Source organism: Anser cygnoides, chromosome 2, assembly GCF_040182565.1.
Source record: "Anser cygnoides isolate HZ-2024a breed goose chromosome 2, Taihu_goose_T2T_genome, whole genome shotgun sequence".
In the NCBI taxonomy this organism is placed as follows: domain Eukaryota; kingdom Metazoa; phylum Chordata; class Aves; order Anseriformes; family Anatidae; genus Anser; species Anser cygnoides.
Window position 1 is genome coordinate 21,617,624 of NC_089874.1, and position 65,018 is coordinate 21,682,641.

The 65,018-nt window shown below is 36.3% G+C and overlaps 1 protein-coding gene across 5 annotated transcripts; it reads right to left on the reverse strand.

The window, feature by feature from the left end:
- Positions 1 to 13,842: 13,842 nt before the first annotated feature.
- Positions 13,843 to 48,751, reverse strand: SLC39A12 (solute carrier family 39 member 12). Of its 5 annotated transcripts, XM_066991650.1 has the most exons (13): positions 48,615 to 48,735; positions 47,134 to 47,486; positions 42,901 to 43,182; positions 39,296 to 39,503; positions 36,988 to 37,190; positions 32,335 to 32,506; positions 29,485 to 29,657; positions 28,034 to 28,186; positions 26,743 to 26,853; positions 24,034 to 24,097; positions 21,023 to 21,181; positions 19,372 to 19,559; positions 13,843 to 14,074 (listed from the first exon to the last, which is right to left on the reverse strand). In XM_066991650.1, the coding sequence occupies exons 2-13, from the start codon at positions 47,401 to 47,403 to the stop codon at positions 13,946 to 13,948; spliced, it is 2,112 nt and encodes a 703-aa protein (XP_066847751.1). In that variant the 5' UTR covers positions 47,404 to 47,486; positions 48,615 to 48,735; the 3' UTR covers positions 13,843 to 13,945. The 5 variants fall into 5 exon arrangements, with proteins under 5 accessions (XP_066847751.1, XP_066847748.1, XP_013027544.3 ...); XM_066991647.1 differs by lacking the exon at positions 26,743 to 26,853 and having other exon boundaries at positions 47,134 to 47,243; positions 48,615 to 48,745; XM_013172090.3 differs by lacking the exon at positions 26,743 to 26,853.
- Positions 48,752 to 65,018: the final 16,267 nt, after the last annotated feature.

The following is a 65,018-nucleotide window of genomic DNA, read 5'->3' on the forward strand; positions in this document are numbered from 1 at the left end:
AGATACTGGTTTCTCTATAGAAGCCATAGCATCAGCTTCTGGTTTATATTCTCTATATTTAATAGATGTCAGGAAACAATATCTGAAAAATTCCATGGTGAAATCAGAGGGGATTACAAACCAGTGAGATTATAATGGATTTTATGCTAAACCCTCTATACTGTCATGAAAAGGGTAGGGGTTATTCTTCTTATGGAAAGTGTTTTAAATATTTCACATTAAATAAATGTTTTGATATATTTATTAGGGATTTAAGTATTACTGAAACTTAACATTCCTTGGAGTACTTAGAATTGTTTGCAGTTCTGTAGTTGTTTACATCATATGAAAGAAATTATATTTCATTTTACCACAGCAAAATACGATTGAGTCTGAAGGTGACCAAAAGCTTTTCAAGAGTAGCTGAAGGTTGAACATTTTGGAAAAAGAATAACAGGAGCAAACATTGATGCAGTAAACCAACTAAATGTCCTCCACTTTAACTTTTAACACCTTTGTGAAATGCTAACTAGTTGCAGTCACCTGGAAGATCTTTGAGAAATTATGTGATTGAAGTATTAGAAGTACTTGAAACAACACAAAAATGCTCGTGTAGGTAACAAGTCACAGTCAGTGAATTCTGCAGGTAAAGAAGATTTTGCTTGTTAGAGAGCCATTTTCTCATGTGTAGTCTGCCTTATTAAACACCTTTTAGAATCATAGAGTCATAGAATCATAGAAACACAAGGTTGAAAAGGACCTATGAGATCATCCAGTCCAAGCGTCCACCTATCACCAATGATACCCACTAAGCTACTAAATCATATCTCATAGCACCTCATCCAGGCACTTCTTGAACGCTGTGAGGGACGATGACTCCACCACCTCCCTGGACAGGCCGTTCCAGTGCCTGACCATTCTTTATGAGAAAAAGTTTTTCTTGATATCTAATCTAAATCTCCCCAGGCGCAACTTGTGGCCATTTCCTCGAGTCCTATCATTAGTTGTCTGAGAGAAGAGGCCGACCCCCTCCTCATCACAACCTCCTTTCAGGAAGTTGTAGAGTGCAATGAGGTCTCCCCTGAGCCTTCTCTTCTCCAGACTAAACAATCCCAACTCCCTCAGCCACTCCTTGTAAGACTTGTGCTCTAGACCCCTCACCAGTTTTGTTGCCCTTCTCTGGACATGCTCCAGGGCCTCAATGTCCTTCTTGTAGTGAGGGGCCCAAAACTGAACACAGTACTCAAGGTGCGGCCTCACCAGAGCCAAGTACAGGGGACAATCACTTCCCTAGTCCTGCTGACCACATTGTTTCTGATACAAGTCAGGATGTCATTGGCCTTCTTGGCCAATGTCTTAGTCTTTAGTCTTCTCATGTCCCATATTTTTACTGAGTACTGGTTATTTTCTGCACTGATGACATACTAAATAAGGCAAAAATGCTGCTTTAATTCCACTTACAGACATGTACAGGTCTTCTGAAGGGATCACAGTTGTACACATTATCTCATTGTACTATAATGATTCTCTTAAGTGGGTACAGATTTCTCATCTTATATTGGGACCCTGGAGGACACTGGGGGAGCCCTGTTGTCTGCCAGCTGTTTTTTTCTGTTGAAATGATCCCCTTGAGTCCATCCAGCGTTCTAGAATTGCTTTATACAGATGAAATTCAAAGACTTCACATAGAAGTCAGGCCTGAAACTGTTACAGGACTGATCCAGGCACTCTGAAAACTGTTCTAATCTAAAGGTCTGGGGTTTATAAAATTTGTATTAAATTAAAGTAAACAATTAAAATGCATTGAGATCACCTTTGAGATACATTAGTTTCACTATTATATTTCATTATTCATGTTTATCTTCAATTTCTTCCTGTTTTCTCTCAAGGCAATCTTTGAAATACTGGGGACTATTGCTTTAACTGAAGATGCATTCACTCAGATAAAGAGACATCTTAGCAACTTGGCATTTTTAAGCGTAGGTTCCAGAGTTCTGAACAACTTTGGAAAGACAAGAAGTGCTATCCAAATAGAAAACTTTATCTGATGGGCACATTTGAGGATTAACAAAAGCATGGAAAGCTCACAGCACAGTTATAACTGTGCAGTGCAGGAAACTGAAGAAGTTTATTGATAGCAATTAAATTGTTAACTTTTGAAAATGTTATTTTTTGAATTTCAGATTTCCAAACAAGTGTATTAATGAACTGATTTTTGGTTCATTCTCTTATTTGCATAGCTTTGGTAGAAATGGATATCGCTGGAGTTGATAGTACGTACAATTTGCAATTTTTGTTTTTCAAAAAGGCTTACTTGTTTAAACTTTTAAACATAAAAATCTGTAGTTCTAATACTCTTTGTACAGCATAAACTGTACTAATTTTCAGGGTTGTGGACTGGTTGGGAGTGTTAGAAAAGACGAAATAACTATGCAGTCCATTTCATCTCTCATTCTCCTTTCTCTATAATCTATAGCAGTATACAGCGAATATTGTACACTGTGGGAGCTGTACAATGCTGGATGAAAAGGACAAAGGTGGGGGGAAAGTTCCTGTATGTCATGACCTTGGACCAAAAGCTTGCAACATTTGCTTTTGTTCTGGAATTCCAGAGCTCCTAAACTATTAAGATGTTTGGAGCAGGAGGAGTTAAGCAGAGTTCAGGCACCTAATTTAAAAGTTGCAGTCCTGGAGCATCCACTCAATTAATGAATAATCTCTGGAGGTACATAAGTGTAATGAATAACTAATTTGACTTGTAAGCTTCATAAAGTGGGTGAGTGGGTGTTGTTTTTTGTTTGTTGGTTTCTTTTTCTTTTCTTTTTTTTTCTTTTTCTGTCACTGTCTGAGCAAATCAGAAAGTATCTCTTAAGGATTCCAGATCTAGAAACTAAGCATTCTCTGTAAGGCCCAGTGAAGACATGCATCAAACTTGCCAAGTTTGAAGAGGCCTATGCATGAGCTGGCCTCTATAAATAAGTAAGTGTGGTCACTATCTTTTCTAGAGATAGTTAAGAGATCCCCTTCCTTATGCAAGGTGTCTAATGCCTTTGGGGAGAAGATGCCTGGAGAACTTTGCTGGGGATAATGGACTGTTGTTTTCATCAGGAGGAGGTTGAAATCCCCATCTCTTACTCCTCAAAGGACTATGCTGCGCTACATCAAGCTCATTGGCCATTCTAAGGAATGGTGCTCCTATATTCCCATTAACACTCCATAAAGATTGATTTAAGGTAGTAGGCCAGAGAGAAGGCAATGAAGGAATATGACTAACATGGTACAAATTGGGAAGAGTGGTACTCCTAGGGGTTGTGCTGCCATTTAGAGACCTTGACAGGCTGGAGAAACGCGCAAAAAGGAATCTCATGAAGCTCAACAAAAGTAAATGCTAAATCCTGCCCCTGGGGAGAAATTACCTCATGCACAGGCTGGGGACTAGATGGAAAGCATCTTTGCAGCTTTACAGCAAAGTCTTTGGGGATGCTTTTGTACAACAAATTGGACATGAGCCAGAAACATGTCCTTGCAGCAAAGAAAGCCGAAAGCCTCCTGGGCTGCATTAGAAAGAGCATTCATTGCTAGCAGGTTGAGGGAGGTCACCCTTCCCTTCTGCTAATCAGTGCTGAGGCACACCTGGACTACTGTGTCCAGTACTGGGCTCCCCAAGAAAATAGACACATAGACACTCTGGAGCAAGGTCATAGAAGAGCCACATAGGTGGTTAAGGGCTTGGAGCATCTGCTGTACAAGGAGAAACTGAGAGGCTTGGGACTGTTCAGCCCAGAGAAGAGAAGGCTTCAGGGGATCTTATCCATGAATATGAGATTGGTGATTATTCCACTATATCTGGCAATGGTGTGGCCTCACCTTGAATTTTGCTTGGAGTTCTGGGCTTCACAATATAAAAAGGATGTTAAAGTACTTGAATGAATCCATAGTAGGACACCAAAGCTGGTAAAAGGACTAGAAGATCTGTCCTGTGAGGAGAAGCTGAGGTCACCTGGGTTGTCTGGTGTGGGGAAGAGGAGGCCGAGAGGCGGCCTCGTGGCTCTGGGCAGCCTCCCAAGGAGGGGAGGCACAAAGGGAGGTGCCGGCCTCTGCTCCCTGGTGAGCGATGGCAGGATGCGGAAAGGGCACAGAGCTTTGTGAGGGGAGGGCCAGGATGGGCATGAGGAGAAATGTCAGTGTCATGAGGGTGGTCACACACTGGGACAGGCATCCTGGAGAGGCAGGTGGTGCCCCATGCCCATCCATTTTCAAGGGACGTTTGGACAATGTCCTCAGTAACATGTTTCAGCTTGTGGTCAGCCCTGAAGGGGTCAAGCAGTAGGACTTGATTTTTGTATCTCTCTTTCAACTGTCCTGTCCTGTCCTGTCCTGTCCTGTCCTATCCTATCCTATCCTATCCCATCCTATCCTAAACATGAAAGAGAAAAGGTGACGGAGCCAGACTCTTCTCAGTGGTATCTAGTGACAAGACATGTCATCCTGGAAATACACGAAATTTTATTTAAGCATAAGTAAAAAAATCATTTTTACTATGAAGGTAACTGAATACACGTTGCCCAGAGAGGGTATACAGTCATCATTCTCAAAAATTCTCAAAATTGAACTGGACAAAGCCTTGGGTAACTTGCTGTAGCTGAGAATGCTCTGAGCAAGCGGATTGGACTAGTCAACCTCCAGACCTGACTCCACTTTGGTTCTCAGGTGTCCAGACTTGTGTCTAGATTCGTCTCTAGACTCTAGTCTGCTCCAAGAACAGTTTCTGTTTGTTATGTTGCATACTCCTCAGAGAAAATGCATAAGAAGTCTCTGGTATTGGGACTAGAATCCCCCTAACTGGTGAGCATTCTAATTTGTCATGCTGATTTATAAAATTTGGCAGAAAGACCTCCTTGAGACAGCCTCTAGAAAAGAAGAGTAACTTTGTTCAGATCTTTGAAAGATAAGATGTATATCCTCAGGAGAGATTTATATCCAGTTTACTAGATCCAGAGCTCAGCTGATAGGATAATATGACTGAAAAGTCATGGAAAAATCTGTTCTGGGGAGGAGTTTCCCTCTTCATTAGATTTTCCCTGAAAGAGCTTGATCAATTCCCTTATCATTTGGGTAGGTAATAAGAAAAACTGTATAATTAGAGTGATAACAGTATATGAGCATGTCGCCAACAGGTAAAGAAAAGCAATGTAGTGCCAAAATCATTACGCTGTCACTCATGATAATTATTTAGTAGACACGTAGTCACAGAGATATCAAGCACTGCTTTTCTCTTTCATTGCAAGAGGTTCTTCCTAGAGCTAAAAGTCACAAGGACCCTTTTACAATATAAGGTGTAATACCATGCATTTAGAACTTTACTTTCAACTTTCTTTCTCTCTCTCTCTCTCTCTCTCTCTCTCTCTTTTTCCTTTCTCTTTCTCTTTCCTTCCTTCTCTTCTTTCTTTCTTTCTTTCTTTCTTTCTTTCTTTCTTTCTTTCTTTCTTTCTTTCTTTCTTTCTTTCTTTCTTTCTTTCTTTCTTCCATTTGGAGAAGATTAATTAAGGAAGAACTATTTGCACCAGCCTATCTGTCACCAGAAAGCAATAACATAAGGCAGGCAAAATTACACTGGTAGACTTACTGGAAGGGTATTACATGATCAGGTTAAACTTAACAAATTGAGTTTGCTTCTATTTTGCTAAAAATCAGTTCCACAATGGATTAGCTAACAAAATGTCATTGTAGTGACTGAAGGATGCAAACCAGATATAGGTTTGTTGAGCGTGTTCATAGAAGAGATGTTTATATCTTACATTTTAAATAGACATAGGGGATAAATGAACATGCAATGTGTTTTCCATCAAACATACTGCCTAGGAACTTTCAGTGCTCAAGAAACCGTGCTGGCTGTCGGCTGTATTTCAGATGATCTCCTTATCATGTAGATCACAGCAATAGAGGCTCTCTGCAGACTTATGGTTTTTATTTATTTATTTTGTTGTTGTTGTTGTTACAAAGACATGAAAAAGTGCATGTTTGCTTTTGTTTCAAATAGTATAAAGCAGAAATTATCACTTTTAGTAATGTTTCACCAGTAAAAAAAAAAATGACCTGAGAACTCAGAAGTGGTTTATGCATTTACACACTATAATTCTCAGTAATTCTGACTGGTTATTAAAATCATTAGAGAGTGAACTCTGAATCTGAGGCTATTTTATAAACATATGTACAGCAAACGTGAATGTCTCTTCTGCCAAGGCTTTCTGTTTCTTACCATGCAAACCACTACCTTTGCTGAGGAACAAACTTGACAATTTGTTGTCAAATGCAGCCACTTCTGACATAAGTAGGGCATAAATAAGTGCAGAAGAAAGGAAGGGGACTTTTTACTATTAAAAACTATTATCCATTTTGAACATACAGACAAGTAGTTCTTGAGTAAGCTACAGACCTACAGGTTTGTTCTTACTGTCTTGAATCTGGGATACCTTTTGTGTTGTGAATCCTGGAGAAAGATATGAAATATATCATATATGAGAGATACATGAGAATCAAACAGTCTAACTCTTGTTAAGGCTATGGTTTACATTCATGCCAGAACTGTAAGCTGCAAGACTGTATTGTAGGTTCATTAGTAGCTACTTCAGGTCATCAGCAATTTTCAGTTCACATTGCTCAAATCAGACGGCTATCCATTATTACAAACTGTTTTTCTATGTCTTCATATGTAATGCTAGCATGCAGTAAAAGTGAAAGTGGTTAGTTATTGTTTTGCAGAAAAATAAAAAAAAGATTAGGCACATGTCCAGTGTCAGCTTATGTCTCAGTTGGGAAGCAATGACTTCAAAAAACTGTGATTGAAGAAGTGCAGGAGATCCGATCATTTGAATTCTGGTGTAAACTTACTGCTGAATACCAGTGCTGGTATTTGTACCATTAATTAACTCTTTTTATTTTTCTTTTGTTAGGTATGCTCAGAAAGCTGGAATGTGTTTTCTGATATCAACAGAAAGCAGGTAGGCACTGCCCTAGCTCTAGTTATGCTTCCTTAGAATTCAGAGCATCCTTTCGGAGGTCCCTCCAGCCCATAATCCTACACATGCTATAATTATGAAATGTCTGGAAAAAGATCTAACAAATTAGGTTTTGTCCACCAATACTGAAACTTAACACATAGCAGAGCTTATTCTGGGGGGAAGGGAGTCAAGGAGAAGAAGGGAAAGAAAGAAAGAAAGAAAGAAAAAAATAGACACCATAGCCCTTGAGTGAAGTGCATGTAATTATTTCTAAAAAAACACATCTCCATAAAGGAGACTCAAGGTCGAGGGTGGAGGGTTATTTAAGTACAATACAACCTAAGAATTTTGATGGCATATTAAAATATTACGTGCTAGAAAAGAATTTTCAACAGTCATGTGCTTTCTTAGTACACTCTAATAATGCCACATAACACTATGCCAGACAGTCAGCTACTCTGTTGTCTAGACAAACGGCATATTCATGTTAATTACAAGCACAACAAGCCAAATTAAAAAGTAGGGGGTTTGGTAGTAGGAAATGTTAGAAGATGGACTATGCTTTCATAAGTTTTTTCATTTCTCATTACTTCAGATGGAATTGAAATCTTGCTCATGAAATTGTACTGATTTAATCAACTATGAATATGTATTTTCCAAAATATATGGCTATGAACATATGGATCATATTTTCAATGCATGTCTCAAGTTTGAGAGTTATTAAAAGTCATCTGTTTTGTAATATTTAAACTATTTCCAGTGTTGAAACTCTACTTCTTAGACACGATATTTTCAAGCAACATTTGTAGAGAATTGTGTGGGTTTAATGTTTGCCAAAGAGAATGAACTACAGTGCGGAGGAGCTGATTTGCTTTATATATTTGTTGTTTCTTTCGGCATTTACCCTATCAACTACAAGAACTTTCTCCCTAGACGTTTCCTTGTTCTGGCTTTTCTGGTATGTATCTGTTTTGCCCTGTTTGTCTCCAAGTGGAAAAGGAGATGCTTTGCATTTGTACACGATGATGAATCACGATGCAATTTAGAGTGCATCACCACTTGTATTCATTTCTTCACCAAATTAAAGAAGCAGACTTATTTTCCATTGCATCTTTCTTCTGAAGCCTTATTCAAGGTGCACTAGAAATTATCATTAGTGAGGTCTAGGAGACTGACAGAATGATTCTAATATTCATTGGACTCCTTATGTGTATAGTACTTCCAGAATTAATTGCATTCTTCCTTTAGCTCAGCTGTGGATGTCATTTTCTATCTATGCTGCTATGCTGTCCTGGACATATTAAACAGATGTATACTGTCCAGTTATGCCCTTCTGAACTTGCTGATGATTACAGTTACTTGCTTTTGAACTGTTGTATCATGCATATAGATGACTTCTGTGCGTGAACTTCACAAATGCAATGCCCATACCCTTTTGGATTAGGACAGCATCCAGAAAGTAGGTCTGCTCTTGCTCCAGAGCTAAAACTAAACATTTGCACAGAAATATGAAGATGACTTTGAAGTCCTGAAATTAGGACACAGTACAGTTGCTATCGATAAAACCACCCAAGACCACCAAGACTAAACCAACACACTTCAGCATGGATACAAAAGAAGGACTTGTCCTTATGTCTAGTGCTCATAGCAGTGTCTCTCGAATAAGAAGAATAAAATTGCTGGCACCATGGTGTAGATAATAATCTCTACTTCTGCATAGGTCTCAGTGAAATTTCCAGTGTTGTGTTGCTCTTTCTGAACTTCAGAAGTCACAAGTATTTGCAACACATAACTCCAAAACCATCAGTATGGATGTTGAAAGAGAATGACAGGTAAGAGCACATATATAGGACTAGTTTATGGATTGTGATATTTGCATACCAGAGACAAGCAGGTGATATGGCAAATTCTAGAAAGTCCTTGCCAGAGAAGCCAAAAAGAGTTTTTGTGAGAGGTGGTGTGCTGGTGGATATCGTGTCTGGTAGGCAATGACAGAGACACCTGGGATACTCTGAAACAGTAGTCTGGCCGGGACATGGGTGCTGCTTGCCCACCACCTACCTTGGTGAGGGCAACCTGGGCACCTACCCAACAGACCAGTTGTCCTGATGATTCCACTTCAGTGTAGAGGCCATGAAAAGAGAGCAGAAATTACTGTGGTTTTAAATTAAGACTCAGATGTGTCACAATAATCGCCTACTCTAGTCACTTATACCCACCTCCTCTCTGTCATGGGATAGGCCAGGATAGTCTCTGTTGGCCCCTGGGAGAAGGATGAGGAAGGGTTCCCAAGCCAGCTTCAGTGGGATGAAAATGATGTCACATACAGACATGTCTACAGCACTGGATCACTGGGGTGCTGTGGAGTGCACAGCCCGAGCCTGCACTCACAGGGTTATCAGCCAGATCGCTTTCACGATATCCTTGGCATCCAAAGCCAAGACTACTAGTACCGTCTGAGAATTTGCCCTGAAGTGAGCCCCTTCAGGACGCCGCAGAGACAGCTATAAAACCTTTGATCCTTTCTCTGCAGCCGTCAAAATGCCCGCTGCGGTATGGGGGAGCTGCAGGAAGGCCTCTCGGAGAGAGCTGTGGAGCTACCCTGCCTGCTCTGTCTCCTGTCATCTCTGCAGAGGAAGCAGCGCCAGCCCTCTGCGATTCCCGCACCCCCACCAGCTCCAGGATGTTGTTCTGCGCTGCCGGCGATGGGAGCTTGGCAGTGACTTCAATACAATGGGGCTGCTATACAGCGTCTCCTGTTGTGCTCCGGACCGTTATCAGAGACATAAAAGGAAGAAGGCACTTCTTACATTCCCCTGCATGACCCGCGGCAGCAGTGCTGCATGTGGATCTTTTGCTTCTCTGGGGAGAACGGAATGAAGGTGGCCCTAATAAAATAAATTACAGGAGTTTTTGTTTTGATTAAAGCCATTGTGTAACTACTGCTTGTATTTTCTGCAGTCACATTCCTAAGGCTGCAATCACAATAGAAGGCAGCTTATTTTTAAGATAAGACTTGACAACAGGTTACGGTAAAGCAAGAGAAGCTAATAACATTGACAAAGTAATCCCTAATTATAAAATTATCAGCCCTAATCCTCACTTTGGTGTAAACCTGTTCTTGGTTTCCAGATGCAGGCCAAACATTGTTACAATGATAATACACATTCTCCAATGCAATGGCAAAATGAAAGAAAAACAATCCAAATATATTTGCTAAGGGTGGGTTGCTGTATCAAAACCAACCATGTTCTCCTACATTAAAAAGGCATTTTTTTTGTCTCTGGATAAATGCCACCTTCCTGTTTAAAGCATAAAATACAACAGCAGAATAGATGGCAGTATTTAAAACATGCAGATGAGCTCCAGAAACTTTCTAAGGGCATTGGGATAGCTGGCTGCAAAGAAGGTACTATTTATCTTAAGAGTCACTGGGTAATGTGTAACATATACAAAAAAAAAAAGAGATGTACAAAGTCAAATCTCTTATGCTTAGGATCCCTTATAGTTTGGAGCTGGAAGCGTTTTTTATGAGGCCTTCTACCACTTAACTTCCAGGAAAAGATACTGTAGCAAACAAATTCTTTCAACCTTCCTTTTTCTCTCATTTTCTGTGTATGTAGGAAAGCAATTTTTTTTTTCATCATGAAAGTGTCTGAAAACTAAGAATAGATGAAAGAGAGAAATACTAACCCTCTTCTTGCAGAAAAAATCCTGTATCTATAGATTCATATATTTTAGGGTTTCAAAGGAACATTATGATTATCTAGTCAGAACTGCCTGACAGGCTGTAAAACCTCACCAAGTAATCTCTCCATCAAGCACATAACATCTGTTTGAGTAATTGCATACCTCTTAGAGAGATACCCAGCCATGATTTAGAGGCTGCAAGTGATGAAGTTCTGCAGCCCTTACTCAGGATTTGACTCAATGAAAACATTGGCATATTATGCTCTCTGTCTGTTAGGTTTGGAGGAACAGAAAGAAATATCTGGCTTTAAATAGAGCCTTGTTTGAAATCTGTATGAATAAACTCTACAGCATTTAAAACAAACAAAAAGAGAATGCATCGTAGGAATACTTTTGTACCACCTTCCCTCTTGCAAGGACACAAAACCATATTCTTCTCTCTTTTTTCTTGGGCTTTCCAGAGAACTTTAACAAAAAGATGAATCCTTCAGATTTAAACTGATCTAGTTTTCAAATTCAGTGACCTATAAAATAGTTTCCAATACCCTGTAAAATGCATCGTTCCTGAAATACAGTCTAGTTTTGCTTTATGTCTGGTAATGCTCCATCTTCAGTATCCAATTTTAAACATACTAATGCCAGGAGAATTAAAGCAGAGTAACCAACTTTAAGCAGAAGCAAAAGTTCTCTCATAGGTACTGTAAGAATTCAAACGTCTATGGGCTAATGAGACTGGGTATTCAGACTTGGTACCAAGTCAAAATGGTGACTGAATTGCTCACGTACTGATAAACACCACGGAAACACGACAACTCTGCAGCAGAAATAGAGTAACTGGCATTCTGATTGATGCATTTGTGCATGAGGTGAAAGCTGTATGAATACACTTGCTTGTTTAGTGTGATGAAAAAAATCTGATAAATATATATGTAGCCAAAAGATAGTATTTTCTGAATGGATTGATGCAAATACAGTGTGCTCACAGATCATGTCAGGATGTGAACCCATGCTTGTATGCAACTTTAAAGAACACACTGCCAGAAATTACTTGCCCTCTCTCTGACACATTGATGATAAAAAAATATTTCAGAATATAATAATATTGCCAAAACATGATCATGTCGGTAATCTTGTTTCCTGTTGTAGTGAGCATTAAGCATATATAAACAAAGTACAGTAGCTCTGCTCTTTGAAATAACAAGTTTCCAATATTCATTTGCACCATCTGATACAAGAATAGATTTTGCTTACGTCCAGTGGTGTCCTTCTATTGCTTGAATTGACTGCCACAGCTGAAGGTCATTGAATTTGTGCCAATACAAACAGATGAAATACTGGAAAAACATTAAAAAAAAAATCTTACCTTCCTAAAAACAAGCACAAACTCCTGAAAAACGAAACCTTTGAAAAGAGAAGCATCAGCTAGGACTTCTCAGCTGACTAGGCAGCTTTCAAAGTTAAACCCACAGAAAAAAGCAGTCATAATATTTGCACATCTACATAAAACAGGTTTGTATTTTACTTTGGGACTTTAAACAGCTTGGTTCATTTCCCTAGCCAGATAGAAACTTCCTGTGTGACCTTGGATAAATTGTTTGTGACAAGGTTTTTGAAGGTATGTATATGTACACTTAGATGTGCATTGGGGTATTTGCTAGAGATTCCCAAAATTTACAGGCACTGAAAATGAGTACATAGCTACCTTTAAAATGATCTAAGGGTGGCCTGTGGAGGACCAGGAGTCCACAAGCCCATGAACCTAGGCTGTTCTAAACAATAAAAATCACACTTATTTTCATTTTAAATTTTGATGTTAAGGTAGTGTGGTGCCCATGAAGCCTTTGAGAACTGACACTGCTCTAATATAGAGTCTGATCTCTGTAATATGGGAATAATTGTACCTTCAGTAGAAGTTGTGAAATATATGCACAAAACATTCTGAGAGTTGAAAAGTATCATAATGTAGCTGTTTTTCAAAGTTAATTAAGACAAGGAAGAAAAGTATGCACCTGTTTGCATAACGAATATAAGTTCGTTCTGTAACTTGCTCTCCTTATTAACACACATGAGAGAAGGGAGAAAAAATGCGCCTCAACTGTCCTATAAAAGCATAAATTAGGTAGGGGAGTATTCCTTTTGCCAAAAAATGACAGCATCTTGGTAATAGAAATCACAGAGCTGAGTGCTGCTCAGTACCTCCTGGAAGCTGCTCAGCACCTCAGAATCAGGACATAATCTGTATATTTGTTTCAGGCTTGATTCTGTAACACAAAATTAAATGAGTCATCTGTAACTTACGCAGAATTCCCATGAAATCAAGAGGACTAATTACACAAAAATCACTCAGTTAGAAGGAGTCAGACCCTAAGAGAGCAAAACTATATACACTTTAGACAACTGAAAAAGTTCTTTGCACAATGCACATCGCATTTGTATGAATAAGCTAATTGCTGGCTGGAAGGCACTATTGGAGTTTATTAAACATGATGGCTCAAAAGCAACATCTGGCTCAAGGAAACCCTTGATTTGAGAAGGCTGGAAGGGATATTGGGGAAGAAATCCTTTCAACTTTTCTTATAATCTTTCTCAAACATCTGTCAGGAGTGGGAGCAGAAGGTGGTTACTATGACAATTATTATGGTCCAGTGCTTGACTGTCACAATTCCATCATATGTATGACAAACTATGCGACAGTCAGAAAAGCACTTACACTCATCATTTTTTACCTACTACAGTGGACCAGTGATTTACGACTAAGAAGGATCATTATGCTGGCAAAATAAATAATGAAGATACTATAAAGAGATTGCTGTATGCATTTAACAGTTTAGTTTTGTTATACTTTTTAGTTTTATGTAAATACATTTATTCCTATGAGGCAACAAACTTTTCTGTTTCAAATTATTCAAATATGGTTAGTCCACTTTAATTATTGCATATAAAAGTGTTTTATTCTTTCTTCAATCAGACTGGCAGAGATCACTTAGAGCATTCAACTAGAACAGTCTCAATAAAAAACTAATCAAAAGCTCCTGTGAGTTTGAGCATGGGATCTGGTAAACTCAGTAACAAATAAAACATAATTCTAAACATTCATGTCTACAAAAAAAAAAAAATCATCTGAACAATAAGTTAATAAAGTAAAATAGTTATCTACTGTTCAGATATAAAAATCCCAACAGCTTAATTTATATATCACTGTAACAGACATGACAAAACTGTGAATAATGCTATCCACTGTTGTAAGTGGTACTTCAAGATTTCTGATGGAAAACTCATATTTTAATTTTCTGTTCATATATAGCCAAAAGTAAGAGGCAGAGCCAGCCTAATAGTAATCCAAGGTTCTGTAGGAGAAACATCAACCAGGGTCGCCGTGTCTGAATATGAGTCATTTCAGGAAGCTAAAAAAAGAATAAAACACCAGAATGAGAGCCAGATATATTCATCTCTGGGAAAAAAAGTCTTATGGGAAAACAAGACAAACTTCATTAAAAAAAGAGTTTCAAAATACTGTGTTTCTGAATATAGCTATTAATCTGTTGCATGTTCTGTACATTGTAATGACACAGATCTTGACTGTGAAATATTTAAATTAATAAAATTCTACCCATTTTGGTTCTTTTACTAATACCAAAAAGAAATATAAATGAGATTCCAAGATTTCTTAACTTCTCAATAGTTTTTAGTAATTTTATACAGCTGTCTGTAAGGAAATGCTTATTTAGTAAAATTAGTGATTCCCTTTTGTGGAAATAAACTAGTTTGAGTTATTTTGTTTCTGTACTATATATAGGGTCAATCCTGCTCTTTCTGAAATAACTGGCAGCACTCCTATTTACTTGGGCTTTGGTAAGTACATAAGTAGAAAACAGTTTTGTTTTTTTTTTAATATGCTGGAAAGTAAATACCTTTAATATTTTTCTGTGAAAGTTTTAAATCAAGTAAAAGAGCAGCAGCTGTTTATAATCATATTAGAAGCTACTTACATGTTGACCTTCCACCCTACGTGATCTTTTATCGAAGTTTTAAACAAAATGTATGTCTCAATAGAGCCTGTGAAAATAATGCCTTAGGCTCAGACTCTTAGTATTCATGTATTGTGTATTGTGGACACCAGGGGAGATACTAACAACTGCTGCTATTTTCGCATCCATTTTGGAAATAAAGATAGAGTAACTGCCTGGCACTGCACTTTTTAATTTTTATTTTTTGGTGTTGTTTGTTTTTGTCTATTTTTTTGAGAACTTCAAAACAAATTAAAATATGCGAAAAATTGAGTGAGTTGTCCTGGCACTTTCCCATTGCTTTGCCTTCCTGCTCCACTCACAGCCTATGCTGGAATGAAGCCACTTATTTTGTTTGCTCTTTTAGAGCCTCCTCACGCTGTAACAGCATCAGCCACTGGGAGACAGTGGAGTGGTGCTGAGCAAGGAGGCTGATGGGGCACATTTACACCTATTTGCTGTTATGCTCGTCCTTCCCTCTGTCGGAGTGGGGTCTCTGGGTCTGCTTCTTTGGCACTCCTCTTTCTTTGACAGTTGATATGGGCCCAAATGAAGGCTTTAGAGTGAAAAATCTGCCCACACTTTAACATTTTGCCTAAAAATAACAGGCAAACCCAGAAGCCTTAAATCTTTGCAACTACTGGGCAGCAGTTTAAATTATGGTACAAATCTGCATTTTAAAAACTCGTGCAGTTATATTTAACTTATATTTAAGGGGCTTCAGAAGCATTTAACCTAGAGCAAATGTAAACACCTCAGAATTCTGATGTAAATCAAAATCTGAACTGTCATCTTGTAAGTGTTCAGAGCATGTGGTTTTTGTTTTGTATATAAATAAAAACGGTTAATTACAGCTTAGGCCTGAATCCAGGCTTTCAGTCCAGACCTTTGTTCTTTCTAATTTATCTTTATAATCAGTCTATTTTATCTTCTTCCCCAGCACATAGATGAACAAGTTCTCTGACCATGTACAAGAGAAAACTTTTCCCCCTTCCACTGCAAAAGCCACTATTTTCTCTTATTGGTGTCACTGCTGACTTATGGTATACACATGGCAAAATAGGTTGCTAAGAAAGATTCAAAAAGGAATTCTCTGCAGGCAGTACCATTCCTGTGTCCAGTGCAGATCTCTACTCCCTCTACTTAACCTATATGCTTCTTAAAAAATGCACAGATTATTTTTATAGCTTTACCTAGTGTGACATCCCTGCTTATCTCTTTGAAAATAAAAGCTAACTGCTGCCACAGTATCAGTTATGGTTCCCCTACTCTTTGTGAACTTGCATGCACAGAATGTGTGTGGCACAGCAGGGAAATGCTTCCAGTTGGGAAGCATAAGGCTATTCCATTGGCAGATGCGCAACACCAGAATTTAACAGCACCATAACCAAGCTGTTGGATGCCATCACACTTGCTAATGCTTGAAGTCTGTTGGAGGCCAAAGAGTTACTGTTAACTGAAGGACTACTCTACTCTTACTTCAGCTTATATTTTTATCATGAGTACAGGAAGAATTAGTAAGCACCATGCTGACTGAAGGTATGAGGGCTCTAAGCCATGGGCTGGTTAAACACGAGTTCTACCAAGCTGGGGCACATATGGTATGGCTGTGCTGTTGTGCCACAACAGTACAATAAGCCTCTTTAAAAATACCCCTTTGTCTCCAAAATCCAAAAGATAAGTTTAAGGTTAGTCAGAGAAAACTTTAGTTAGGTGCCTCAGGCAGGGAGTGGTTGGCTAGCTCACATTTCTTTGATACCTTTATTCTCTTTCTTGCTTCTATCTTCCACCTTCCAAATTAGACAGTAATTTTTTTTGGTCAGTAACCATATAAGCCTATAGGATTTGATCTCCCAGTCCTTAGGGTTTAATACAATACAGGTGAATTCATAAATATTTATCCATAATGGTTACTTCATAGATACTCATTCAAAAGGCTGATTAAGGATTTGCAGGTTTGTTTCTCAAGAGGAAAAGAGGACGTTTTATCAAAGAAACAATTCATTAGGAGTGAGTTGGTCTGTTCCGCTCCATGTATCGATGTCTCAAGTTTTGTTTCAGATTAAATGAATGTTAAAGAAAAGATATGCTTTTGATGAAAGGATCTTTGGAAATAGTGCAATGATATGATTATAGTTATGACCTCTAAACAGAGGGCAAGCACAAAAATCTCACTATACTTTTCATAAAAAGCTGCTTTTCAGGGGATTTAATTTTGGTTAAAAAGAATCTAAAGACATGATATTATGGGTTTTCACTTACATGCATATCTTGAAGCCAACAATCAGTTCACATTGTAATATTTCACCTGTGCATACACATTTGCAAATCAAAATATTCCTCCCTTCTACCTTCCCTAATTGCTATGAAGATGAAAAATTTTGCAAAATTCCTTGGGGAAAAATGATGAAGGCTATAAATCATTTTATCCATTGTCCTTCCCCTCAGATTTTTAAAATGATTAGTCTATGCTGCTTATTAATGGAGCTAGAATGCCATTTTTAGGAATGAAAAAATATTTAGTTAAGCACAAAAGTAGTTTTGTACCAGCTTGATTGTGCAGCAAGCTCACAGTGCTGTCTTGTGACTGAACCTCCCTCTCATATCCCTCAATGTTCCACAATGCAGAGATCAGTGAAACTGTTCAGTCTTATTTAACTAACACAGGAAGTATGTGAAAGTCCATAAAACAAATTCTGAAAATTATAGTTATGCTTTGCACACCCTTAGGTGTTTGTACACCTTTGGAAGGAACATTGATGATTGCTGTTTGTTGATGAGAATGCAACAGAGAATGAAAGTTATTTGCATGCAGAAAATTGAAAAACATATAAAGCATGGCTGATCATCTTTTGAGATATACTATACAAACACATGAAATTTTTCAGATCAATAGATTCCTGCCATGCTACAGGAATTTTTTGAAATAAAATAATATCTGTGATACTTAGCACTTGCACTTTTGGCAAACAGATGAGCAACCCAATGGCAGTTCTTTTGACAAAATGCAGAGAAAAACTGATCGGAAGCCCTACTGTTCATAGCAGGGAGGTGAGGGAAGTAAGATCTTTCTCTTTCTCTCTTTCTCCTCCTCACATCAAGAACAAGGTTACAGTGTTGAGCTGAGAACAAGAAAAAATGTGCACCCTCTTTCTGCATAAATTTGTGTATTTTCTTGGGCTTTACATCTGGCACATTGCTTTGAAGACTTGGGAAAAAATGTGGTGTTGTTCTAGGAGCTTGATCCTCCTGATCCTTCTCTGAAGGAAAGATATGACTAAGTCCTTAACCATGTTAATAAATCCGTGCCTATTATTCAATAGGAAGGCAGCCTCACCTCCAAATTTCTCTGTGTCAGAAGAAGATACACAATGGTATCTTGGTACACAATGTTCTTGTCTGTTATTCACTACCTCAGTCAGGACGGTTGAAACATCCACAATCCTCAGGCATTCCCTCATAAACTCTTAGGAGCATTTTATATTCACATTACTTATGTTACAGTAGGAAAAAATGGACTATAAAACACCCAAGGTCTAAGGCCAATGATTACAAGTAGATTTTTTAATGGGTTATAATACTAACGTGGCATATGAGGTTTCAAGTATAATTCCTGAACCTGGCAAATGATATCATAGGCATGAGGTGAGGGGTGGTAGTAAACAAAACAGAGACAGCCAGATTTGGGAAAGGCGTGGTAACAGTTTATGAGGAGAGAAACCTTTTTTTTTTTTTTTTCAACCTCTGGACCTAATGACTCGATGTACTCAGTCTTTGTTCAGAAGCTTGAAAACAATTTTATCTTAACATACATTAGTTAAAGAGCCATGTGACACTTAAAATTATAATAATCTAGCAAGGTAATTAAGTTCTGTGTTATTATGAGTGTAACGTTTAGGCATCTCTTCAGTAAATTATGTGTCCTGAGACATGAGTGACTCCACTCTGTTCTTCCACAGCCCTTAGGCCTCTCTCTCCCAGTTCTCTCTCCCAATTTTTTTTTGTCTTCAGATTTTATTTTTGTATAGTTAGATCATTGCTATTGAACTGGGATTATAAAAAATGATGGAAAATATGAAAAAAATAGACAATATAATAGGTTTTTAATTGCTTAGGAACTCATCCAAACCTCTCTGAGATAGAAAGGCAGGCCACAGAGAGCACAGGATAAGCATCTTGCATTTTAGTTCAGAAACTGCAAATTCATGTTGAAATAATGGATGAAGAATATACAGAGAAAAAAAAAAAAGTAACAAGAAAAATGTAACCAAATATAACCAAATTATTCAAGATTTAAAAACAAAAACAAAAACAAACAAACAAAAAGCAAAAAAAACCCTGCAGGTTCAATTTTTTTTAATGTTATTTTAAGTTATCTTTAAGCAATTCTTCCAGACCTAAATATATATTGATTTATATCAATGTATAAATCCTCTTTTAAAAGTCCTCTATGCCTTTCTCATATGTTACTCTCTTTATAGCCTTTATTTCACCTTTTTATTACTAATCACACCTGTAATGGCAGTTACACCAAATAAAACCAGGCCATTGATCTAAGCACTGTACACATACATGGCAGGTGTGTTCTTCCCAAGAAGCCTATATGAATATTTTTTTCCTCTAAGTTCATCTGACACTCATCTGTAATGTGGATATGTTAAAAAGAAAGTATAACAATAGGCAGAATTTCTCACCATTTCTGCTAAAGATAAATACAAGAACATCCCAGCGGTAACTGTAAAAATCCAGTTTTGAATGCATGGGTCAGTTGAAACAGAAAGGCCAATATAAAGCCCTAAGAATGCTGTTAGTGCACTTATAAAATTCATCAAAATTGCAATCTTTGTGGGGAGCCCAGTACTTAGCAGCACAGCAAAATCTCCTGCACAGAGAAAAAAGAAGACAGAAAAATCATTATTTAGCTGATAAATATATTTCTAGGATTCTTTGTAATAAAACATGAAGTAAAATAATTAAGATATGTACAAAGAAGACAGTGAAGGATGGAGGACTGCCCTTAGATTTCTATAGAATTGGTTATAAACTCAACCTGTATCAAAAAAATAATAATAATAATTTGTATTTGTTTAGCTGTTCCTAAAGATAGCATACAGTATACAGGAGTGGCTTCTGTTAGTTCTCGATGTTCTGTGATATTTCCAACTTGGATACATGCAAAAGTGAAGTCACATGCTTTCCCAGAGTTTCTAAATCTTTCTTGATTGGGAACTTGCCAGTTAAAATCATGTGAGTATATTTACAAGGTCTTTGAGTGCTTTACAGGTGCTGCAAGTCAGAAAAAACTATTTCTGTCTGATTCCAGATTGAGTTCAATTGCACTGGTTTTAGATTTTTTAAACTGTACATCAGAATCCTATCACATATTTTTCCTTCTAAAATAAATGATCTTATAAGAGGCCCACAGCAATAGATTGTAAAAATTCTTCTCTATCCATGTGGAAATATGACTTAGACACTGTGGTACCATTGCACCAGAATTAAAGTCTGGCTTTGGAGTTAGGTATTCAGTACTTTTACATTTTCTTTGAAATTTAAACAAGAGTTACCAGTTTTACAAGATTTCCCCATCCCACCTTTTTGTTTGGGGAAGTTTTCTACAGAGACAGCAAAAGAAATCTCCAGAAGGAAGGAGGGAAGGAGGGAAGGAGGGAAGGAGGGAGGGAGGGAGGGAGGGAGGGAGGGAGGGAGGGAGGGAGGAAGCTGAACCTAAAGTTCTCAACTCAGTCTTGCCATTATATGTATGTTAATCATCACAACGTCAGGAACAACTTCAGCCATACTGAAAGATTTACAATAAGGCGATAATTGGGGAATTTTTTCAATAGAACTATCTTACTGTCCTGTCTGCTTGTAAAATAGGTCATACATCTTCTTTTATTATCTTGTTATTCTTGATTAGTAGCAGGAATGAGGGTAGCCCGAAGGTTGCATTGTTAAATAGCTCTGCTGCATATTAAAACTCGGATAGGCCATTGTGTCAGGAATGCTTGTTCTTGCACACATGGCTCTTTCTCACAACTTACTATTTTTTTTGTTTCTATACACATGAGAATAAAGGGCAACTCTGATCTGACACCATTTACATCTGAAGAAGGTGAGATGAGATGGTAGCCAATATTTATGGCAGAAGTCTCCTTTTTGTGAAGGGGAAAGAGAAGTACATAACCTCTTCATATACCCATCTGATACGTTCCACCTCACCCATTAAAGTTCATGATGTTATAAGCAATTTCTACTGACGTCATACAGGAAAGAATTCTGTGGAAAAGTTGTAACTACAAAGCCAATCAGGAAATAGGAAAAATACACATATATATTTCTTACCCATTTCATGAGGAATTTCATGGCATAAAATAGCAATAGTTGTTGTCACACCTGTTTCTGTTGAGGATGAGAAAGCTGCTCCTATTACCAAGCCATCAGCAAAATTGTGAAGACTGTCACCTACCAGAACCATTATTGCTAACAAGCTAATTTTCTTACCTAGGAAAAAGGAAAAAGAATCAAATAACAAAAAAAGCCCAGAAGTTTAAACATAAAAAAGTATTGTAATTTTTGCTAGGTTAAAATTTATTTATTTATTTATGAATTCACATATAACATCATGAAAAGTCACAACGGTTAGAAGACAATAGTGCTTGTCTGTTCTGTCCTTGAAATTATACTTCCTTCAATACACTTGAAATGAAAAAGGAGATTGTAGAATAATTTAGAGATTAAAATACCAGGAAGATTTTTTTTTTAACTTTTTTTTTTTTAGGTCAACTCTTTACACAAAAAGCTAGAGTTCAGTTTGATTCCAATTTTATGATAAACCCTAAGTGTTTCCATACTCTTTTTTTGGTTGATGAAATTCACACAAGTTTTCCTGCATCCTAGATTATTTTTTTCCTTAAAACTGGGAGGTTTTCCACCATCACTCTCAGAATTGCACAGTGCAATGACGATGAAGTCTCATGCAGCTGATCATTTTGATACTGTAAAGCATTTTAATAATGAGTTATATTTTCAGGGTCTGTTTTTTATGAGATTGTATTAAGTGGAAAAATAGAGATGAAAGGCAATAAGCCCCAGAGTGTCACTATTAGCTCAGTGTCACAGCATGTTCATTTCTAACTTTTGTTCCAATCAATTAATAGCAGTTATGCTCATAGTATTCCTGTCTACAGCATCACTCTTGGACGCAGATGGCTGTTTTTCCTTCCCATACTGTTCTGTGAGCTTAGTGTGGAACAGCACATTTGATGCTCATGACATCAAACCAGACTTCTTGAGAGGAACGGCGCTACTGGTGATACAAGTACTGAAATCAAGCTAGGGAATTGGACAGTCTCTCTGTCTAGCCTGTAAGCCAGACAGCTGGGTAGCATGCTGAGCAGATTCATGACGAGGGATTTTTTCTCTTCAAGTAGCAATGAAGCTCAATATTTAGGCTCAATGTCTAGGCTTTGCAACATATTTCATAGGCTCCGCTATTTTATACACAATCGTAAAAGCAGGGCATTAGAAAATGCCTCTCAGGAAACTTATCCACCTTACCTCTATGCAGAATAGACAGCACACTTTGCAGAGGGTTGCTTTTATGATTGAAAAAGCAGGCTCACAATTTGGACCTTAAGCATCATGTTTTTTCGTGGCCCCACACAGACATAATATGACAGTCTAAGGAGGTATGCAGAACCATCTGAGTATTGTTATTACATGGTTTTACTTCAGTAATGTTTTTCCAGAGATGACCATTTTATAGTGATGGGGGAGATGTTTTTCTTACACAAACTGGCTAGAACTGAAGCTTTCAGACTATTATAAAAAATAATAACAAAAATAAAATAAAAAGAAAAAAGAAAAGCCAACACACTGCACATAAAAGCCTAACAACTGTATTCAGAAAATCCTGCCCAGTTGCCTGGGAGCTCTGCGGGTTCAGAAAAATTGGCAGGCTTGTTAGATTTTCCTGCCAGCTTACAGAGCCAGACATGGATGTCCCCAGTTTGCACAGTTCTTTCTAAACACTATAGGCAGTTTATAATCAATAGTGCAGAACATGAGTTACAGAGAAGTAATAGATTGCTGCACTACATTAAGTTTGTGACTTGTAATAAGCACTGGTGAAGTCGAAATCAGGGTCTGCCCTGAGATATTATTAGTCTCTTTTACTCAAGTAGGTGATTGTTGAAAAAGACGTAGTATAATTACTAGAACTCATTCCAGTGTGTTGTCTATAATATAACAAAGGGGTCAGGTTAACATGATGGAGCAATTGCAAATGTAAGCATCGTGAACTTACTTGACTGAAAGTTAAGAAGATTCACATATAAACAAATCTGAATGCTTTTCTTCATTTACTTTCAGCCTATTTTAAAGCAACTTTGCTACTAGCAATTAACTCCCCTGAATTATGTTGCTGCAACTGTAACTATTAACTATCAAATTACTACCGTAACTATTTCTACAAAGCCTCTTCTTAAACAATCCTAACTTTATTTTCTCTGCTTAAATAAGAGGATTGATACTCATAGCAAATTCTCTTCCATAATTTTCATAAAGCTAATAGGTGCAGGACTACCACCAATGTTTTTAAAGTTTTGAATAAGAGTTTAAAGCAAATACTTATCGATACCACCAAAGCAAAGAATATAAGAATTACTTTGAAGCTCTCTGAAGAACACAGGTTGTCCTAAAACGGAGCCAGAGAGCCAGCCTGAGTGCAGAATTCTATACATGTAATAAATCGCTTCTGGTTTAAAGGGGCTATTGCTTTACCATGTAAAAGAAGAAGGAAACAGGATTATACTAGTATAATGAGCAGAAAAAGAAAAAAGAAAAAAAAAAGAAAAAGGAAAGGAAAGGAAAGGAAAAAGGAAAGGAAAGGAAAGGAAAGGAAAGGAAAGGAAAGGAAAGGAAAGGAAAGGAAAGGAAAGGAAAGGAAAGGAAAGGAAAGGAAAGGAAAGGAAAGGAAAGGAAAGGAAAGGAAAACACAAAAATTACACTACCTTTAAAAGTAAAGGCCCTATCAAAGTTTACAATGATAAATATTTGGTTTATATTAAATTTTGAATGTTTCTTTTTAAGCAAAGGATTTAGAAAAAATAGTTTGGAACAATGAGTAAACAAACACTAAAGCATGGGCATTATAAGATTAATGAACTTCACAATTACAGAGTTGGCAGCTGTAAAGGTCTTTAAGAAGAGATTTAATTATGTAGCCAAGCACCATCAGATGTGGTGATGTAGCACATAGCAAACACTGAACTAAGCCAACTTCACACTTTTAATTCCATCTTAGGTCTTAAGACTTCTCTTATTGCTTGCCTAGCCTTTTTATTGATACTAACTTTTTGTGTTGATCACCTTATTGTCTGGAGGAACTTCAGTAGACTCAGAATCTTCTGGGCTTCTCTAATAAAAAGGAAAAGATGATCAGTGTTAAGTGGCTCTTCCAGCTGCTGCTACAAATATAGGAAAATATCAAATATATTCATGCATTTTGATATAAAGATAGCTGCTGCTTTTTGCATAGATACAAGTAAGATTATTTATTGGGTGCTGGCAGTGTGATTGATGCTGCAGAAACATAAAAAAGAAACCTCCCTTGATCAGAAAAGATTACAGTCTAATTGAGGTAAGAAGAAAGACATTCATAGGCACTGTTGTAACCCCCAAAAATCACATTTCTGCTTGAATACACAAAAATCCAAGCCAAATGCAGAACTAAAAAGAACATAATAATTCCAACTTTATCTTTCAATTTTGTCATAACAGGATGATTGTAGTTTCCTGGTGGATAGTGTGTCTATAGGATTTCCAAGGAAAAATGTGTATATACCAGAATATCCTTGGTGTTCCATGTTCTTCACATTTGCTCTGTGAAAACACAAGACTAAAAAAGATGATCATAGGTAGGTTTCACAATAGCTGCAAGTACTGTAGCTGAGTCCTACTTCCCTGCTCTTCCTGTTGCTTGTAAGGCTTTTCATTTTAAAAGCAGAAAATGCAGCATATGCAATTATTAAACTGTAGTCCATCAGGATGTGTTTTGTTTACATTGAGACTGAAAACTGTTCTGTCAAACAGAACTCTTGAAACACTTCCAGAAAATAGGAAAAAAAAAATAAAGGCGGGGGGGGGGGGGTACTTTTTTTTTTCCCCTTCATAGTGGCGCAACCTCCAGTGCCCTGCCTCTTGGCCTTTCAGTTTGGCTCTGTCTTGGCACCGGGCTTCCCTGGCCAGGCATAATAGCTCATGAGTACAGTCCACTGTGAGGAATGAAAATTAGCCTTATTTCACATGAGGAAAGAGCCAGTAGTTTTGTCCTTACCCCAGACAGTTAATCTGATGCATCAGCCCTAATGTTTAATTAACAGAGACTGAGAGACTGCAACTGTCGGAAGAGAAGTAAGAAGGTGAGGAATCTCTCTCTCTGACCGCTTAGCTTACTGGGGCTTTTTTTTCTGACTAGAGAAATTATTAGAGATTTGTATAAGGGTGAGATACACCAAAAATTATTTGTCTGAAACTAGAAAAAAAAAAAAAAAAAAGAATTTCTAATCACTATCCTCTCTCTTCACCCATCTGTCCCCCCCCCCCAAAAAAAAAAAAAAAAAACTTATTAAAGCTACTATGGCAGCCAGTGAAGAGTCAACAACTCTTTGTTGAAGTGAAGTGAAGTGAAGAGTGCTTTGTTAGGGTCAGCAAGCAGCACTCCAAAAACTATAGCTGGGGTGCGTACTGGCTGCAAAACAGGACATGTTTCTTGGCTGGTATTAGCTTGATTGAGAAGTGGGATTTGTGCTGTAGAGGCATGAGGAGGGAAAGGAAAGGATTTGTTTTTTAAATTCTAGATTTTAAAGGAAAAATAAAAGTCTTCAATTCCCATGATTGCAGCCAGTCGTATGAATTCCAGTAATTGTTCCACTTCTATAATATTTATCCACATGCCACTTCTTTGAACTCTGAGTCAAAACTGCAAGACTAATCACTGACCTGAAGGATTTATAAGCTTTTCTTAGTCGATCAGTGTTTTTCTTACTGTTACTCACATGGTTCTGAAAAATTGGCTGCTCTTGCACAAACTAGCTAAGTCAGGCTAGTTCATGTGATATACATAACTTAAAGTTGATCTTGCAGCTGAAAGGAATGACTAGATTGTTCATTACCATAAACAGGAAGCTATGACAGGGCTCACAAATTAGTAAACATTCTTCTCTAGGACGTTTGCTCTGCATTCACTTGACAATTTCCCAACCATGTTTCAGAGATATGAGACTCCTACCCATCACAAGTGCTTTTTTAAAATAGAGTTCACGCTATGGATGATCTTTGACTTAAATAAGCAGAAACCTATGCATCTAAGTATTACAAATAAGCTGAAGAGGTTGGTTGGAAAAAGAGAAAACAGGTTAAAAGGTATGAGTCACTCTACTTTGCAAAGATACATCTGTCCATACACTCTCCACAGATGGAGAGGAAATTACGTAATTTCTTATAGGCAAGCACTCTTCCCAGATATCCAGCTTGTTTGTATTACTCTTCAAATTTGTGGAAAAATATTCAAGAACATTCCAAGATTTCCTCTGTTCAGTAATTATAAACTTAGCTCTCACTGCAGAAAATCCTGAAGTTTTTCCCGTGGGAGAGTCTGCCCTTATATACTTTGAATATTAAATATTTTATATATTTTTATATTTTTTATATTTTATATTTGAATATATTAAAATACTCGCATATTTTGAAAAGAAGAGAGGAGTGAAATCTTCAAGAATTTGGTACAAATTCTCAACAAAAGGTAGTATGGGAAGTGTATTGTTATATTAATCTGAAACACAAGAGAAGTCATTGGAAAATTTTGTGTTTGAAAAGTATGTGTAAAAGCTTATTATAAGCTTCAAAATCTATAGATTCCTGACAATCATGTCATATAATAAAAGACAAATCAATAAAGACTGAAAAATAATACTGATTATTACATTTATTTGGTTCATTTTTTTGAGGAGCAGAGAAAGAAGAATATAAAATCAGGGAAGTATTTCACATTAGTAACCTACCAACTGTATGGTTGAAGTAGATTTGCCTCTGCCTGAATGTTCATTTAATTCAGATTCCACTGGAAGATCATGGGAATGTTCCCAGTGCCCATTAACTAAAGAAAAGCCCTGCTGAATGAAGATGCTTTGCAATTAGTTCTGAAACTCAGTGAACACAGGTGCAGTCTTTCTCAGCCGTTTATGAAAGTTTGGCATTTATAAGAATTATTTTTTCAAAACAACTATTAAAAAAAGATTGTTGGTTGGCATCAGAATTTCCTAATGTTTATTTGGTTAAAAAAAAAATAAAATAAAAAAAAAAATTGAATCAGATAAATCATAAATGACCATAATGTTTTGTTGAAATTTATTTCATCTTAAAGCTGAAGATTAAAATTGTTTAAATGTTTATACATTTTAAATATTTTTATACATGTTTAAAAAAAATTGTGGGATGATGATACATAATTCTCTCCAAGTATGTAACGTAAGTAAATATTTTTTTACCAAACCGAATATCACTATTATCAAAACATTCTCATTCTATTAATTTTGCATAATATTCTTATGGATAACTCGAAGATAGTGGGATCAGGGACTCAGAATTAAATGTCTAAATCGGGCCGGTCATTAAACACTCTCTGTAAAACAAAACAAGCAAAGGCTTAGCCTTCTTAAGAGACATTAAGATAGTCTCCCATGCTGAGAAACTTAACGAGCCATCACACAGTGTTACATTATATCCTTGTGCATAGTTATATTTTCAGACATCAGCCACACTGAAATAAAATAATAGAATTACTATAAGCATGGAACTGAGCAGGGAGGTATTATTAATATAAGATTGTGTCCTACTGACCACAACATTTATATTGGATTCTCAAAAACATTGGGATAGGGGTCAAAAACCGTTTGGAAAATTTAAGATATCATTCTTTAAAGCATCTTGTGCTTCCATCTATGTCTTTCTCCTCTTCAAACCTAGACTAGAGTAAATGATTATCATTACTGTTTCATATGGACATAGACTCTTCCCCTGTTCCACTGCTAGCCATAAGGTATGCTTACAGAACACATTCAATTAACGGTTTCTTTTTTGTTACAAATATATGGAGCACATTCATGGAGCATAAAAAATCTATGGAGCAAAGCAAAATAGAAATTGAAGGTCAGTCCGGTAGGAATAGTTTAGAAAGCTTCATTTCACTCATACAAGTGATAATTGCTTTCCACAGTCATCTTAACACTTTGGAAACTGTAAAATCTCTAAATGGAAAAGATTTGTAAAAGGATAAAATGTACAAAACTATACCTGATCACGTGGTGTTACCAAAAGAAAGAAACACTTTTCTATCAGAAAAAATCCATGAATTCCTCCAATTATTCCCAAAAGTTTCCATATATATTCTTTCCCCTCATAGAAATGTTCTACCTCTTGTACTTCATGTTTATGCAAACCAAGAGTCTAAAAAAAGAGATAAAGTAAAACATTTAAAATCAAAGTTCTTTTCCTAGAATAATGATCATGTGTTAATTCAATTTCTTCCCCAAATTTTCCACCTCTTTAAATTGTGCTTTGAGCTAATCAGCTGAATAGTAGGTGGATTAAATGAATTATCATGAGCTTCTACTACACTTCATCATCTTTCAGTGTTGAAAGCTGCATTATTTTCAGAAACAGTTTTATGAAATCGTCTTTTATACATTTTTGAGTATGTATTTTTGGAGTATATTGATCTTTACAGTCTAAAAAGTTACTTGCATCGTCTTCAGATGCAAACTTCATTCTGAAAATAATCTATAAGGCTTTCTGCTGGTGAGCATGCTTCCATTTTTTCCCCAGTAGAAGGGTGTAGTAGCCTTTCTTTGCATCTCTTCTGCAAGGAGGCACTTTAAAAGCTACTGGATATATCACTTTAAAATGGTGAAGACTACTTTCAAACTCAAAAGGTGTTTATTAAAAGAAATTACTTGTCTGATGTTCACTGAGAATTGCCTTCCTCCAACCACTCTCTCAGTCCATCTTCCAGAGATCATGTATAGAGTACAAAGAACATTTTGACCAGAATCTTGAGTGAAGGTGTGAAGATCTCTTTACATGACCAGTGGAAGTCTCCTTATAACAGTTGTGTCATATCAGAGGAGATTCAGTCAAAAATAGATGAATACACAATGGAAAATGTGGTTTTTTCTTTCATGCTATCCTATTCTTAGAATTTATTCTATGAATTTAGGAAAAAATTGTACCATTCATGTTATTACAGTTTAAGGCAGCAGTATTAACTTGGCTGAGAGCCCCTGGATCTCTGGAAGTATTTGCAGAGGAACTGTTGATGCCTTGTAGAACATTTGAACAATTTCTCCCAAAATGTATTAAAGAATCTCCCTCAGGATAGTATTTCATACTCGTCTGGAGAACCTGACTTGCACACAACTTGTGGGTTATCTGAAAAGTGTTTTTTTTTTTTTTTTTTTTGTGTGTGAAAATAGATACCTTATTTTCTCTGTATTAATCATTTATTGAATTCTGCTTCTTACTACTTGGAATTTCTCTCTGAACTACAAATTGTAGATGTAATTTGAATGTTGATAGTTGATTCATAGATTTCATGGAAAGCTTTATTTTTAATCAGATTAGCATTAGCCAGGTTTAAATGAAACTTTCCTCTGTGTGTGAATGTGTGTGCATGTGTGTGACTGTGTGTGTATGTGTGTGCGTGCTTGTGGGAAGATCTTAAAAACATAAATATTTGTATTACCTACCTGAGGAATAAGGTGTAGCAATGCATCTCCAGAAAGTGTCCCAACAGCCAAACCAACAAACAGCTGTAAAATGAGTGTATAGATTTCTTGACAGGAGTTAAATAAAATGAGGGTTGTACCAAACATAGATCCAATAGTAATAAGTAAAACTGCAACAGTGCTGTAACCATATTCTGTAGGGAAAAAGAAACAAAATAAACCAAGGAAACCTTTAACCATTCAGTATCTGTATTTGTGTTTGTATTTGAGTCTTTGTTTTGTATTTGTTTTTGCTTTTGAAGCTATGTTTTGCCACCTCTGTCTACAAGCACACAGAGAAGTAAATCACTGTGCTACATCCATTCTGCTAGTCATGTGTGATACAGATGACAGAGTTGGAAGCCTAAAAAAAATTAATTTTTTTTCAGACTTTACAGGTAATACATTCTAATATCTTCAAATTTCAGGCCTTAAGAGGCAAGTAGAGTGTGACTGTGCAGATTAGAGACACTTAAAGCAGCACAGTGAATGCTGGTCTGCATTTGTTCCCTGTCTCAACAGATTTGTGCTTGTTATCTTATGTCATCACCTGTGTATTTTTATAGTCAACACCACATTATTAACCAAACTATATTCAGTAAACAGACTGAGGCCTAAAACCTCAAATGAATGTAGGCATTTTGTTTAGGATCTAAGCATAAAACTTCTGGTCCGAATGTTGTTTACTAGTGTGTTGTGAGCATTTATTCCTTTAGTTATTGCATCAGGACCAGCAACCTATTTTTCCCAGGTTACTGGGATTTTTGAAAGGTTTCTCTTATAATTCTTGAAAGTTATATGCTGCTCACATTTCCAGCCTTTTGCACAACATGAATCCTGATTAATCTGTATGGGAGTCTTATGATGGAGGTAAAACTGATGAAAAACAGACATAAAGGAACTAATGCCAAAATATTCCAAAGCGTCACTTAATGTTTCACACTTTAATAGCACTGCAAGTGCTCAGCACCTCATAAAATCAGACAGTAAATTTCACAGATTATAGTAGGTTATAGTAGGTTATAGTAGATACTCATGAAAGGTCAGGCCTTGGTGACTTATCCAAAACAGCATAGCCTGTCAGTAAAATAGAACTGCGAATAAAATTAATGAGACTATGCTCAGGTCATTAGGTCACATGTACGTCAAACATGAAGCCCTTTGTTTGTCTGTCTCAAGCCAGAAAATCTCTGTGGTCATGGAAACCTTACTTAACCAAACAGCATGGGGAAAAGGGCTGTAGAAAGAGCTCTTACTCCTTCCACTATGTGTTTGAATAGTTCAGTTTTTCTCATCTACACAGATCTCTCACCTTTATGAGATTACTAAAATATTGGTGATTAGGCTGATAGTCTTAGAGTTGGGAGACTCTCACTCTAACTGTGAATCTGCTATGAACCTTGTATATGACCTGGATAAGTTCTTTACTTTGTCCCTTGATTCCCCATCTGAAAAATGGGCATATAAAACCAGTTAAGATTGCAAGGTGTTCAGGTAATGGGAAAAAAGATAACAAGAAAGAAGGACTGTCACCTTCTGGGGAGATTTAATGATTCACCCTATTTTGCATGTTTCTTACTCCTGTAACTATTCTTGGGATATACATGAATATCTTCCATGCCCTTATCTAATCTATTTTAATTCATGCTCATAAATTCAATTAATCTGCACACCATGGAATGATAGCTCAGCTCATTCCCATAAACTAACTGATGTGTCCAGCTTAAAGAACAGATATAATTTAGTGTTTGATAATGATGTTCCATAAGGATCATTGGCCAGCTAGGATATGAGAAAAGTTTACTAGTTCCTAATGGATCTAGTCATCTAGAGTTAGCAATGTAGGATAAAGGTAACAAAGGCACTGAGTTGTAGCCTACAAAACTTTTCTAGGAGCATCAAAAGAGATGCTCTCAGTGCAGGGGATTATTGTTACTCATTCCCTATTGCTCATCCCTGGCTCCCAAATGCCCTTCCAGAAATTAATGTTCCCTGCCATTGCACCAGCATACCTATGCATACCTAACCACTTCCCAAACTGTTACCCATTAAGAAAAATAAAATAAAATCATGATCTCAGATCAGATTCAGACTAGGGAATAGTCTGAATAGGGAGTAGAGGAGAAGCTGTATCAGCAAAACTGGTATCATGATTCCATATCCCTCGAAGCAGTGGCATGTGAGGGCTATGACTGCAACTGGAAACAATCTGTTCGATTACACACTAATTCAGTTCTTTTTCTAGTTCTATCACACAACTTCTGCTGCCCACATGATTGGCTTTCTTGTAGTTTTTCTTTTCACGATAGTATCCCCAAAGTTTCTCTGCTGTAAAATATCACAGTATGAAAATTCAGCAATGTGCACACAGAACTTATCTATATTAAGCATTTGCCACATCACTGTATAAAATGCCAGCTAATGTTACATTAAAGCTATATATAAAATTAGTGTAATGATTCCAGTATACACTTGGTGGAAATTGTGCAAAGCCACTGCCCAGCAACCCACTGATGAGGGCCTTCTGTGGCTCATCTGCAGTCCTCTTTGAAATGGGGAAAAAAAAAATCACCACCAAGCCTATCACACGTTAAAAAAGAATTCTGTCTAATATAAAATTGAAACCTTTGGATTCCTTCACTTCTCAATATAGTGTTATTATCTGATATGTATGCTATGAAATCAGAGTGAGAAATTACAGAGAACATAGATCTCATCCTGTTTTGGTTTAAGGTTAATAATGACTGAAATCTCTCCAAAAGCTAAGCCCCTGCACCCCTTCACCTGAGTTCGAACAACACTATATATACTGATAACAACAATGTAACTCACTTTCCAAAATTGTTGGTGGAAGCTTTGGCTGCTTGGATTCTGAAAGCTGACATGAACAACTTAATAGTTGCTGAATGATAGCTGGACTGATTTGCTTGAAGTGCTCCTTAGAAATGGATGAAGAACTATTTTTTAAAAATATCTTCACAAGTTGATTGGCAGAGAAACAAACCTATGTAAAAAGTATACAAAATTACTGAATATGTCACGTTTGCATTTAATGCTGAGGTGAAATATGCAATTGTTGAAGGACAGAGGGTTATACAACCTAGAAAAACTTGTTTTCCATATACGCTGTTCGGGTTAAATTATTTCAATAACTTCAATTGCTTCTAATTCTTCTTTTTCCCAATTTAAACTTGATACTATTTTATATTTCAGATAGACCAGAATCTTTGGTATGAAGCACAATTTCTACTGAAGCCTATTAATAGCATCTGAGGATCTGACACAATAGTATCTCTAAATGTTTTATTACTGTACATGCTAACAAAAATATTTTAATGCTAACACAAATCATGTTATTTGCTATTAGTGTAAAATTGAATGTCTTGCTCTGTATCAAGGCAGTACTGAATTTTGTCCAAGCTGCATGCTTGTATTTTTAGTAAGGTATGGGACTAAGCTGGTTTTCAAATTGTTTTAACAATGGCATATCACTTCAGGGTCAGTACACTAGATGCTACATACTCTAGATTTGATTTAAAGACTAAATTTTATTATTAGAGGCACACAAGAACTTAATCTACTTTTTGTTCTTTTCATAAAGTCTCTGTCAAAACTGGAAGTTTTCTTGTGAAGATTAATTTTGAAATATTTTCATGAAGAATTGTTTTTTCATCTACAAGTTGAAACTCCTGGTTAAAACATGAGCAGTTAGCATTAAAATAGTTCCAGTGAAAATTTCTTTAAGAACTTTTAGAAAGAAGTCCAGATCAAATATTATCTCACTTACAGGAAAAGTCTTCATTTCTTAATGTCATCTATTTTGTTTCTTTCACTTAAAATTGTCTGCAAATGACAATCAAGCAATCCCTAAATATTATTTTTCTAGTCACTGGAACTTGTAAGATGCTTAGATAATTTTTTGTTTGGTTGGTTAGTGGGTTTTGTTTATTTGTTTTTAGGGACAATTATTATTTTAATAATAATAATAATAATAATAATAAATGTGATTATCCTTTCTTTCAAATAACCTAATTAGAAAGCCAAGTCTTCCTGCCTTTGTTCATCCATTAGTAAAGTAAAATATGTCTTGTTGCTCACTAAGTTGAATGAATTGAGTACTGATACATTTAATCTGAATACCCCATTCAGATCTTCAGGTCAGTAGGTGATCTTGCTGCCCGGATTTATTCTGTCCTGCCTTCAAGCACAAGGACAGCAGGAAGAGAATTAGAGAATTCAGGAACTACTATATTAGAAGAATAGTTCAGTTTGTCTGTTCTAGATGGTTTTTGACTAAAAGTGTGCAACACCAATGAGTCATATCAACACTTGGAAGATTAGGTGATTATGAACAGCATCCCTCAAAGGTCAATACTGGTATAATTTAATGCCTTCATCAATGACCTGAGCGATGGAACAGAGTGCATCATACACACTCATGAAACCCTGTTGAGACAAGTAGTCAATATGGTGACAGGTATGGCTGCCATTCAAAAGGATCTTGACACGCTAAAAGCTGACAAGCCCTTCATGAAGATCAGCAAGTACAACCTAATGGCACCTCAAACAGAAAAAAAAAAAAAAAAAAAAAGCATCAGTAAAGGTTGGGGAAATCTAACTGTACGGGAGCTCAGCAGAAAAAGTCCCTGGGGTCCCGACCAGCAACTTGAACGAATCACCAGTGGGCCCTTGTGGCAATGAAGGCTAACTGCGTATTGGGCTGCGTTAGCAAGAGTGTAGCCAACAGGTAGTGGAGAATGATTGTTGCCTTCTATGCAGCACGGGTGAGTTCACATATGGACTATTCCCAGTCTAATAACCAGCAGAAGGAGAAAGATATTGGCAAATGGGGGAAGGCCACCAGGACAGCCAGGGAGCGGCAGCAAGGAGAGGCTGAGGACGCTGGGTTTGTTCACTTTGTAGAAGAGTTGGCATGCAGGAGATCTTCACCTACTTAATGGGGGTTATAGGGTAGATGGAGAGACAGCCTTCTCAGAGGTGTACAGCAAAAGGGTGAGAGGAAATAGGTATTAGATGCAGCAGGTGAAATTCCAATTCTTATTTAAATTTAAAAAAAAAAAAAAGGCAATAAAGCACTGGTGCAGGTTTCCCAGAAACCATCATTGGAGACATTCGGAATTCAACTGGACATGGCCCTGTGAAACCTGATTTGACTTTGATGTTGACCCTGTTTTGAGAAGGTTAGAGGAACCTATGATCATAAATCTTCATGTGATTTTATGATGATGAATTTTAAATGAAAAAAGCAAAATCTCATCTGGAAAATACACGCACACACACAAATAATCCTTAATACTCATTTAGTAAAGTGTTCTTGTGAGTCTTGGGGCATAAGGACCTGCAGCTTTTCCAGTTACCAGCCTTTTAAGCTTTATAACATAGGGAGCAAGACATAGAGAGAGTGATAGTGAAGAAAAAAGAAAACAGAATTTGCATAGTCATATGAAAAGCTGGCTACCTGGATGGACGGATTTGGTTCCACCCCAAAATGTTTGTTTAATGAGGAATCATAAATGAATCCGCAGCTATTGTGATATAGTTTAATGGAACTTAATATTATTGCTCTTATTAGATCTTCTACTACTTATTTGTTTTAAATGCATTTTTTTAAATCATCATTGTCTCTACAGATTTTAAAAGAAAGCAGTTACCTTTTTTTTTTTTGCAATGATGTTTCAGAATATAATTCCTATCTAAAAATCAAATTACAGATCTTAATCTAGTTAGCAAACACAAGCTGTAAACCAGTCAATGCCTCATATGTAGCAGCATCTGTTAATCATGGAGCACAATGGCTATCACAGATATGTCCAGAAAGCAAGAGACAAAATTAGCAACAACACTGAGACAAAAAGCTCTCTGATAGAATGATATGTCAAAGAAAATAGATATAGCTAAAAAGAAGAGGAATGGAATAAAAAATAAAAGCTAGGAGTCAATAAAGAGGAGAAATTCTCTTCTGTCCAGATGTTCCTTTGTGATTTCTCAGCATCTGTACAGAATATTTGTCTCTCAGTTTGACTCCCAAGCCTCAGATAACTCCCTTGCACAATTATCTTTTGATTTACAGTCAATCTCAGAAGTTCAAGAAATCAAAACTTGTGTTTTATAAATTCTTCTATTACTGGAGAATGATTTTGCTTCTTGTACAAATATTATTACTGATATCTGAGATTTATAATTTAAAATTAATAGGAAACAGACTTAAAGTGGCCTTCATTTAAAGTTATTTTGAGACCCCATTAAATAATTCATGTCAGCTCATCAGCATGATTCTGTTTTGTGGTCACCTGGAATGAAATTACTATATTGAAAGGATATTTACTCCCAAATACAATAAAATTATGCAGATAAACATCTATCAGAATGGCATTTAACCAGATGCCATTTGTCTCAGTCCCACATCATAAATGACCATTCAGCAAAAGATAATTGCAAGTCTCCAGGGAGAAGAAAAATTGCCTTTGAGTTAAGCTAAAGTGTAAAGAGTTAAAAACAATGGAAACATATTCTTTGAAGCATATATTTCAAATGTATACTTCCAAATATATACAGAGCTTATACTTTGAAATCTCCCATTTCTGTCTAAGAAATGTCTTTCAGTCTAAAGGATGGAAGTAAATTACCATCTTAATCACTGTTATAAACAACAATTATTTATTATTTAATTTTTAGGATAAGGATGATGTCATCTGTAATGAACCACTGTCCTTCAAACTCCTCAAAGAGGGTACTGGTTGGCAGCTAAAGTTCTGTCTTACAGACTTCACACATTTTCTAAAGGGGGCTTCTGGACACCATAGGTGAATAACAAAAGTGTTTGGAAATATACTTCAGTTTACAAAAGCTTTTTTTTAAAAAAAAATCATATAGAACCAGGGGAGGTTTAGGTTGGATATTAGAAAGAACTTCTTTACTGAAAGGGTTGTTAGGCTTTGGAATAGGCTGCCCAGGGAAGTGGTTGAGTCACCATCCCTGGAGGTCTTTAAAAGACGTTGAGATGTAGACCTTAGTGATATGGTTTAGTGGAGGATTTGTTAGTGTTAGGTCAGAGGTTGGACTAGGTGATCTTGGAGGTCTCTTCCAACCTAGATGATTCTGTGATATATTTCACTTAGTACATAACCACTTTTCTTTCTACAAAGGGGCCCTATAAATTCTGAGACATAAGAATGAAAAAGACAAGTGAAAACATTGAAGCCACAGTCCTCTGTCTTGAAGGAGCAGCTGATTCTGTCTAATACTGATCATTCTCTTAGCCCCTCCCAACAGTTTACAGCTTATATTCATTACATAGTCAGCATAAAGATCTTCTGCCTATTAATATTTAAACAAATATAAATAATTAAAAATATAATTTGGTATCTATATGACTTTCTGAAATTCATAATTAAAAAAAAAATCTTGAACTTTTACCACTGAAATTATGTGACTAATACTATAAAAACATAAAAATAAAATAACCTGATCCCAGTCTGTGTTACTTTCGTGATCTTCAGAATAACCTTTCAGGTAGTCTTCTTTTGTATAATTTGCTTTGACTGAAATATTTCTGGTTCCAATATCTCTACCTGTCATACTATAACGTCTTTTTTTGTGACTGTGGAATTGTCCATTTACAGTGCAGGTCTTTCTGGCTGTAAGCACATTCAGGAGTTGTTCTAGATCTGGTTATTTATCAAAAAAAAAAAAAAAAAAGGAAATGTTACTATGGGAAAATGCACATTTAAACAGACAAAACCTAACATAGTTGTTAAAATTTTGTTAATATTAATTCAGTTCCTCATTCTAATATTTTTCTCTCCTCAGTTTGGTACTGCATGTAATTTCAGTTTAACACTTCTAGAAATTCAAGCCACTACATATTCAGCATTTCCTTCTTTGCAGTACCACACTGATAATATTTTGCCTATGGCTATCTTAGGGGAAAAGAGATGTGACTGAAAGGCAGTTCATATTCCTCTACCAAAGACATAACTGAGTGCAATGGATGTGTCTGCTAATGAAATGCTTAGTTTTATGAGGAGCATGATCCATCATTCCTTATTTTTCCCTTCCATTATTTTCAGTCTGGTTACTTTCCTTCCCCCCTTCATTTTCAAGATGAAGTCATTATGATTGTTTCTGTAAATCCAAGTTTGTCCATTAACATAAGCAGTCCACAAAATTTCAAAGTAATTTAGATCAATGAGATTAAAAATGTTTCCATGTGATAATCTGAATAATAACATTAAAAAATAGAGGAAAGAGCAAATGATATAATCTTAATAGTAAATCTTATAAAAAGGCTTGTGCTCAGTTATCTGTCTACTTTCTTTGTCTTAAACAAACAGTTCTGAACACAGCTCAAGCTACATTTTTTTTCTAAATTTAGTCAACTCTAATTTGTTGTGTTTTTTTTTCCCACGCTGCCAATTTCTTGCTTTTTCCTCCAGTTTCTATTATGAATTTAAATAAATTTAAAGGAACAATTTAATTAGCTTAGGCTTAAAATATACTTAAACAGTAACAAACCAGTTAAGAGTATTTTTCAGCTTCTCTGAATGACATTCTAACTCTACTAACCATAAAGGAAGTCTTTCTATTGTCTTCACTGGGGACTGGATTTTACCATATATAGCTATTTAAAAGCACTGTACCCAGCTGGCTCCATCCTTTCTTGTGAGTCAACTATTTTATAAGATCTACATTGGCAATTTTAAAGGAATGGTTTTGCTGCGAAACTAGTTTATGCAAATGCAATCTAGGTTTAGGACTGAGGACTCTGCTCTTTGCTTTATGATTTACTTATGTGATTCAGTATAGTTCTTTGCACTCTAAGAGTGGTAAAACGTTTACCTATGCTTAATTCAACTTTTTAAGCTGTTTTAACACTTATTTAATGTAACTTTTAAAAAGTGTTTTGAATATCTTGTAAGTGTTGCTTTTAGTAATTACCACAAAGAAAAGTAGGTATCTTATAATAGCATTCTAAATCCATAGTAGGCCCGAGTTGATGGTTTTGCTTTTTAAACTGCTAAGCATCCAGAATCTTTTACAGGACTTAGTAGCAGCTACTGAGAGCTCAATGCTTCTATGATTTTATTTTATTGGACCACTTAGAAATCTCAAATGCATCTATTTATTTATGGTCAAGTAGCATTTCTAATATGTCTAGCAATAGAACTCCTGAAGAAAATGGGTCCTCACATCAGAAGGCAGGTAGGGAAACACAAACCATAAAGATGTTTTAAGTTACAGTAGGCTAATATCAGATATATATATATCAGGCAGCTATATATTTGCTCAAAGAAGAGTGGACTGCATCTACTACTTCTCTTCTGGGGGTATGTCTGCGGTGAAGTGTGAGGGACTAAAGTGCCTAATCTGGCTACCATACATGAATTATCCCCTCTACCCCAAGATTAATCTTGTGATATAGTTACAGCAGCATAATGAACTGCATAAAGAAGCAATGTAAATGAAGCCTCAGAAAACTCTGCCCTCACAGCTAGACTGCCACCCTCGGAGTTCACACTACACTGAGAAACTAACTCATAAATTCTGATGACAGTACTTACTTAATAACCAAAGTAACAATATTTTATATCTCCCAGAGGATTATCAAAGAGTTTATTTTCTAAATTTAGATGGGTCTACTTAACAGCTATAAATTGAAATGGCATTTGATGAAAAGGCTAAAATGAAATGCAGAAAGTCCTTTAGGCATTTAAACATAGTTTACATAAAATGTGTGTTGCGAAAGGCACCTAAAGATGAATAAATAGCTTACCTGTCACTTGAAGCTCAGTGGTACTGTTTAAAGAATTGAAAATATATTTCATAAAAAATTCTGGAGAGGGCAAACTTGCTTTCCCCATACAGACTCCTTGGAGAGCCAGAGTAATGATTAAAGCAGCCAGGCGTGGAAGAGAATTTTCATCAGCACCATCTCTGTCCATTATATCAGCATTTTTCTGCAGAGTACTCACATCAACACACTGAAATCAGGACAAAACAGCATGAAGACAGCCCTGGTCACCTCCATTTAAATAATAAGAGTGACAGGAGAAGAAACCGGAGAGAACATTTTCACTAGCAGCCAGGGGAAAAAAAAAAAAAAAAAAAAAATTAAAGCTGCAGTTGACAGCAGGACAGCAAATAAGAAACAGAGAACAGTTTCAGGAGAATGGGGATAAAATAAAAAAAAGGCTTGAAAAAAAGTTTTGTTACGTGAGGGAGAAGAAGTATAGCCCATCATTCAGGTTGTTTTTCTTTAGCAGTATTTTCATGTTGTTTCTGCTATTCCTATGTCATCCTTAATTGCTTCCACAACTAACTCCAGAAAGTGGTGGGAAAGGGAGAAATTTTTGTTGAGGTATAAGTCATTTACTCAAAAAATGTAATTTCAACTCTATATCAGACTTCAGAAAGAATTTTCTTAGTGATTTTCATTCCCTATTTATTAAATGAAATCAATAATTTGTTATGGGGCACTTATCTAGGGCGATATGGAAAGCCATTAGTCTGCAGATAAAAGGTGATTTCCCTGCTGCATGATCAAAGGGGTGCAGTAGACAGTCATATACAATACCTATGTGTGTGGGTGTGTGCAGGTCTGAATTGAGGGAGCAGGCTACAGCTCTCTTATTTACCTGGAAATGTATCCCTGTTTTCCTCTATTTCTGCCTTTCTTGTTTACTTTCACTGCAAAGGCTTTGGGTTTGAGAGAAACAACAACAAAAATGGAGTGAAAATTATAAAAGTTGATTTATCTTTTTCCATATAAATTAAATTGAAGAGTCAGCTAAATGAGCCAATACAGTGTTCACTTATTTTACATATACCCATCTGTCTATATATATGCCTTAAACACTGTGGAGAGGAGGCTAGCATTTTTCTCCTGTCCTTCCATTACACATTTTAATTTCCAGAACCTGAAATTTCATCTCTCATTTGAAATTTTCACCTTGGCAGGGTTGAGAGGTGGGCCTGTGTGAACCTCATGAGGTTCAACAAGGCCAAGTGCAAGGTCCTGCACCTGGGCTGGGGCAATCCCAATCACAAATACTGGCTGGATGGAGAATGGATTGAGAGCAGCCCCGAGGAGAAGGACCTGGGGGTGTTGGTTGATGAGAAGCTCAACATGAGCTGGCAACGTGCGCTTGCAGCCCAGAAAGCCAACTGTATCCTGGGGTGCATCAAAAGCAGCATGGCCACGTTTGGGCAAGGGACAGGATTTTGCCCCTCTGCTCTGCTCTTGTGAGACCCCACCTGGAGTGCTGCATTCAGCCCTGGGGTCCCCAGCATAAGGACATGGAGCTGTTAGAGTGAGTCCAGAGGAGGGCCATGAGGATGATCAGAGGGCTCGAGCACCTCTCCTATGAACACAGGATGAGGGAGCTGGGGTTGTTAGGCCTGGAGAAGAAAAAGCTCCGGTGAGACCTTACAGCAGCCTTCCAGTACCTAAAGGGGGCCTACAGGAAAGCTGGGGAGGGACTCTTTGTCATGGAGTGTAGGGATAGGACAAAGAGTAGTGGTTTTAAACTAAAAGAGGGGAGATTTAGATTAGATATAAAGAAGAAAATCTTCACTCAGGGGGTGGTGAGGCACTGGCACAGGCTGCCCAGAGAAGCTGTGGATGCCCCATCCCTGGAGGCCAGGCTGGACGGGGCTTTGAGCAACCTGGTCTGGTGGGAGGTGTCCCTGCCCATGGCAGGGGTTGGAACTGAGTGATCTTTAAGGTCTCTTCCAACCCAAACCATGACTCTATGATAAATAATATATTAGCTGTTATGACTGAGGATATTTTCTGTGAAGACAAAACCATATAAAGAGGCTCTAAAAACGCCTTTCTTCTATCACTGTCTTGCATCATTGGCCTTTCCCATTACACAAGTGTTGTGATTCTAAGCATTAGATAGCCTATAATGTTTTGAGTACCTTTCATTAAAACAAACAAACAAACAAACAAACAAACTCTTCCCCCTTCCCCCGCTTCCCCCCCCCCCCCCCCCCCCTTCCCCTCATACCAGTGAGTGGTAAAGTCTCAGATACAGAAGAGACTTAATAATTGAATATACTGCCAGCACAAACAAATAGACCACACAGTAAAGCACTTCATGGATTGTTGTTCTATCTTGACATGCCAAATACCCACCAATGTCTCTTTACAGTTGCCCAGATACCATTGGATTTTTTTGGGAAATCAGCACGTTCACCAAGACTTAGAACCAAAAGTACGGGTCAATGAATAATTTATGATGGGAAACGATTACACAAAGAATACAGAAAAAGGGACCGGAGGCCTTCAACATCCTGCTGCACAGCTAGGACTCCTCACCATCTTCCGCTCACATAAGAAACTCCTACTACAGTATATACTGACATATATTAAAATTCAAAAAAAAAAAAAAAAAAAAAAAAAGTAAATTCAAAGTTTGCAATTTTAATTTCCAGATTTAACTATATATCATGAGCAGATCTAAGGGGCTTCTCACAGCAGGTCAACTTGTACTTTAAGAGTTATCTAATCGGGCAAAACCTTATTTTATTGCCCTTTACAAAGAAAACAGGTTTTTTTTTAGATTGTGAAATCATGAATATTATCTTATTATTTTATAGGTCCTCCTTGAGATAAGGAATAATAAATAGTGTTGAGAAAACTTGGTGCCTGTTTCCTGACTTTAAAAGGATGTTTTCATTTTAATATACTCAATAGACTACTTTAAAAATAAAATAAAATAAAAATAAAAATTAACATTTAAGCTTATCTGTATCAGTCTTTCTGTAAGGCATATTCATTCTTGCAGATAATTAGATGTGTGTCCCAACTAAAGGAGGCCATAAGATCTTTGGATAGATTCCTCATTCCACCTTACTGTGGATTGGCATGGAAGTAAAGGTTCTGGCAAGGATCTCATCACAGCAGACTGATTTATCATTTTTATTATACTGCAAGACCAGTTTTAGAACTGCTCTGGTTTATACCATTTAGGTACAATCATTGGTAACATACCTGTGCTGGCAAATACAACAGGTAAGAAAGCATTTCTGTCCTTGAGGCCAAGTGCAAGATTTTGCAGCTATGCAGCTACACTCTTTATAGCTGCCTTAAGCGAAGCAATTGTTTCTAAATTATCTACTGGGAATGGTCCCTAACATGCTACTTCCCTAACCACTTCTCAGCAGAATCTGTGGAAGTGTTAGGTAGCACATGACAAAAGCAAGTCAAGAAGGCTAGCATTGAGCAACATGTACAACAAAAGACCAACATTTAGCCTGTGATCTCACACTGCTATTTACCAGTAGTCTGGAGAGCCATCATATAGACATGACATCTGAACTAGCTTACAGGCTTATCAGTAGCAAATATGAAGTTATTTTATATTTCTTTACCTGGGTTTCAGGAGTTTTAAAATGTAGCTTTACTGCAGCTAATGTCTCTTCTGTTTCATTCCGTGAAAAATAATAACAGTCTTCATCATGCCTTAAACTGAGCATACTCTGTAGGTAAAACTTATAATCCTTATTACTCAAGCTGACTTCTGAAGAACACACATCTTTGTGATGAAGAATGTAGTAGAGGAGAATAAGAGAAATTCTCTCAAATACTTCTTCACTGAGATGGTCTTCTAAGCCTCCACCAGCTATTAGTAACACAGCATCTGGTTCGAGGCACTGCAAAAAAAAATTAAAATAAATGGAAATTCAATTCAAGTAACACATTGCCAGTCATCTGCAAATTTGATTAGTGAGGGTAATAGGAGAATTCATCTCTTAAATATAAGGGATCAAACCTAAGACTATGCAGATGCAGGCTGATGGATATACAGTAGGAGGGCATGTGTAAGTCATTGCAGTTCTATTGCTGCAAGATCATGTCTTGTGTCTTTTTCCAGAGCCCCTTCTATTTTTAAGAAACATTAAGCATCCAAGGGATTTAAGATTTACTACAAAACAGAAAGAATTTTGATCAAAACTTCATTGTGGAGAATTGAAAGTCTTCTACTGGCTTCAACAGATTTTACTCCTGGTTATAAATATATTAGATAAGGTCTACTTCTTAATCATATTTTCACCTCTGCATGCTATATGCGTTTCTGTTATGAGACGAAGACCATATCTGCACTGTAGTTAATTCAAGGTATGTGAACAGAAGTTACATCATATTCAGTGCGCTGTTAAGAGACTTAACTGATCTACAATCATATCTATATCTTTATTTTTTCTCAGTGAATCCTGATAATTGGAACAATTCAGTTCAGTGCAGAAAGTCATCTCAACATCATTTAGTCCTCTAAATGGATTTCAAGAAGGACTGAACTGATACACTCACTATGCAGGCTTTCTATCTGAGCAGTCATAGATTCAAAATATAAATATATGTATGTAAAACTCCATTGTTCTTGATGCAACAACATTTTTCCAGAAATTTTTGCCAGCTCAAACTAAAGTTAGTCTTTAAAACTAGGCCAGAAGACCAACAGGGCTCTAAATCAGGCTACAGGAAATGAGATAGTGAATTCCAGAATAAAGAGTCTTTCTTGAAGAGATCCTGTAACTATTGTCATTCATTCTGTAGCTAACTTATTTATTTATTTTTCCCAACTGGCTCTTTCCAACCATTTTATAGCCGTGCCAGCTAATCTCAACCACTGTGGCAGAGCAGACAGACTGTACGTTTGTGAGAAGACACTACAACATGTGAAGGTATCACAGAAGGACCATAATAACACTCAAATAAATTCATGAGTCCTAGACAGAACCCATTTTGTCAGACTAAATTGTTTATGGCTACAAGCATGATGTGTTCAGCAGTGTGGCTCACCTTGTATGTTAGTTCATTTTCCTACACAGAAGCAGAGTAGAATCAAACACACATTGTCGTATTCAGAAGCCAATGTTCCCTGGAGGAATTGAGAGAGCTGCCACATTTTAATAGAAATAATTCCAGCAAAAATTGTCACAAATAATCTAAAAAAAGAGAACTGTGGATGGTAATCTCCAAATTAAATATTTATACTCACAGGTAAAATAGATTAAAATATGTTCCACTGTGCCCTGCCTAAATTGTTTATCAAGATCTAGAAGTTGAACTTTTTCAAGTATATGTCTCTAAACATTAGTATTTGGGCTAGGAAAAAATAGCTATTCTGTCTTCTATCTGTAAAGACCTCAAGTTAGTTAACTAACCTTTTCAAATACCCAACAGTAGTAGAGTAAATATCCTGAATGTAGTGGAAAGATTTTCAAAGGTTTCTATAGCATTTCAAAACCCAGTAGGGATAAAGTTTAATAAAGCAAGGCTTTTGTTTGCTCTTGCAAGGGAGATAACTGAAAAGGAAATTGCTTATTAGAAGGAATCAGGTGCATTGTAAAAGATGCTGTTATTCCATAGTATATGGTCAGCCCATAAAAGGTAATTGTTAAGGAGATACCAGGAGAAAATAAATCGGTTCATCACATCTAATTTTGCTGTCAGAAATATTTTATAGGCATAACCCCCTCCTGCATGGTCTTGGTTTAGAAAAACTTATTTGCCGCAAAGAAAAAAAAAAAAAAAAGAGCCCAACTTTGAAACTGGGAACCATGAGCTGACTTTCTTTTTTTGAGACCAGAATTTATCAACAAAAAAACAAAAAAACAACAACAACAACAACAAACAAACAAACAAAAAAAACACCTTACAATTGCAGGAAATATATGCCCTTTGTGTGCTTAGGAGATAAAGGACTGTTACATGTTCAAGAGCTGTCAGCCCCTATCTAAAGAGTCTTGGGAGCCAATATGTAACGACAAGACAGAAAAGGGTCTAAAAAGTGTTAAACTTCATTAATTTTAGATATCCATTGGGGACATCACTAACAAGGAAAAAAATCTAAACCCAAAGTCATCTGGTATGACGAGGATCCTGGATTTAGAAGGGAAAGTATAGTCTGAAATCAATTAGTTATTCCCAACAAGCATGAGAAAGAAAATGCCAACGTGAGGTGGGGCATTCTGTTTCAAATTTTGGAGATCTTGAAAGACAGGACTTCTCACACAGCTTTTGCTATCTTGGCTTACCCAATGTTGTTAAATCATATTGGAAGACTTCAACACAACTCCGTGTGGGTTGCATGTGACTAAAGATTCCGTCTCTCTCTCATGGTTTTTCTGTTGTGAACTGTGTTCATGTGGCACTGCAGGATGTGTGCAGTATTACTGATACATCCAACACAGAAGTACTGGAAATGGTGAAAGTCTTCATGTTTTTCCCACACCAATTTTCCAAGATGAAGCCTAAAGAGCATGGAAGTCCTAACCAAAGTAAGCCCCAGAAAAGTTTCACTTCGATTTCTTCCATTCAGGGACACAGTGGTTATGCTCTCCGCAAAAAGATCGCAAATAGAAGAAAATCTATGGCAATCCAAAGAAGCAATACAAAGAGGGAGAACAAGAAAACCTAGACCCCTGTTTTGTGAAGTTTAGAGACATCTATATCCATTACCACTTAATACTTTCTCAGATTTTGATCTGGGTCCATATTTATGTAAACTGAGGAAAAACTCCTGCATCATTTCTTTTATAACAAATACCCATAGGGAATAACTGACACCTACATTGTTTATGTATGAAATTTCACATTGGGGCTCATATAAAAAAGGAGAACATTTGAAGGAAGAGACAATTAAGTGAGTAGTTGTCTTCTGCACAGGAGAAAAATATCTCCATTTCATCGGCTTGGCTGATTGCCAAGAATAGTATATTCTCAAAGCAATCACCTTTATGAGCATCCTTGTAATTCTGATGTAAAGAGACAGTCAGCTGTATGTAGGTCACTGAACCAAGCCAGAGCTAGAGTAATGTTAATCAAAGCCAAGACTGACCAAGCCCTTTGTACTTCCTTTCAGTTAAGTCGCTCACTTGTCACTGTCTCCCTCCTACCAGAACCTATGATCTTATTGCTTTTGTTCCTTTTCTTGTCAAATCAGGAATCCGTTCTGAAAATAGTCTCAATTCAACTAGACAGCCAAACGTTCTGTGAAACTGTACCTTGGACTATTTCCAGTTTCAATTTGGATTTTCAGATTCATTGTTCTGTCTTTGATTTTCCTTGACCTGAACTGCTTACCAAAACTTCCCCTGAATCTTCAACGTTACAGTGAATTGGCAGATGAATCTGTGAGAATCCTGTCTGGGTTTTATTTTTATGAACTAAATCTACAACAACAACAGAAAGTGACAGAACTGGTGCCCAGTTTTTACCTATGTCTTTCCACAGTGGAAATCTGTACCCCAAATTCAAGCTCATGACTTTATAGTTAGATAAGAGTTAAAATAGAAAACCTTTGCTGGAAAATAAAGACTTGAAAACTTTAAAGGAAAATTATTACTGTTATGTGACTGACCCATGGGCTTTTTAAGGCATACTTGTCGTGTCTGGAATATCTCTTCTTTACTAGATCAAACAATTAACATTAATAATTTACAATGAAACAATTAAAATGGGGACTATCAATTTTTGGCTGCAACAATGAGTCTTTTACATGTTTAGGTTTTGTATTTAGGAGGGTTTCACTCTAATAAAGAATTTTAGAACTCACTGACAATCCTGTAAAGATATCCCTCATTAATTGAAGCACTAACCAGATTACAATCCTCTTGCATGCCATAAATCCGCTGTGGGCACTCAGCTCTCTCCAGTAACATTTTGATCAGTTCTCGTGAGTGGTTCATGTGGAGCTCAGTGTTGTCAGCTGAAAGAACGCGTAAAACTTCCATCAGATAGCCTCGGCTGGGAGCATAGCTGCCATCCTGCCCATGCTCTTTCCCAAGCTGTCCTTCAGCAATGAGCACGCTGAATATGAAAGCAGAACAAACCACCCCAAGAGCTGGATGCTTGGTCAGAGAACACATCTCCTCTTCCTGCAGTGCGTGATATGCACTGAATGTTGGACTGTTGTTTGCACTTCACAGCTTAAACTTGAAACCTGAGGAATCTGAATAGTAAAGGGGAAAAAAACCCCAACCCCTTAATTAGTGTGAATGCAATATGTTTGAAAGGATTTATTAATTGGTTGGCTAAGCTGATTTGCAGTGACAAGCTGTTTTTGAACAACAGGGAGCCTGTAAGGGCTTTGCAGCCCGGAACAGCAGGAAACTAAGACAACCATGGCCTTAAAATTTCTGTAGAATTACCAATAAGAGGTTGACTCAAACTGCCCTTCCCTCCTCATAAAAGTAAAGTGTGTGGTTTTCATTTCAGTGTTATGTTATTGCATTCACTAATAATCCTCTTCAGTAAGAACAGGAAAATACTGTAGCTTTCACTTTCATTCCGTTATGAAACAGGTTTTTAATAGCAAAATAGCTGTAAATAAAGATTACTAGTCTAATTCTGATACAACTGCATAGTAATTATATTACAAAGCAGCGATATAGAGCAGGTTTTATTTTCAAAACACTTTATCAACGTTATCAAACTCCTGCTATACAACACAAAACTAGAATGAACAGGATGTACTTAAAGTTTAGTGCTATTTTATGGTCAGAGGAAAGTTTCAAGACTGACGTCGTAATTTCATTCATAGAACTCAGTGAACAAACAAGAAAAACACATCAGAAGCAACAAGTTCAACTTTTGAAAACTCTAGATACAAAAGACACTTTGTACTGTAAATCTGTCTTGACACTATCTTTCCTAATATATCATTACCTTTGCTTTAATAACAATCTATCCCAATATGGAAGAAACATAAAAAGAGTTTCACTTCTGTTCTCCACAAAGACATTTTCACTCCCTTGATGCTGGCAGCAATATACATTTGCAGATGGTAATGCACATGTGTTAAACTGCCACACACACGATCAGCATCTTTTAAATACAATACGATACATGTGTGCTTTATTTTAAAGGAAACTCTACTAAATCAGTATTTAAAAAGAAAAAAAAAAACCTGCTGAATTCAAACCGGCATTAACTCACTAACTAAATGTTAGTATATTTTAGACACTAGGAAATCTTTTGATATATCTATATTTAGTTATAGTTATATGTTACTGTTAGCATTTATGAATACGTATCATTGTTATGGGGATACATTGATTTCTAAACATTATTTCCTTACCTTCTGAAGGGAAAAAGAATGCTTGTGTATCTAGCTTTGTGGCCTTTTGAATCCTCTGAAGTATTTAGCTGCTGGAAGTCCAATGTTTTTAAAATTCTTGATGGTGCTCTGGAAGCTGGAGAGGATTAGTTTATTGCTGCCTTGAAAAGTTTTCAGTTGCTATGGAGAGAGCTGCTCTTAAGGTAACAATGGAGGTGGATAGGAATTAGTACATGTTCTTCTTGGCAAGTTCTAAGCATCACATTATTAAATGTATTTCACATACTTTGGTAGTTATCAGTTTATGTAAACAGTCCCTGCTTTATTGTAGCAAACAAGATGTATAAAATATATTGAAGAATCTTTCACTACAATGAATAATACATGCAAGCACCCTAGCTGTTCTCTATTTTACCACATTATCGGAGCAATTTCATAATGCACCTGAATTTCTTCTTCAATCAGAACTTTCTGTCTTTTTGCAAATACCAGAACAGAATAGAAACTGAAATCTCTTCAAGCACCTCCATTAAGAAAATGCTAGTTTCTGGGGGGAAACACTTTCCATCGAGAACAGGCTCTTTCATCCCTACTCATTCTGTACCAAAACTGCACCAATTAAAAAAGGGTAACTCAGACTCTGGTGAAAAGAAAAAAACGCATATTCAGGTTTTCCTGAGGGATGCTGTTGCAAAGTTGACATATATGTCGCCATGCTGTTACAATGTCATTGCACTCGAAGTTAGTGAAAACTCATGACTGACAGATTTCCACAGCAACAAGTACAGCAGTCATATCATTCTCCCACCTTCCAAACCTTCAGCGTGGTAATGAAGAATTAGAATCAAATTTGTCTCTTCAAGTCCTGTGAAACAGTAAGCCTGCCTACCTTACTAGTAATAGAAATGCTGTAATTCTCTTTAAAGCCATGTTGACAAAATCTTGAGTTCTAAAATGCTGCTAATGTTTCTTCCAAGGTGGTCATCTGAAAGGGAACAGTCCTGTATTAGTAAAGCTGAGAGCTGGCAACGGACACTGCCAACAAAAATAAAAGAAACCAACTACAGCAGCTTGAGTGAAGTGCAAAATGTAAACAAATGTTCTCAAAAATACAAAGTACAAGTACATGGAACTATGCACAAACTCTTCTGTGATCAAAGCTGAGCATTTTAAGAATCACTATTAGTTACTCAAGTACATAAACCCCCAGACATCAGTATTAAAATACTTTTTATTTTAACTTCCCAAATTCCTTTCCTTTTTTTTTTTTTTAATATGAATGACTGAAAAGCAGAAACACATAAGACATATCTCCTCTAGGCTTTATGTAATTTGCTCTGTGAAACAAAGCTAACTACATCCACATTTGTTCCACTAATAAAAATAGTTCCTCAGATAATGAGGGAATAGCTTCCAGCATTTAATTCTTTGGATTGCTCAATCTTGAAACAAACATAGAATAGGTTTATCCGTATATAATTTGGTGGTTTGTATGTAATTACTAATTGAAACAAAGAATTTATTCTGTCCAATTAATGTGTATAAACAGGGGGTGAATTGCTTCAATTTGAGAGAAGCTGACATTTAAAAAACACACATTTGATGATTTATAACTATTGAAAGCTGCTGAGAGAAGATTTACATAATAATACTGGCAATACCTTACATATTAACATTTATATTACAGAGTGATGGTAAAAGGAAATGTTCATTATTACATATCATATCCATTAAAAAACAACAAATAACAATTGGTAGAGGGTACTATGACTGATTTCAAAGGAGAATTCACTTCCCTTTTTAAGGCTAAGTGTTGCAAATCTTTGTCTCTGGCTTGTAAATGAGTTCTTCAGAGGTGGCAAAGTTACTGATGGGGACGCAAGCTTCCACCTCTGCTTTTACCCCTTGACAAGGCATTGCCTCTGCTTTCTGTCATAAGCTGTCATCAAAAAATTTTTCTGTCAGCACAACACTTGGAGGACTACTTTCTAAGTAATTTCTAAAACCAATTGCTAACTCCTCTTTTGAAACCTTTCTGTAATAGCATTGTTCCCCTACAACCCACCCATGCTGACACCATTCACCTGATAAGAGGGGATATTGATAACAACAGAACCATGTAGATGCCTATTATAAGATTGCTGAGATAGAGAGATTCAATGATACAGATTAATGACTCAAAACCTCACAAAGCACCTCTCATTAACATCATTCTCTCATCTGTTATAACAGTCTCTGCCATTTTGGCTTAAAAGTGATTGCATGTCTTTTGGTGATTTCTAATGGGGGGGAGGGTGAGAAAGTCTGCACAACGCTCATAATCCAATAAGACTCTGCTTGTTGTAGAATGATAATGTGTATGGAAGAAAAAGCCCTCAGGTACTGCAGAACTGGGGTAACTCAAATCCACATAGCCTGCCATTCTAACACGACAACAGATTATATATCAGAACCAGAGGTACGGTAAACTTCCTGATTAAATAAGCAAATGAAATGTGTTTATTTGTTTTGTTTTGTTTTGTGTTTAAATCTATTCTACACTTAGTTAACAACCTTTGCATGCTCAAGCAAGGACACGAGGTCAAGAATTTGCAGAGATAAACCACTATTTTAAATCAATTTGAACATATACCATGGAGGCATACTTGCAAGAGTAACTGATTGCTGACAGACACTGCTGAGTGTTGGAGGAAAGTGAGTAACAGAAAAGAGTGAAAAAAAATAGGAACTTCTCAAAATTTGTATTTTATTTCATGTTTGGTATCATGATCTCAGACAACTCTAGAACAAATCATCTTCACATACAAATGCAATCTTTTATGACTTTTAGTGAGTAGGAGTGAAGGCAATGTCCCAATAGCATACCAGACACAGAACATAAGTACATGCAGCAAGCTGTCTTTGGTTACAGGATTTTTATTTACTTGATTTTCACTTTAAGTGAGCCAACACGACTTACCGCACCTTGTCTTGTTGTTTCTCCCACCTACGCACCTGCTGCGAGAACAAAAGCAAGTTGCCCATTCACAAATGCCATGAATAACTGCACTCTGCAATTTATTGGTTTTCAAAGGATCAGTGAATAAATTATGTGGGAATAGGAAAACTCTTTAGAGGACTCACTCAGAGATGACAAGGACATTCCTATGAGTTCTATCAACCAGGCAAACCACTTAATTTTATTTTCTTATTTTTTTTGTACAACAGAATGGGAGACAATGCAAACATCATTTTTGCAAGACCCCTGCTGAACTTCACAGCTTACTGAGAAATGCAGCCGTATAACTCTTATTCTTTAACTACTGTATAACTTGTTTTGATGGACTAAGCAAATGTATTTTTTGCCCTTTTACTAATCACAGAAATTTTGGCAAATAGAAGAGAATCCTGTAGTACTGAAAATTTCCTCCATGTTATTAATGTGAAGTGTGCACATTACTGTAATTACAGCCATAGGCAGCATATTGACATACGAAAAGACTATATTTTGCATGTAATTTATGTAGAATTTCTTTATATAAAATATCCTTGCCAAAGAATTAATGCCTCAGTGCTGTAATAAAAAATGTCAGTACTTTAAAATTACTACAGTCTATTCAGCTTCATTGGCCTCACATGCTAATCCTCACAATATCACATATATTGAGCATCAATGAATTAAAATAAATGAATGCTATTGAAATGAACAGAGCTAGACGTTAATATAGTTTTATATATTAATATATGTCTCTGGAACAAGCCTTGTATTGCTTCAGGATTGCAAAATTCACCTGTTACAGACAGTTTCCTGAGCAAGAATTGCAAATCTATTTATACTAGAAGAAGGGAACTCATGGATTATTTCTATTATAGGTAAGTGAAGCTTCACGTTTTGAAAAAAATACCTTCCAAAGTATTTTTTTCACATACTGAAGAATTAATCTGTGACGTTTATTGTTTTAAGATGTTCCTGTCCTGGTATGAAAGCTTTTATATGGCTTAACAAAATATTCATTTATATGGAAAATGCAATCTAAATGCCCTCATCTTACAAGGAACTTCTCCCTCATACAACTTTTCCATTGATGATTTTCTGGTCAGGAAAAAAAAAAAAAAAAAAGAAAAAGAAAAAGCTACAGGAACTTGGTCCACGGAGATAAGAGTATCTGGGATGATGACCCAAATTTTTTCTGAGTTTGGAAGCCTTCCCTACATTGCTAAGGTTATGACTGTTCAATGAATTCCTCTAACAATGTTCCACCGTTGCTCACAACCTTATGAATTTCTGCCTTCTCTATAAATTTTGCCCTCGGCTGTTTTATACTTTTCCAGTGCTGAGAGAAATATTGAATGGCATTGGATCAAAAAGACCCTCCTGAAAACCTGTTTTCCTAACTCACCATTCACTATTTGTTTAACTGAGTCAATATTGCTCTATGGGATCCCACAAAGTAATTTTTAATTGCAGAATCATTCAGGAATCAGGTGAAAGCCTTATGGAAGCCTTGGCTTCTGTCTTGTTAACTCTTTCATTCAAATTTATAATCCTATAAGGGAATTATCACAGTTTGTTTTTCCAGATTTTTTTACCCATAAAATCTTCTTGACTAATATTAACTATTTTACCATCTTTAAACTCCTTACTGACTGCATTCTACAGTGTCCTTCCCTGCTGTTGGCTGGGATTGATGTCTGGTGAAATGGCCTACAGTTACCCACTCATCCTGTTTACTCCTTTTAAAATATTGAAAACATTTAAGATTTTCTTCCATTCTTTGAAATTTCCCCATGCTTCTGGACATGTTACCATATTTGTTAAAAGTCAACATTAATGGTTCATAGTGCTTTATGACCAGTGCTGCTGGTTAAGAGTATGCTATCCTGTCTGGCAGATGCAGAAATATTTAACTGAAATAATTGTTTGGTTATGATAGAGTAGAAAGTACCTTCGTATCAGTATAAGGCACTACACTATTTCTTTTGAAAGGTAGAATATCAATATACTTATATGTACTTTACATACACTTTTAAACAGGCTTATCTAAACCTTACACCTGGCTAGAATTTACTTTGGCTTTGATATACCTCTTCATACTTACTACTGATTACTTTGATTTCATACTGATTACTTTGGTTTTGATATAGTATTAAACCTTTCTTTGTCCTTAACCTTAGCATTTGATAGGCTTTTTTTTCTTCTTTCATATTTGTGCTCTTCTTTTTTCTCTTTTTATCATAAATGATGACTGTGTTTATTTACTTGTTTTCATTGTCATCAACCATTCTTTTTTCCATCTTATTTTATACATTATTTGATGGCATTATATTTATACTGTTCTGTACAGAAGTACAACTGGAAGAGGAGAAGACACAGTACAAATTACCTTACAGTATTCAAAAAATGATAAAGCAAAATATGTGATTGTTTTTTGAAATTTTTTGTTACGATTTTGATTGCATTCTCCCATACAAAATACTTTTTAAGACAAATTTGCCTTTTTTAATGATTGCAGAATTTGTGCTATTTCTGTTTAATACAGCCTTCTTAGTTATCAATAATCACTCTCATTTTATTTTTAAAAAACTCATCTAGTTTTGCTCGGTGTTGTTTCCAGCATCACAGAAAGCACCTTTTTTAAGTACTGCATGCACACACACACGCAGAACCACATTAGTCTGGAAAATCATAAATGCAAAGTATAATCTCACTTTTCACAATTTAGCTGAGCTTAAGATGTGTATTTATTAACCATCAGATACAGTTACTTAAAATTAACAACATACAATCTGCAGCACAGTGTAAAGTTCAAAGTAGCCTAGTAGAACGAGTCAGTGCCTGGCAGTTGCTAGCTGGAAAAAGAAAGCGTGTGGATTAGTATGCAGAGCATTAGCGCATTGAGGTTAAATTTTTAATTAACTCCTTATAAAGAGGTCTGGTTTTCTTTTTACCTAGAGTTTTCTTTTTTTTTTCTTTATTTTTTTTTTCCAGAAATCCTCACAAGAACTGAAGAGGAAGCTGATGCAAATTTATTTAACATCAAGAAAACTAAGGTTCCTTTTAAACCAGTGGCAAGGTTTAAAAAGGGAGGTGGGAGTTCTGGGTTTAAGAACCCACACTCTGCATGTACCTTCAGACGAAAGTCTAGAGAATGGATGCATCCAATGTTCTGGATTTCCTCCCTGTCTTCTGAGTGATGAATCTCCTTGCATCGTTTCTCTTCATCCTTTCGAGTGACATGGAACTGTCCTACTAGAAAATCTTATATATTAAAGGGAATAAGCATAGACAAAGAGATTGACTGTCTGCAAGCTGCGATAACTGGCTATGTATTAGTTTGCTCTCTTACTGCAGAAAAAAATATGAGATACACCCTCCAAAGACTGTCTTTATTGACACTGTGAGAGAGGGAATTATATGCACACAAGAGAGAAAAAAAAATACTCCATGATCCCTCTTGGCATGTTCCTTTATATTATCTTTTCTTTAACACATCCATAAAGCTGAATCAAATCTTTCAGAATGAAAATATGTAGGTGTATGTCAATTAACCATTTTTTAAAAAACATCAAACTTTACAGTAAAGCTGCCACCCTTACCATACTTGCTACTCTTTTGTCTTTGATCTGAATGTTTTCCAAAAAAAGCTAATATGCTGTTCAGGAGCCTTTGTATTATATGCATAAAGCCCATTAACTCTTTCATCTTTTTGTAAAAATTAAAAAATAATAATAATAAAAAACTACATTTTTTACATATATATATATATGAGTATAGTCTCAATTATTTACCTTTTTTCCTTATTGTATTTTCCTAATTCTGTTTCCATTTTTTCCTCATTTAAAGGGGGGGGGGGGGGGTGTTTCTTTTCTCAGTGTGATTTCCCACATTGAAAAAGGAAGTGATGCTTAAGCAGTAAAGATCTATGCGTGTAAGCAGGATTAGCCTTATTTAAATTTGGTGTATGTAGAAGTCTGTATCTGGGCTAGTCATTGGAAGAAACAGATCTAAGACAAATTTTATCTGGCCTATTCTGAAAGTCTACTTTTGGGAGAGAGGAATTGCACTCTGGAGTCAGAGATTGTATTTATATATTTTTATATAAATTATATATAATTTATTATATATTCATATACATAACTTCCTTCAAAGTTAACAGAGCCTGTAGGGATTGTCTCTGTTCTAGACATCTGTACCATGAAACTACATTTTGCCAGCTGAACCCCTCCATGCCTCTTTATGAATTCCCTCTCTTCTTCCACTACAGTAAGTCTTGAACAATTTTGCCCATTTCAAATATATTTGACAGAGTAGTAGAATGCTCAAAGATATTTCATTTCTGCAAGTTTTGTGCAAAACCAAGGGCTAGACAGAACATTTTACTAAAGTCTGCATATCTGAAAGCTGCAAACTCAGCTATAAACATGAAAGAAATGTAAGAACACTGTTATGAATGCCAGAAACCAGCTTATTCAAAAGAAAGAATCCAAAGAAAAGATGCCATTTGGCAAAATCAATATTCATTAGATTTGGTACTTGATTAATTTTTAATGGATTTCTGATCATTTTTATACTTATGAGAAATACTTCCTTTAAATTAGTGAATTCTAACGGGATATTGCCTACTGGAATACTGGAATAAAACCTACTGGAATAAAACAATCTTGGAACTGTGGAACTAGCAATTATATTAAAGATGATAAAAGTAGACATACAGTAATCGCTACTTGACATGCCATTTTACCACTGCTGCCCTCTGCTGTATGGAACAATTTCCAAGTGCTTGTATTTCCTACAAAGCTGGTGACTGATTAGTTTTAGAGGCAGATATTCAAACATATATGACAAGATTGCTTTTGTTCATTCCTTTAACATTCAATGAAAGTTCAGGCAACCGAAGAATATGAATTTTAAGTATGACTTAAAATTATTACCAAAGTCAATATTAGTTTTGTTATGTAGAAGAAATATATTCTCACATTTGTTTTGTAAAGAAGAATGACTTACCTCATGAGGTAATGTACCTTTGGAAGGACCCTCCAATACCCTTTGGATGTGTACCCTCAAATGGGTACACATCAAACTACCTTTGTATTTAGCAATGAAAGCCATAGACACCTACATGATGCTTGTCACATATTTTTAACAGAAACAAAAAACTATAAAGTGTTTTGGTTTTCCAGCATGAAGCTTAGCTTAGCCTCATCAGTAAGTTAGCCACAATCACAAATATGAGACAGTTTTTGAGCAAATTATCTTTCTACCCTTTGATTTTCAGAAGGATTTATGGTTTTGTTGAAAACCCTGCTAAAGCCCATGACATTAGTTAATTTTATTATGCTTAATAAATGACTTTTTGGCTGGATTGAGAATCAAAATGTGAGGTGAACCTTGTGAAGAGAATGATGGGAAGTGAAATGAAAGAAATAACCAAAAAGACACCTAGAAATAGAACCATAAAGGCTAAGAAATGCCCCACTGGCTCTGAGGAAAAGTTTTATCTGTTTCACTATTCTGTATCAACAGTAGACGATGTTATTAGTGCATGCAAGCCTAGCACCGTGGTCTGTTCCCTTTAAATCCCCTTTTAACCACAATCTCCTACTAGTTTCAGTTAGTATATTATAAAATTGGAACAGTAACAGTTGTGTATCCATTTTATCCACAACCTTCATAGGTTTTTAGCCACCACCAATACCCCTCATCAGTTTTTTCCAGGCTAGAATTATGTATTTTTCTTTCAGTTTCTTAAGACACTTGCTCTATCCCTTAATCTTTGTACCTATTTTAAGCCCATGTACTTCCAAGATGTGGAGACCAACCACAACTTCAGAAAATACTCAAGATGAGGGTAGTACCCCAGTCTTGCACAGCTGAATCAGAATGTTCTTGAGTAGATTTTAGCAGAACTAGCAGAACCCTTTCTTTTCCTTATGTATTTCTTAGTGACTACTGGTAGCTGGCATTTGATTTAGTTAGCTCCTGACATCATTATATTGTTTTGTAGGTCATCTTAACTTTGGTAGTGATGCATAAAGGCAGTAGTCTGCAACAGTTTTTGCCATTCTCACATACATTCTTCAAGGTACTTGCTTCTAAAAACGAACACAAGGAAAATGTGTTTTGAGGTTGGGGTGGTAAATGAATATAGTATGACTTACACTGAAACTTATTACTAGAGAAGCTGAGGGCAGGAAAAAACATACCTTTATTTCCAAGAGTGGAGTCCTACAGCCAGTTCATTGCAATAGAAGCTAAAGGGAGCTGCCTCTTGCTGCTGACATGACAATAACGTATAAATATGGCTACATCTGTTGACTAGTTAAACATTTTAAAGGAATTAAATGATGAATTCCTACCAAATCTCACCAACTACAAATAAATGATGCTTGGATTCACCACAGTTTTATATGAATAATGCATCCTGTATTCCTGCAGAAAATCTTGTTTCTTAGCATTTTGTTAGTGTCTTAGGACACATTATCTGCAAGCTATTATCAGTTCCACATAGCTCTCAGTTAGCTTGGAAATATTAGAATTGTTATTGCCTCCTGTTGAGTGTACCTGTGGAAAATTACCGAAATTCTTTTGTAAAAATAATTATGTATAATCCAGATATTTTTACAGGACTTCTTGATTTTTAAAAAATAAAATATGATCTTAGATGGAGTGAGAACATGTTCATTTCTAAGGGGTAATGTTGACAACTATCAGGTTTTACTTGACAGTACTCTTTCCAAATTTCCTAAGGAACTGATGCTTGTTTCTTAGGATTTCTAGACTTCTCTCTTTCTTCCCTCACAAAAGAACTGAAGTACTTAATCCTTCCTCCTTCCCGAACTTCCAATTTTTCCACATGCTCCATATTAATATCTAACCTCCTAAATGCAGTCCTTGGTGCACTTAAGAAAAAGTCATGTCCCTAGATTGAAACTATTACATTAATTTGCTTACTTTCAAGCTGTTTACAGAGAAGTAATTTTCCTTGTAAGCTGTTGTCTACCAGGTTTCAGCTAGCTCTATATAAACACAGGATACAGTCTGCTTTTGTTTCTTCTGGCTTTTTTGCATTGTCTTGCATTTTTGACATGCAAGTCACTCAGAAACACCAATAGTCTAAAAGGAAAAGGAATTAAAACAGTGTATGTGTTGACTCATAGGAAACATGAGTACATTGTCTTAAATTGTAGTGACTGCTTCCAGTTGTCATTAGCATACCAATAATAACATAGGAATAATTTAGTGACACTTCTTATATATAAGACATAGCACATCATGCTGACCTAGGGTTGAGGAAAGCTTCACAGATAAGGGAGTCACTACCCAGTGGAGCTGAGAGATGTTACTCATTGCCTCAAGAGCACATTAAAACCTCTTTAGGTATGACTAGTCTTATACTCTTCATGATCTTTGAGTTTGTACCTGAGCAGGAATGGCTGAAGCTAGTACATAGACACATCCTACCTTAGCCATCCTGGCCGATTCCATTGGCTAGTGGTGTGCTAGGGTAATATATCCAATATATTACTTATACTATTAAAATAGTTCAGGAAAGAGCTTCTCTGGAGTGATCCAATGTGAGAGAAGACTAGCCAAATATATTAACCTCCTTCATTGACTTATATTTTCTTACTTATCGGCATAAATCTCAGTCGCTATTTACTAGATAGGGGGTAGTTGAACTGCCAGGCACCAAGACATTCAATTCACAGACACAGGCCAGGCTGAGAGCCTTTGAAGCAGTGCGTAAGATGGCACATGCCCTACCATGGGGATTTGCAGAAGTGTGACAGTAAATATAGTGCTACATGCTAGAACAGGTGGAAATGCTAGCAGTAGGTAAAGCCCAGCTGCTTGAGGGTGCTAAATTTGAGTGTATACATCAACAAAGCCAATGTTTGCTCTGTTAGCCTGCCTAAAACATAATCTTTGCCTCTGTGAAGACACTGGCTGATAGTTTCCTTACCAGTATTCATGTTCTCCATATAAAATACAATATTCTATTGTTTGATAGGGATGCACTGGAGTCATCACTGATGCAATTTTTAAGGTTCATCAAAAAATGGCCATTCATGCTTTTAATTCTGATGGTCCCCTTACAGTGGCTATAAACTTAAAAAATATGTAATAGCATGCAGCAGCTCAAAGTCAAATCCTGGCCTCACCCACAGGCAGGAAACTGGAGAGAACAGTGGCAAACCTAGGCATTTTTCCCATTATATTTTCTTTAAACGTTCATATGAAGCATTTCTGAAATTCAATTCCTAGCCTTGGCTATAACTCAAATTGAGAATTTATCCAGGATAATATAACCCAGGACTAAGAATCTTAAACAGAATGTAAAACATCTTCATAAGTAGTTAGTTTAATAAAGAATCCATTCAATTTTGTAAGAATGGAGTTTTTAAATGACGTTTCACAGAGGGCCATACAAAACATTAAGGATGACAACAGCATAATCAAAATTTATCATCAAGACAAAGAATTCATTTAGAGTTTGATTACATACTATTGTACAAAAATGGAAGACAGCTGCAACACTATCACTAAAAACTACCAAGCTTTCATTTTTAATTTGCTAATTGAGCAAATGAATATTCATGATCTCAAACTTGTAGCAGTTCTGTAGTTCATTTCTCAGCGACATGGTTTGCAACACTACCATAAAAATCCAGACTAGCAGAAAATCTCAAAGAAAACTAGCAGACTGTTTAAATTTCCCTTCTCCACACATTGCCTCATACTCCCTATGCAATATAACACTATACTGATGACCCTACTCAGACTTAAATTCATGTCCTTTTTAACAGGGAAAGCTACTGACCACAAAATAAATTTATCCTTTAGAGCTCTGGATTAATTTTATCTTTTTCTGATTCCCCACAGCCGGGATAACTGACTTTGTATTTTTTTTTGCTTGAGAGGATGGCACTTGGAGTTGCCCACTATTTTTCTACTACAAGCAGAAAACAAAAACAGTAAAATTACTGAACGTAGCAAAGCTGCAATGATAATTCTGTCTAATGATTGCTTTAGATTGGAAATAATTCTAGATTACATTTTTAATGGATTCAAAACAAAGCATTGGATTAAGGTTTACTATCAAAACCAATTCTAAGAAAAAAAATGTGCAACAAAAAATGAGTGCTTTGAACTGTGTAATTTGAAAAGATTTTTTTTTGTCTGTAAGTTACTCAACTGTCAAATATAATGTTATAGGTATTTGTTACCATAGCTTTTTAACCACAAGTTTGTTTTGTTTAATAAAATGTTGTGGGACATGCCAAAAAGACAAAATTACCAAAATCTCTGCTGAATTTGTAAGACTGTGATGAATTTCACTGACAAAAGGGCTTGCATAAGTACAATTTATGCTATTCCAAAACCAATTTAAATATAGAGAATAACTCATTGGTTGGGATTGACATTTGCCGTGCAAAATTCATCACAGCAGATGTCTCAATTCCCTGAGACATTTTCTTCAGGGAAGACAGATAAAGTACACCAGCTAGATACTCACAAACTATTGAACTTGAATTAATTCAGTATACCTCATCTATCGTATTTACATAAGGCTCCAGTCCTGCCAGTCACTGCATGATGTACAGAAAAGAGCACTTGACTAGAGTGAGCAGAGCCTACACAGGAGCACAGAAAAACCCTACTTTCATTAGACAAACCTCCACTTTTGGCAGCAGTGAATTTCAAGTAAACTTCTTAGGGAGCAGCTGTACATGGTTACAGGCTTGTTTACATGTAGGTTTCTCATTTCACTTTTGAATGTGATTTTTAAATTGTTTTTGCTTAAACTGGAAAAAAAGGTTACAGATTAATTTATTGTGATACAAAGGAACTTCGCATTTTTCATTTTAAACGAAAAGTCAAGCTACATTTCAATGAATATAGGCATGTCTATGCAGTCGACCAAACCAATGTAATGATTGATTCAATCTTCTGTACAAACAAGGATAAAATCTGAAACTAATTATGCCTGGCTATAGTCAGCATTCCTCGACTTATTTAGTTCCCAGACAGCAAAAGTATGGCAACCAAAGAGTGAGAGAGTGTATCGCTACAGGAATTTCCATTTGGTCCAAAGATATTTCTATTGTATTTACAAACAAACAAACAAACAAACAAACTAAAGATTGTTGATGGCTACAGAGCACATAATGAAATATCTACCCACAAAAATATATTCATACCAAACAGAATCCTAAAATCCTGCCCTGTGATTCACTAGTATATTCATGTACAAGCATAATTTTCTCTAGCAACATAATAGATGGGCTCAACTACTTTTTCAATTGCATCATGACTTGTGTTTCACAGCCAGGCACACCAAGAAACCAGCAGTTATGGAGGGGGGAGGTTGTGAGATATGAGGGACTGAGGGTCCAGTATTTTTTCCATGATCTTGCACTGAACAGCAAGTCAGAACTCCTGTCCTGCAATCTTCTAACTCGACTCAGAGATTCCAGTTGTCCAACAGGTTTCTCCAACTCTCCTGCCATTCTAAACCTTCTCTACTTTCCTGCAAGATCCTTCTTCTAGCTAAAGTAATTACCTCCACAAGTTCAGCTGCAAATTTCCCCTCCTTGAGTTTATGTACTTATCTCATAACTAAACACCTTCATAAATCAAACTATTATGCAATACAGCCAGTATTAAATATTTTGGACAATTTAACTACATGAAAATTAGAAATGCTGTGGTGCTGCCCCTGTGGTGTGCATAGTCCCCTTAGCACAGTAAAAACCTGATTCTTCTGTCCCGATTTCAAACCTTTGTCCTAACTTCTGGCCTGTTCTTATTTTCCCTTAGATACAACTCTTAAGTCTTTTGATGGCCACCCTCCAATACACTCTACTGAATTTGTGCTCTGATTTGCTCTAATACCCAGCCACTACAACTCTCCTCTTAGAATAGTTCCTGCATCACCTCTCCTACAAATCATCCATCTTCCCTTTCATCCATATTTCGGGACTGCTCAGTCTTCTGTAGCTTCCCTTCACTTGCCCTTTTTTTAAGCCATGGTATATAGATACAAAATGCATATGCACAGGTATAGAAATAAGTTATAAATGGGCAAGTATGTTTTGGTGGTTTGTTGTTGTTGTTGTTGTTGTTTTTTAGTTTTCTTAGAGACAAACTAAAGACACTAACAGAGAAACTGTTATGAGACTAACATTAGCTGTTTAGGAAGCTGTATATTTAGTTCTGAATACCTTAAATACCTTAGCACATATCTTTGGTATAATGTCCAGCTCAAAATTTTTATAACAGATGCACACCTCTTTACACATACGGTTGTGCAGTAGAAAAGCAAAGCCATAGACCTTTCAGTTAGAATAGGAGCTCGTGAGATTTCTGACGCTCCTTAGCTTTATATGGGAGTTTATCCTACAATCTTTTGAAAGCCATATGAAAATAGTTCTTAACAAAAGGATACTTAGATGAGCTTTGTTCTTGAGGGAAGTTCTTTTGTACCAAGAAAATGAGGTCAGCTTTTTTTTTTTTTTTTTTTTTTTTTTTTTTTTTGTGGCAGTTCTGTCAATCTCCTGGAAACTGTGGGGACAATACCAACAGAACCTGCCAAAATCCACATGATATGCTGAGAGAAGCCAGTATAGAAAACAGAATAAATGTTTGCAAAATTTCTTTAGGAGATACGCTACAACTTTCAGTGCAGGTTTCTCTTTACCAGCTGATGAAGGCTTCAGACTTAGCACTGGCATAATCCAGCCAAGAGAAGACAAAAATTGGTGGGATGAGTATCAGGTGCATGGTCACTATCTACTTGTGCTGTGTTAAACACCACAGCAAGCAGGAGGCAGGAAAGATTGGTTGCAGGGTATGAACCTTCACTTACAGAAAGGCTACCCAGTTGATTGAATTAATTTACAAGTGTATGTGCATGTATGCACATGTGTTTCCACAAAAAAATGAAGTATGGCTGTGAACCCTTTTTAGATAGATTTCTCTGCATTCAGCAGTTCATCACTCCTATATTGGTATAATTCAATCACTAAGATTTTTTGAATGTAAAGGTGTGATCATACAGATAGAGGTTAAATAGGTTTGCATTTTTTAGACTATCATTTTTCAGATTAAGGCTTTTTCAGGACACTTAAATTATATTGAACTCCAGGAACCTTTTTCAATAGTGGTCACTTGCAAAGTGGGCCCGAATTACCTGGAAGGATTTCCTGACAGGCCATTATCTAACCAGTAAATATACAATCATGTTAGTAATCCTGCAAAGTGTATCCTAATATATATGTTAGAGGATAAAACCCACAAACATTTATGGGAATAATAATAAGAAAAAATATCATGAAATAACCAGTTTATTCTAATCCCATTGAAACCTTTAGATGCAGTATTATACTTTATTTTACTCTATAGAGTAGGAAACAATTTCTTTAGTAGCTCGCTGCCCTTTGACTGTGGTAAAAAAAAAAAAAAAGTAAAAAATAAAAGCATTGAGCTGACAAGCTGACAATCAGTATTCCTGATGACACAGACAACTTCTAGATATCTCTCATTCCCACAACACTAGAAGAAGAGCATTTGTGGTCACATAGCTAGACACAGAGTACACTTTATTTCAGGCAGCTGTAGGTTTATCAGTTAATGAAAGCTGAAGTTGATTTCTTCTTGAAAAGACTGTTAATTTAACAGGACAGCTGGCTTCCTCCTGTAAACCCTGAGAAATGACAGAGATGACAGAACAGCAGAAAACAAAGGAAATCAGCGGATCAACTAATCAAAAGACATATCTCTGAATAAGATGTTTGAATGGCTGCTATGAAGGCTGCTATGCAGAAAAGCATTATTTCTTGCCCTGTGCTCGGTCTTTATAGGTTAAGCAATGGGCATCCTGAGTATCCTTTGATTTGAAGGATAAATTAACTATGCTGCTCTGTATTTCCAGCATAGTTCAAAAGTAAAGATGGTGCTGAACATTCATTATTTAGTCCTAAAGGCAAAGATTAAAGGATGTTTTTAAAGTAAGTCAGGAGCAGTTAAAGGCACAGAAAGGAAATCTTGCAGGAATTATACTTCAGCATATTTCTGAAACAAAGCTGACACTACAAAAACAAAGTTGGGAAATTGTTAAATATTTGTTTCATTTGTTGATGATAGAGGGAAAATATGTAATCTCTTTATAAAATAATTAAGAGATACAGTAGAAGAATAGGTAAGTTTTACCATGTCTGGGCTCTGATTAAAGTAGGCAATTACTATGGTGCTTTTTGGCCTTTCAATGTATGCATTACCTGTACCATACAAATATTTCTTTGAATACAAGCTATTTGTCATAGCCCTACATACTTGCTAATCACCTGAATCAATGCAAAAGCAGTATCTTGAAGTATAATAAAGTCAAACACCCAACATCCTTCAGAACACTCATCTGTATTGCCTTCTACTCACGTTCTGAG

Bases quoted from the DNA above. Each gene is read 5' to 3' on its own strand.
- SLC39A12 (XM_066991650.1), bottom strand. From the start codon at position 47,403: ATGTGTTCTCTGACCAAGCATCCAGCTCTTGGGGTGGTTTGTTCTGCT. The intron at 37,191-39,295 runs GTAAGCTATTTA...ATAAATAACCAG, and splicing joins CACTGAGCTTCAAGTGACAG to ATCTAGAACAACTCCTGAAT. The intron at 26,854-28,033 runs GTATAGTTTTGT...ATCTTCATTCAG, and splicing joins TGGTAACACCACGTGATCAG to CAGGGCTTTTCTTTAGTTAA.